The sequence below is a fragment of the Zeus faber genome (assembly GCF_960531495.2).
Source record: "Zeus faber genome assembly, chromosome: 12".
Classification (NCBI taxonomy): domain Eukaryota; kingdom Metazoa; phylum Chordata; class Actinopteri; order Zeiformes; family Zeidae; genus Zeus; species Zeus faber.
In genome coordinates, this window is record NC_137196.1 from 31,603,627 (window position 1) to 31,675,715 (window position 72,089).

The 72,089-nt window shown below is 43.8% G+C and overlaps 3 protein-coding genes across 6 annotated transcripts in view; 1 reads left to right on the forward strand and 2 right to left on the reverse strand.

Moving 5' to 3' along the window:
- The window catches only part of LOC307237863 (E3 ubiquitin-protein ligase TRIM63-like), a 7,587-nt gene extending 4,125 nt beyond the window's left edge, over window positions 1–3,462 (forward strand). The window contains exons 6-9 of the mRNA XM_080010647.1: window positions 103–125; window positions 422–546; window positions 1,433–1,770; window positions 1,988–3,462. Of these exons, the coding sequence (XP_079866773.1) occupies window positions 103–125; window positions 422–546; window positions 1,433–1,770; window positions 1,988–2,065 (564 nt within the window). The 3' untranslated portion in view covers window positions 2,066–3,462. The remainder of the gene's footprint in view (window positions 1–102; window positions 126–421; window positions 547–1,432; window positions 1,771–1,987) is intronic.
- A 7,429-nt stretch (window positions 3,463–10,891) lies between these two features.
- Window positions 10,892–20,632, reverse strand: LOC307237776 (uncharacterized protein; the record flags this gene model as incomplete). The annotated part of the gene is made up of 3 exons (XM_080010539.1): window positions 10,892–12,698; window positions 14,579–15,004; window positions 20,545–20,632. The coding sequence occupies 3 exons, from the start codon at window positions 20,630–20,632 to the stop codon at window positions 11,419–11,421; spliced, it is 1,794 nt and encodes a 597-aa protein (XP_079866665.1). The 3' UTR covers window positions 10,892–11,418.
- Window positions 20,633–47,174: 26,542 nt separating this feature from the next.
- On the reverse strand, window positions 47,175–60,129 carry slc39a6 (solute carrier family 39 member 6). 4 transcript variants are annotated; one of them, XM_080010288.1, is made up of 12 exons: window positions 59,999–60,129; window positions 58,606–58,804; window positions 57,680–58,154; window positions 57,185–57,341; window positions 56,564–56,656; window positions 56,266–56,435; window positions 54,897–55,085; window positions 52,497–52,581; window positions 50,619–51,005; window positions 50,452–50,532; window positions 50,183–50,373; window positions 47,175–48,302 (listed from the first exon to the last, which is right to left on the reverse strand). In XM_080010288.1, the coding sequence occupies exons 2-12, from the start codon at window positions 58,791–58,793 to the stop codon at window positions 48,150–48,152; spliced, it is 2,169 nt and encodes a 722-aa protein (XP_079866414.1). In that variant the 5' UTR covers window positions 58,794–58,804; window positions 59,999–60,129; the 3' UTR covers window positions 47,175–48,149. The 4 variants fall into 4 exon arrangements, with proteins under 4 accessions (XP_079866414.1, XP_079866416.1, XP_079866415.1 ...); XM_080010290.1 differs by lacking the exon at window positions 59,999–60,129 and adding an exon at window positions 59,675–59,792 and having other exon boundaries at window positions 58,606–58,801; XM_080010289.1 differs by lacking the exon at window positions 59,999–60,129 and adding an exon at window positions 59,539–59,786 and having other exon boundaries at window positions 58,606–58,801.
- Window positions 60,130–72,089: the final 11,960 nt, after the last annotated feature.

Here is a 72,089-nt window from a genome sequence, read left to right on the forward strand (position 1 = left end):
TTCTGTCTAAACGCTTTCAGAACCTCAGAAGAATCATTCATATCCAACACTTTGTCACGTTGCAAACAACAACGCAAATTAAATCTCCCCTCCCTTCCACAGACGGCAAAACCACTTCTACAAAAGTGAGTATCTCTTCATAAATGGTTATATCGTTCAATCAGATTCTGTCGGACAGTACGTGTCACACACACAGCACAGAGAACAATGATGGCATAACCGACTGAGACCTTTTCCCTCAGAACACATCCTGGTATTTTCAGAGTTTGTGGCTTTATGTGACCTTCACTTTAGAACAGAACTTGAAAGCCATAAAGGATGACGTCAATACAGTCAATGAGAATGTCAGAGTACAGTACAGATGATACTAAATGCACTTTTCCCCAAGTGTCCAGTAACCGTTGCCGGTTGTGTTGGCCAGGGTTGTTGAGGGCACCACCACTTCCCACTTGGACAAAGTAGAGCGCGGCTACCAGAACATGGATCACTTCACTGCAAACTTTGAGAGGGAGAGGAGAGCTCTGCTAACCATCGACTTCAACAAACGTAAGACATTTGTCTCTGTAGGTTGAATTCCAGTGCCATCCGTTTAAAACAAACAGACATGAGAGGAGCTGAGAGCATCTGGACACAAAGCGCCAAATTGCCAAGTGGGTTAGTGAGACTCAAGTCCCAAAGAACCCTCAGTTAATTTGACTGATTATGTTTGAGTCCATCGGTTCCACCGGACGTGTAGAGTTCAGAGGCAATGTTGCCATTTGTTTGCAGTCCTCCAGTTGGTTTCCATCCACGGTAGAACCTCGGAGTCATAGCTTCACACTGGAATGAGTGCATATACTGTTTTCAATCGTTATCTGACCGTTATAATCTCCGCTCTGATCACAACTTTCATGAGCATTTGACCAGACATGAGGCCCGTGGCAGTAGAGTCGGACCCTCCCCAGAACTCCTTAGGTCAGCATCTTAATTCCACATATTTATTGTGTAAATATTTTCTCAGAGACTGCTTTGGTGTAGTATGTTTGTATTTCCATATCCTGTAGAGTTTGATTGACTGCAGTACTCGGTCCAGTGCTGGCTGAGTGCAGGATAGACCACTAGCACCAAGTTAGGGCCAGGCCAAGCCTCGCTCCATGGCTAATTAGATCTTCGCATTACTCCTTAAATACATTCACCGTGTGGTCATTTAGTGGAGTATTTTAACCCGAGTGACTTCCATGGAGTTCATCAGTCAGAAAAGCCTTCAATAAGAACCAGAACCACAAGCAGAGTCCCTCAGTTAGGGTTTTTCATGAGGTGGAGAGCTCAGTGGAGGAGTCCAGGTGGAGCATCAGCCTCCCGGTGCCTTCATTCCATTTTATTTCTTGTGGTCTTGAACATAAGAAGGTTTTAATACCGTGCAAATTCATTGTAAAGCCAAATGTTTTCTCAGTTGATGAAGAGGAGGAGGAAGAAGGTGAGCTTCCCTTGAGGAGAACAGGGGGCACCGGTCCAGCCATCTCCAAACAGGCACAACCACAGCCCCAGCAGGGCCAGAAGACCCAGACGGTCCCACCGGTCCAGCAGGCTCAGCAAACCCATCAGGTCCAGCAGACTCAGCAAACCCAACAGGTCCAGCAGACTCAGCAGCTGGCTCCCACAGCTCAGCCCCCAAAGGCCACCACAGCCCCCAGCACCGCATCGCTACCGTCCCCCGCCCCCCAAACTTCTGGGACAAACCAATCGGCACAGCTTCAGGCCACATCCCTCTCAGCAGGAAGCCCTGATCAGGTGAGGATCATGTCTCTGCCCAAACGCTTGTTAAGAGCTGCTTTAAGTCTTTGATTAGGAAAGGAACAGATCTTACCAACAGTCATGGCTAATTCACATAATTGTTGGATAAGTAATGAATTACTAACCCCTACAGTGAGGGTAGAACGGCATCGCATATTGTTATTGTTATGTATATGATTGACTTGCATATATTAAATGTTCCTCTGTGCTTCAGACTCCGTGGGACTCGGGGCAGGACGACAGGGATGGACCTCGACACGTCTTCTCCTTCTCCTGGCTCAACCAGAAATAGAAAAACACTTCAACACCCCAGACTGTGTTACTTCAAGTCGGTAAAACAGCTTTTAAGAGACTCAATTAACAAAGTAATTATGGACCTTTTCAATTCACGCTTGAAAATGGGTGATGAGGAAACTTGTTCCAACTGTTTAATAAGTAATTAGTGATGGCGCACGTGGATCTGTAAATGTGTTTTACAAAATATTTCACCATCAATTTAGATGTAGACATTCTCTCACACAGGACAATGTCACCAAACTATAGAACTTTCAACTGTTCAGGAGGAAAAATGTGTATTTTATATCGAATGGCTTTAACAATGAATTAATAAAAGATAAAACACAAAAAATGTAAATACATTATATGGATATTTCTCAGTTTCATGGAGGAGCAATCATGAAGAAGTAAAAGTCATGCTTTAACTGCCTCTAAACTGCTGGTTTCCAAAAAGTCTATTTTTTTTTTATGTTTGTATTTTACCAGAAACAACCCTGTGTATAATTTAGGGAATCCTATAATAAGTGAACAGCAGATAAATAGGTGAACAAAGGTCTCTTTGCATGGGTTTTCATTTGGAAAAAAAAATTGATACAACTCTATAGTTGTATCTCCTTTGCAAGCTGCCAAACAAAACACGTTTACTGCAGCATCCACGTTTTTCCTGAAAGAGGCAATGGAACACATTTAACTGGAAATGACACATTTCTGAGAGCCATGGAATGCAGCATTAACGGTTTGTTTGGGTTTTAGACTAAACAGCCTTGAAACTGATAAAAAGAAGACATATGATTCACCCCTTGTGGGGAAGCTCTTCCCACAATGTTCACAGCGTCAAGGTTTCTCTCCTGTGTGCATGCGCTGATGCATCTTGAGATTGGCTGAGACTGAACCTTTTCCCAAACTGCTCACAGTGGTGAGGTTTCTCTCCTGTGTGTGAATGCTGAGCTTGGATGATTTACTGGATATTTTTGCACTGTTTCACAGGGGTACGGTTTCTCTCCTGTGTGAATGCGCTGATGTACTTTTACTTCAGCCCTTGTCGTAAAGCGCTTCCCACCCTGTTTACAGTCGTATAGTTTCTTTCCTCTGTGAGTAGGGTGATGTTTTCTGTGAAAACCTAAGAGAGGAGAGGGAAATAAAGACAAGAGTGGGTGATAAAAGAAGACAGAGAGGGCACTAAGATTTTCAGGATATTGAGTGAAGGCTCAGAACTGAAAAAGAGGGTTCATTTGCAATGATGCCTATCCAACTTATATGAAACTGTTTCATAACTAGTGTAGCTAGATTCATAACTAGTATACAGACGTGGACAAATGTGTTGGTACCCTTACAGCTCATTGAAACAATGCTTCATTCCACTTCCACCGCTTCCTCTCCAAAAGTGATGAAATTAAAAGCAATTTTCTCATGTTTCCCTGTATGCCTTTGGTATGTCATAGAGTAAAGCAAAGAAACTGTGAAAAGGGATCAATTATTGTCAAAGAGATCAGTTATATTCGAAAATGGCGTGGACGGATTTGTTGGAAGCCCTTAGAAAAGATTATAAATAATTGGATTCTAGTGATATTTAAAACTGTTTTCTTTAATTGGTATCTCACATCTTCAATCTTATAATCAGTCATTCAGCCTATTTAAATGGAGAAAAGTCATCACTCTGCTGTTTGGTATCATGGTGTGCACCACACTGAACATGAACCTGAGAAAGCAAAGGAGAGAGTTGTCTGATGAGAGCAGAAAGAACATGATAGACAAGCATGTTGAAGGTAAAGGCTATAGGAGCATCTCTAAGCAGCTTCTTGTTCCTGTGACTACAGTTGTAAATATTATTAAGAAGTTCAAGGTCCATGGGACTGTAGCCAACCTCCCTGGACTTTTATCGCTAAACATTCTTTTTCTACGGTGCTGTACCTCGTCTCCCGCTTTACCAGTGTGCGGCTGAGGTACAGCACCGGCCGGTCCACACCCTCGACCTCCTAGGACAGACCGGCTCCGAGAACCCTGTCCGACGCATCCATCTGCAGACAGAAAGGAAGAGCAAAGATAGGCGTATGCAGTACAGGCTCCCCACAGAGAGCTGCCCTTAATTTGACAAACGTCTGCTGACACGGCTCTGACCACTGGACCAGATCTGGAGCACCTTTTTCGAGTCAAGTTGGTCAAGGGGCTGGACGGTGCCGCAAATTCCGGCACAAACCTCTTATAGTATCCTGCCAGCCCCAAAAACTGCTCGATCTACTTCTTAGTCCTATCTCTCGGAATGTTTGCGACCGCGGCGGTCTTATCTACCTGCGGTCGGAGCAGACCTCCCCCACCCCCCCGAAGTGGTACCCAAAAAATACCATACCTCCCTTCGCCCAACCGTGCACTTCTTTGGGTTGGCGGTGAGCCCCGCGCACCTCAGGGGCGCTAGCACTGCGTCCACATGCTGCAGATGCCGCTCCCACTTATCGCTATGAATAATAACATCATCTAAATATGCAGCGGCATATGCTGCATGCGGGCGCAGGACCCTGTCCATGAGTCTCTGAAAGGTCGCAGGGGCACCAAACAACCCGAACGGAAGCACTCGGAACTGGCAAAGGCCTTGCGCAGTGGAGAAGGCCGATTTTTCCTTGGACTGCTGGGACAAGAGAATCTGCCAGTAGCCCTTGGTTAAAATCCAGTGGAGTAAAAACCGAGCCGTACCTAACTGGTCAAGAAGCTCGTCGACGCGGGGCATCAGGTAGGCATCAAATTTTGACACCGCGTTCACCCTCTGGTAATCAACACAGAACCACACTGACCCATCAGACTTACCCACTAGCAGGATGGGGCTGGACCATTTGCTCGTAGATTCCCCCCACGTACAGCACGGCCTCCAATTCCGCCTGCACTATTTTGCGTTTGTTTTCGGGCAAGCGATACGGCCGAGAGCGCACTTTCACCCCGGGGTCGTCTCCACATGGTGGAGTATGAGGGGCGTACGGCCGGGCAGGGAGAGAACACGTCAGCAAAGCGTTGCTGCAGCGCCGCGAAGTCCACACTCTGACTGGGAGAGAGATGGTTACTTAAAGGGCTGTGGTGCGATCTGCTGGCTTTGGAACCTCTGGCCCCAACTCGTCACTGCTCAAGCGTCACTTGTGGAGGTGTGTTCTGGCTCAGGGCCAGGGAATGAGGAAGAGGAGGCAGGCAGAGGTGAAACAGCACCAGTTGGCGTGTTTATTGTTCAGTCTTTTAAATCAACGGTGGCTCGTGGGCCGAAAAGGAAACTCAAGGGCTTGCAGGCTAACAAACAAATTGTCCACGCTCTCTATATAGTCTCACTATAGAGACTGTCTACAGAGATCTATACAGGCTCTATATATAGATCTATATAATCTCTCTATATAGATCTATATAATCTCTCTATGTAGATCTATATAATCTCTCTGTATAGATCTATATAGATCTTTATATCTGATGTAGACTGTCTTTTGTTTTATTTGGTTGCATGAATATGCACAGGCAATTGTGATACGGTGCGGTGTAGCTGATTAATGACATATAAAGAACATCCGTTTAATGTTTTGGTGTCATAACCCCCCATTTCGATCTTCCTATTTGTGTTGTTTACATTAATGTACTTGGCGCTATCTCTCTAGGAAATGTTGGAGCCAACGAAGCCAACGAAGCCAACAAAACCGCCTCACCTAATATTGCTCTTGTTTCATGATGGTTGTCTCCTCCACAGATGAGGACACAGGATTCCTCACTTACCTTGTTTTCCCTCTACTCAAAGTCATCCCGCACTGAATTGTTGAAGTGGCAGAGCCACTTGGTGCTGTATGTACTGAGCCGTATGTCTCCCAGTAGTTTTTCATTGTTTTGCTTGTTTGACATGATGGTAACAAATTAACAAACCATTTAACAAATGGTAAGTACCATTTGTTAAAAAGGAGGGATAGTTAGAGAATTTAGTAAACATTATGATTAGAACAATGCAGGAAGAGATGTTTCTACCGCCAGTTTTCTTTTTTTCCCCAAGTGCTCTTCTCAAACACCTCATGATAGACTTATCAAGCTGATGCTTTGTCATGGTTAAAATATTGTTTGGTAATAATTAACATGTTTTTCTTAAAGGAATCCCAGTGAAGGTAAGCTTGAATAAGTAGCTTTCTTGACATTAGTGATGATGGGAATGCGAGGACGATCAAATGGTGTGACAGGACTGTCCCAGCATGAAGTACTGACCGAGAGACCAATGCGTTTAGGTCTGACTTCTGCCAACAAAAGTCACATAAGAATTACATTGTGTAAAGTAGTGATCAGATTTTCAAGTTTAGTATTTATCACTTTTAGATTTTGCTTAATTAATGGATTGTGTAGATGGGATTATGTTCAGGCAACATTCGAGAAACGCATCCTCGGATAATTTTAAAACCCTGCATGAATTACACACTGTCGGCTATTTTGTAGCCTAATCGATATTCTATGGACATTATCTCCTACGTATTAGACACTGTGATGGTCCTCTGTTGTTACACTAGGGTGCATGCATTCATTTTTGTACTGAGACTCTAGTCGGCTATTCAACATAACTGTTTGGCAATCACAGAATTATTCCACGCACCACACTTTTACAATCGTGGACCCAGACCAAACAATGTTGTCATAATGTCTTTCACCCAAGTGTTTAAGTCTATGTGCCCAGGTCAAAGCAACCCTACCCGCCCCACTTGAAGGACCACTACACGACCAGGGGACTGGGTGGTGAAGCGCAACTTCCGTAGGAAAAGCTGGAACTCAACCAGATTCCTGGGACCGTTCCAGATCCTCCTCACCACCACGTCAGTTAAGGTGGCAGAACGATCGTGAATACACGCATCTCATTGCAAGAAAGTCCCCAACCTTCCAGAGAACCGGAAAAACAACAACGACGAAGAATCATCGGACAGGAACTGAAATCCTAACGGAGGAAAAGATTGGTCACGTCTGTGTAATCATCTTCCTCATTACATCGCCATCGTCGTGTTGATCACCCAACACTGGAACACAGTTCCACAGCGTGACTTACTGTAAATAACAGTCGCTCCCCCAACCAACTCTCACTTACACCAGATCCAGAAGAAGAGCCCCAAGTGAGAAATGAACGTTCTGTCACAAACGTAGTCCACCCATGGTTAAATGCTGACTCCACTAGATGATTGGGAACCACCTTATGATGATGACAGAGACGATGAGACATTGAGATGTTGAGATGTGAAGATGATTGTCTAATTATGTTTATCCACACTTTAATGAAGTACACTAAAGGGACTTGGAAAATAACTTTGCCGTTGATATTTTAATAGCCAGGACTTCTCTTCTGTGATGTAAGTGCTAGAGGTGAGTTAAGGTAAGTTTCATTTAGAAGGATTTAAATGTATATTTCATACAACAGACAGTTAATTATAACATATAATTATAGAACCCAGAATAGCGATTGTGGCGCTGTCCCTTTCGGCCGCCTGCGCGAAGACCTTGTGTCGATTACGCACATTTTAGTACTTTTAGTATTTTTAGAGCTTATAGAGCTTATTGTGCGTAATCACCGGGTGTCGTGACATTTCACTGTATGTACGTATGTATATGTATGTGACAAATAATCTCTTAAGCTTGAACTTATAGGATGTGTTGGTGGTTATGTTCACACAATGGATTTTGTTGTTGTTTTCGAGTTAGAATTGTAGACTGGCTTCACACAGGATTTTTTTCCCTCAGTACAACTTGGGTTTTTCCCAGTGTGTTGTCATAGTATAGTGTAGATAACCCTAAATGGTCTTTTACTCTTTTCTAGTCAAATGTGGTAAGAGTTTGGGCCAATTTGAGGTGGAGATGTTCTTCATTCTGTCTGGGATGTTTTTTTATCTTTTAAATTTGGTTATGAGTGTATATAGTTATATTTAGTATTACATGCGTGTTTTTCCAGTTGATTTCAATGAGATAGAATTCTTAGGATATCTCTGTAGTATAATCGTATTGTATTCAATTTATATGTCATTTTCTGATCCCTTTGCCTCAATTATGACATTTTATCATTAAATGCATGCATTTTTCTTTTGTATTGTTCCAGTAGGAACAAAAAGAGGGAGTGTGAGAGAAAAATGCAGATTATAAATTCTTTGGATAATGCTTCACATGTTTTATATAGTACAATAGTCTTTTTTGTATGTTACGTAGCTTTTAAAACACATTGCCTTGGGGAGTCTCTAAGAGTTTAAATGAAGAGACTATTCATTCTAACAACGCCTACTGTAGTTAGGGTTTACCAGATCATATTCAACCTGGTGTGGAGATAAGTATAACCCCCAGGGGGCTCGACAGAGCATTGTGGTTTGTTTTATGGCTTAGTTAGATTGTATCTGTGACAAGAGTTTGATTGTTAAATCACTATATGAGGGCAACACCCGGGGATATGATTGAGGGGGCATAGTCCAGTGACACACAAACTCTCATCAGTGTGAAACCCTCTTCAACAGAAGCAGAGGCAAACTAATGAAGAACACTGCTTTGAAGCAACTCTTAATCATTCTCTTTATTCTGCAGAATAAATATCTGTAATATTCTCAGTTTGTTTTCCTCTAGTGGGCAGATCAACCTCACTGACCACGCAGGGAGAATTTCTCCAACACACTGCAAATAGTAAACACAAAAGCCAACCACACAATGGGCCCTTGAACTCCGTCCTTTTCCTAACTATTCAAAACTTACTAAAACTAGTAAGAAATTAAGTCGCATAGCTGGACTACCTAGTATAAACAAAAAAAAAAAATAGAATAAAAAATGTGAAAGACACCCACACACAAACACCCACACTCACACATATATACATATAATTTATTTTATTAGTATTTTTATTTTTTTAAATCACATGAGACTGAGACATGAGTTGTCTTTATTTCCAAACCTGTGTCCCAATACACCACACAACCATCAGGAGGCATTATTTATTATTATTATCAATTTTACTTAGTTATACATTTATTTTCTTTTATTCTGACAACACCAGAAGTTCCTCACCTACCCTCAACGTTTTGCTACAGAGGGGTCAAGAGTAATCTATACCTAGATTACTACCTACCTATAGTTTAATAATTATGAATTCAGTAATGTCGACTTTATTATTGATTAAAAAAAATTAACAAACAAAAACCCCAATCTCTCTTGATTGATGCAAAATTGGCCACTTCATCCACGGTCCTCCAGACCGATATATCCACTGCCCTTCTTCACTGTCCTCCAAGAGAGAGGGGTGGATTTCTGAGCTTAACAAAGCTTATTCAACGATCCTCTATCAGGGGTCTCAAACTCGCGGCCCGCGGGACGATATTTTGTGGCCCCCTACTTGACATCAATGTTTAGTGTTAGTGCGGCCCGCGCGTTTTTCTCACACGCACCTTTTTGCCGAGTCGTTGCCCTGGGTGTTTTATATATTTTTTTATCACTTATGGGCTACCATAGCTCAGGCTCGTGACAGCTTCCGGTGGTGTTTGTTGACAAGTTAGCCAACGCGTTAGTCACTTGGTTGAAACGTGATTCCGGAGTGACACTAAGTGGAAGGAAAATATATCCTGTCACCCAATGCAAGGTACAGAGGACTTAGGAAGTGGGCGGACTCAACAAGAGTTATCAGTGACCTCATAAAGACAGCATAGTGTTGCAATAGGAAAGGGAAAAGAAGTTGTATTTCTTTTTGCAATACGTGAAACCCTTTCTTTGTGTAATACTTGATGCGGCCCAGCCTCACCCAGACTCTACCTCCAGCGGCCCCCAGGTAAGTTGAGTTTGAGACCCCGGCTAGATCGATGCAAACTTTAAGCTTACTCAAAGCTTTTTCCTACGATCATCCCTGATCGGTACAATATCTCAGTAGGTCGTCACCTATAATTTGTTGGGGATGTCGTTCTGTCTCTGGTGGATCTGCTGTCACATCCAGACTACTTCTACTTGGATGTCTTACAGTCGGGCCTTGACTGCCGTTAAGCACACAAACTGGACATGAAGAGGTCCAGCAGAGCCAAACAGAGAATCTCATCATTGTCGCCAAGTTGTTGGAGAAGTCTCACCGCGTGGTCTGTGAGGTTAATCTGCCGGCTACGGGAAAACAAACAGAGTTTTAAAGATATTTATTCTGCAGAATAAAGAGAAGGATACAGAGTACTTAAAAACAGTGATCTGATCAGTCCTCCCTTGCTTCTGTTGAAGGGGATTTTACACCGATGAAAGATTGTGTACCATTGGACAGCTACAGGACCCCCAATCATATCCCCAGGTGTTTCTCTCCAACAATGATTTAACAGTCAAACTCAGGTCACTGGTACAATCTTGCTGTGCTATAAAACAAACCACAATGCTCTGTCAAGCACTCTGGGGTTATCCTTATCTCCACACAAGGTTGAGTGAAGATGGAATGTGATCAAGTCTTTCCAATACAGTGTGGGATTATCTGAAATAGTCTCTTCGTGGGAGCTCTAAAGGACTCATTGAAACCCCAAGGCAATGTGTTTTAAAAGCTACGTAACATACTGAAAGGCTATTGTCCTATAAAAAAAAACATGTGAAACATCATTCAAAGAATTTATCATCTGCATTTTTCTCTCACAATTGACGCACATCTAGCAACCAAATCAAATCCATTGAGGGAATAAAAATAGAAGGTAATTACGATTTTTTTATTTTTTTTTTCCAGACAGAAAAAGTGGCTGAAAGGGGCCCAACGCACAAGTAAATGTTGGAGAAATTGTGGTACACAAATTGGAAGCAATATCCATAAATTAAGAACATTTCGAAAAGCGGTGTTTGAGACCCTTAAAGAAATATTACACCAAAACTTCTCAAAAGATCCAAAGGTGTCACGACTGGGAGTAATACCAGAAGGCAAAAAATATATTTAACAAATATTGCCAATAACAGCAATTAAATGCATCACAATTAGGTGGTTAAAACCTGACTCCAAGACATACGGACTGAGAAAATATGGAAAATGTGTTAGATTGAACAAATAACATTGAGACTTGAAAAAGATAAAGCCACGGCTTTATTAATACAGTGAGGCGATGAAACTTTCTACACATTCTGAATCATACATGTAGCTTTGTCTTCCAAATCATCTTATCTCTTTATGCGCACACACACAAACACCCTTTTTATTTAATTTTTTTTAATTTGTACCTTTGGTTTATTCTCACCATTACAATAAATACTTCAAGCTGAAGTGAAGTTCTTTTGTTTGTTATCTCCAAACCATATAGATACAGCTGAACATTTGAAAAAACAGGAGGTAAAATTGAGAATATGAAACTAAGTAAAAAAATAAATAAATTAAAAAAACCTGTGCATTTTATGGTTCCAATAAACCCTATTTTTGTTTTACTGTTGAAATTGATACAGCCGTTCTCCTGTGTGAGTACGCTGATGTTTCTTCAGAGATCCTGATTGACTGAATCCTTTCCCACACTGTTGACATTTGTACGGCCGTTCTCCTGTGTGAGTACGCTGATGTACCTTGAGTTTTTCTGATTGATTGAATCCTTTCCCACACAGCTGACATTTGTACGGCCGCTCTCCTGTGTGAATACGCTGATGTCTTTCGAAATCTCCCGATCGACTGAATCCTTTCCCACACAGCTGACATTTGAACGGCCGTTCTCCTGTGTGAATATGCTGATGTTCCTTGAGAAATCCTGATCTACTGAATCCTTTCCCACACTGTTGACATTTGTACGGTTTGTCTCCTGTGTGAATAACCAGATGTTCCTTGAGATTCCCTGATCGACTGAATCCTTTCCCACACTGTTGACATTTGTACGGCCGTTCTCCTGTGTGAGTACGCTGATGTACCTTGAGTTTTTCTGATTCCCTGAATCCTTTCCCACACTGTTGACATTTGTACGGCCGTTCTCCTGTGTGAATACGTTGGTGTCTTTCAAGATTCCCTGATCTACTGAAGCCTTTCCCACATTGTTGACACTGATATGGCCGTTCTCCTGTGTGAGTACGCTGATGTTTCTTCAGAGATCCTGATTGACTGAATTCTTTCCCACACTGTTGACATTTGTACGGCCGTTCTCCTGTGTGAATACGCTGATGTACCTTGAGTTTTTCTGATAGATTGAATCCTTTCCCACACAGCTGACATTTGTACGGCCGTTCACCTGTGTGAATACACTGATGTGTCTTGAGATTTACCGAATGTCTGAATCCTTTCCCACACAACTGACATTTGTACGGCTTGTCCCCCGTGTGAATACGCTGATGCACCTTGAGATTACCTGACTGTCTGAATCCTTTCCCACATTGTTGACATTTGTACGGCTTGTCTCCTGTGTGAATAACCTGATGTTCCTTGAGATGTTCCGATCGATTGAATCCTTTCCCACACAGCTGACATTTGAACGGCCGTTCTCCTGTGTGAATACGCTGATGTGTCTTGAGATTCCCCGATTGTCTGAACCCTTTCCCACACAGCTGACATTTGTACGGCTTGTCTCCTGTGTGAATACGCTGATGTGTCTTAAGGTTTCCTGACTGTTTGAATCCTTTCCCACACTGTTGACAGTGGTACAGTCCTTCGTATCCTGTGTGGATCCGTTCATGGATTTTGAGTTCAGTTAATGAAAAGTCTGTCTCGTCCAACTGGGATTTCACTCCTGGAAGAAAGAAAGAAAAAAACAGAAAGAAAGGGAGAGAAAGAAAAAAAATATGGAATACAAAGAACATTTCAGAGAGGGTATGAATGATTTAGGATGTTAAGTAAAAAATCCTGTAAAGCACTGTACCTTGAGAAAATAGTCAAAAGATGAAGTAAACATATGGCATCAAATTTGTCTCAAAACTTGCAATCAGAAAATCCTCCACGAGCGCATTTCTGCTCCCTGTGCACAAATGCAGTCCTGGGAGCATGGAGCAATGACAAGCGCAAGCTCGACCCTCCCCACACACTCGCAATTGCTCCATGCCCTCTAAATTGTTCAACACTCACTCACTGTCAAGTTGACTTTTGAGACTTTGGGGGCGGTGACAGAACAGAGAGTGGCTGATGTCTCGGGTCTATGAATACTATAGAACGTATCAGAAGAAGTCAAAATGCATAATTATTGCATATGTCCGCAGTAAATGTTATTATATGTTATTTGTTTTATTTAACAAAAAAAATAAAGTCAAGAAACAAATCGATCAAGACAAAAGACAAAATAAATGTAAGAAACCTTTGTAAAGCTCTCAAAAAGGAGATCCCTTTCTAACTCCACATTGACTGTGATTTCATTGTATAGTGGAATAGTTTTTGTTATATATGAATAGTATTTTATACTCAATTGCTTCCCAGATACAACATTGTGATATTTGGAGGAGTGGGTGGTTTCTCCAGAAAGGTAACTGGCTGCTTATATATTTTAGTAATTCCACATGCTGTGCACTGGCTATATATCTTAATTCATGATGAATCAAACTTCCAAGTGTGTTAACAGACTAAACAATGTTTACCAAGTCACTGCTCTATGCTGGTATAGCCAGTGCACAGCATATGGAATTACTAAAATATAAAAAGGTTTCTTGCTTTTCTTTTCTGGTTTGAAAAATAGTTTTCTCAACATTTTTATTTTTAAAAACAAACAGAAAAAAAACCATCCAATAAAATTGACTGTGGACATATACAATCACTGTGCATTTTAACTACATCTTCTGATACCTTCTATAGTATTCAAAGGGACCATTCAAAGAAGCAGGGACATCAGCCACCATCTATTCCGCCGCCACCAAAGCCAACTTGACACCAGCGAGTGTTGAGCACTTGTCACCGTGACGTCCGGGCAGGCGGCGCAGAAACGTGCTCGCGGAAGATTGTTTTCTGCTGGCGGCTACTGTACTGTGCGTTGGCGAGTATTGAAATTGTCAGGATTCTGCCCTGCCTTGATCCCCTGTCTGTCTGCCTTTAGGTCCCTGTCTGTCTGTCACTGGCTCCCCCTGTCTGCTCGAAGTCTATCTGTCTCCGTCTCCCTCTAGCCCTCTCTAGTTCCCTCTGTCTGTCTGGTCTCACATCCCTGTCACTGCACACCTGTGCCCAGTCACTCATCTCACCATTTGTCTTCATCGTCCTCGTCACTCCTTTTGTATTTAACCTGCTCCCGTTCACTCCGTCCTGGTCCCATCGTCGCTCGTGTTCAGCTTGTGTTCCTGCCTGTTTCCCTGGGTGTGTGCCTCCAACTCTCGGTCCTGATTCCCTGCCTGTTCCTTCTGTTGCCTATTCCTGATTCCCTGTCTGTCTGCACATCTGCACAATGTGTGTCCTGCTTTTGGGTTCACTTGACCGGATCCCTAACAGAGAAAAATTTGGTGCCGTACGAAAACCTTTTATTGAACCAAGCTACGAATATCAATAATGTCTGTGGTGATTATATAATTATGTTTTATTATTATTTAATTCTGCAATATTGAGGATGTCATAACCTGCCAAAATCTATCCAGTCAACCAGCGATGGTGAGATGATTAAACAGCACAAATTGTTTGGAGAAAACAACAAGACATTACCTGACTGATGTTCTCTGGTCTCCATCCAATCTTCATCACTATCTTCAGTTTCAGAAGAGTCTGGAGAGAGGAGCTTCTCATCACAAGTTGGTTCTGAATCAGGAGCTGGATCTAAGCTCCCAGCTGCTTCTGATATTCCACAGTCCTCTCCACCAGTTTCTGGTTTCATCTGTTCAGTTGAGGTGCTGGCTACAGGTTCTGCCTCTGTGTTCTCCTCAGTTTGGCTTTGATCAACCTGGGACCACTGAGCACGCTCTTCATCACTTTCACTCTTCACACAGACAGGAAGGAATGGGAACTCGGTCCAGAGGTCCTCCTCTTCCTCTTTAATGTGTGGAGGCTCTGGCTCCACCTTGACCAGACTGGGGCTCCACTCCTGCTGCTCAGAGGGAAGCTCCTCTTTACAGACAGAGAGCTGCTGGAGGTCTGGAGGCAACACTGAAATACAGACACACAGTCAGTGAAGAAAACTAGGATAGTGTGTCCAAGCTGAGGTCAGAGGGCTCTTTCATAGTCACACATTCAGCGCCACCAAAGCCTCAACAAACATCATGACACAATGCTTTTCCTCAAAACACTTATGTAGTGGAAGCTAAAGTGTGTTTTCCAGATCTTGGTAAAGTTACACAATGGTCAAAGTATCACGGCTTAAAGTTTTGATGTACAAATACACAACACATTACAACAGCTAGATTCTAGATCTAGATTCACCATTTTCAACACTTCTCATATCAAGGATCCTCAATTTAATACGTATTAAGTCACAAACTATTTGATACGATTGTGTCTGTGGGACCCCAGTCTGAGAAGGTTTTATTGTTAGATATGATTGAGTCCAAACTTCTAAACCTGCCTATACTACAGTGAGAGAGATAACAGTGAAACTATGAGCCAAACAGTCATTAGTGCACATGCTCTAATGGTTGTATGGTCTTGTTAAAAGAATGATGGTGAAGTTTAACTATTAATGGTTTTGCTGAGGACTCCCTGTTACGTCTTGAGGGCCCTTGAGTGATAGATGTATGTAATAAAGTAGAGTGTCTTCATACAGACAGACAGATAGATAGATGTAATAAAGTAGAGTGTCTTCATACAGACAGACAGACAGATGTATGTAATAAAGTAGAGTGTCTTCATACAGACAGACAGACAGATGTATGTAATAAAGTAGAGTGTCTTCATACAGACAGACAGATAGATGTATGTAATAAAGTAGAGTGTCTTCATACAGACAGACAGATAGATGTATGTAATAAAGTAGAGTGTCTTCATACAGACAGACAGATAGATGTATGTAATAAAGTAGAGTGTCTTCATACAGACAGACAGACAGATGTATGTAATAAAGTAGTATCTCTTCATACAGACAGACAGACAGATAGATGTATGTAATAAAGTAGTGTCTCTTCATACAGACAGACAGACAGATAGATGTATGTCATAAAGTAGTGTCTCTTCATACAGACAGACAGACAGATAGATGTATGTAATAAAGTAGTGTCTCTTCAGACAGACAGACAGACAGATAGATGTATGTAATAAAGTAGTGTCTCTTCAGACAGACAGACAGACAGATAGATGTATGTAATAAAGTAGTGTCTCTTCATACAGACACAGACAGATGTATGTAATAAAGTATAGTGTCTTCATACAGACAGACAGACAGATGTATATAATAAAGTAGAGTGTCTTCATACAGACAGACAGACAGATGTATGTAATAAAGTAGTGTCTCTTCATACAGACAGACAGACAGACAGATAGATGTATGTCATAAAGTAGTGTCTCTTCATACAGACAGACAGACAGATAGATGTATGTAATAAAGTAGTGTCTCTTCATACAGACAGACAGACAGATAGATGTATGTCATAAAGTAGTGTCTCTTCATACAGACAGACAGACAGACAGATAGATGTATGTCATAAAGTAGTGTCTCTTCATACAGACAGACAGACAGATAGATGTATGTCATAAAGTAGTGTCTCTTCATACAGACAGACAGACAGATAGATGTATGTAATAAAGTAGTGTCTCTTCATACAGACAGACAGACAGATAGATGTATGTCATAAAGTAGTGTCTCTTCATACAGACAGACAGACAGATAGATGTATGTCATAAAGTAGTGTCTCTTCATACAGACAGACAGACAGATAGATGTATGTCATAAAGTAGTGTCTCTTCATACAGACAGACAGACAGATAGATGTATGTCATAAAGTAGTGTCTCTTCATACAGACAGACAGACAGATAGATGTATGTCATAAAGTAGTGTCTCTTCATACAGACAGACAGACAGATAGATGTATGTCATAAAGTAGTGTCTCTTCATACAGACAGACAGACAGATAGATGTATGTCATAAAGTAGTGTCTCTTCATACAGACAGACAGACAGATAGATGTATGTCATAAAGTAGTGTCTCTTCATACAGACAGACAGACAGATAGATGTATGTCATAAAGTAGTGTCTCTTCATACAGACAGACAGACAGATAGATGTATGTCATAAAGTAGTGTCTCTTCATACAGACAGACAGACAGATAGATGTATGTCATAAAGTAGTGTCTCTTCATACAGACAGACAGACAGATAGATGTATGTCATAAAGTAGTGTCTCTTCATACAGACAGACAGACAGATAGATGTATGTCATAAAGTAGTGTCTCTTCATACAGACAGACAGACAGATAGATGTATGTCATAAAGTAGTGTCTCTTCATACAGACAGACAGACAGATAGATGTATGTCATAAAGTAGTGTCTCTTCATACAGACAGACAGATAGATGTATGTCATAAAGTAGTGTCTCTTCATACAGACAGACAGACAGATAGATGTATGTAATAAAGTAGTGTCTCTTCATACAGACAGACAGACAGATAGATGTATGTCATAAAGTAGTCTCTTCATACAGACAGACAGACAGATAGATGTATGTCATAAAGTAGTGTCTCTTCATACAGACAGACAGACAGATAGATGTATGTCATAAAGTAGTGTCTCTTCATACAGACAGACAGACAGATAGATGTATGTAATAAAGTAGTGTCTCTTCATACAGACAGACAGACAGATAGATGTATGTAATAAAGTAGTGTCTCTTCATACAGACAGACAGACAGATAGATGTATGTCATAAAGTAGTGTCTCTTCATACAGACAGACAGACAGATAGATGTATGTCATAAAGTAGTGTCTCTTCATACAGACAGACAGACAGATAGATGTATGTCATAAAGTAGTGTCTCTTCATACAGACAGACAGACAGATAGATGTATGTCATAAAGTAGTGTCTCTTCATACAGACAGACAGACAGATAGATGTATGTCATAAAGTAGTGTCTCTTCATACAGACAGACAGACAGACAGATGTATGTCATAAAGTAGTGTCTCTTCATACAGACAGACAGACAGATAGATGTATGTCATAAAGTAGTGTCTCTTCATACAGACAGACAGACAGATAGATGTATGTCATAAAGTAGTGTCTCTTCATACAGACAGACAGACAGATAGATGTATGTCATAAAGTAGTGTCTCTTCATACAGACAGACAGACAGATAGATGTATGTCATAAAGTAGTGTCTCTTCATACAGACAGACAGACAGATAGATGTATGTAATAAAGTAGTGTCTCTTCATATAGACAGACAGACAGATAGATGTATGTCATAAAGTAGTGTCTCTTCATACAGACAGACAGACAGATAGATGTATGTAATAAAGTAGTGTCTCTTCATACAGACAGACAGACAGATAGATGTATGTCATAAAGTAGTGTCTCTTCATACAGACAGACAGACAGATAGATGTATGTAATAAAGTAGTGTCTCTTCATACAGACAGACAGACAGATAGATGTATGTCATAAAGTAGTGTCTCTTCATACAGACAGACAGACAGACAGATAGATGTATGTCATAAAGTAGTGTCTCTTCATACAGACAGACAGACAGATAGATGTATGTCATAAAGTAGTGTCTCTTCATACAGACAGACAGACAGATAGATGTATGTCATAAAGTAGTGTCTCTTCATACAGACAGACAGACAGATAGATGTATGTAATAAAGTAGTGTCTCTTCATACAGACCTGCTCTGTGTAGCTTGACTTCAGGTGTCAGTATTAAATACAGTAGTTTGTTCAGCCTGCAGAGCTCCTGGTTCGAGCGCCCCAGTCTGTTCTCACAATCCACCACAGATTCTTCTAAATGTCTGACAATGTCTTTGTCTGCTGCTGCCAGTTTCTCGCTCAATAAAACTCTCACTTCTTTAGCTACTTTTACCTTTTCACAGACTAATAAAACCTCTTCAACCGCAGCAACCATTCGCTCTTGGACAGAAACAGTGAGAAGCGGGAGCTGCTCGGCCATTGTTTCTTCTTCTTCTTCTTCTTCTTGCTTTTAACGGTGGTTGTCAACCAGTGTATTGGCTGTGTTACCTCCACCCTCTGGTCTGGAGTGTGAGCTGCACTTTTAAACCTCAAACTCTCATCAAACGTGTTGTTTTGATGAATTCCACAATGATCCTGTGGCTTTTCTCTCTGGACTTGGAGCTGCTTTTAAAATATGACTGATGCTCAATTCTACTGCATGACTTCCTGGGCTGGAAAGGTTTTTCTATTATTTTTATTCATTTATTCACAAATTGAAATTTCAAACAGTAAAGAAATCCTTACCATTATAAACTTTGATGAACAGACATTAAGCATATTCACAGACAAAACCAAACTGGTTTTAAAAAAACAATTAATTAAGCAGAATAAAACATAAAATAACCGTTAAACAAATAAATCATAAATAATAAATTGACTTTGTGATTGTTCGTTTTTATGACTTTTTAAGATTCCATTCATTTCAGTGATTTAACACAGAGTTGAGTTTTATTATAGTAACATGTGAATAGGGGCGGAGTCTTTATAAATGTAGCTTTATGAATGAAGACTTTGGCTTAAAATAGTAAACCACTGACCATTAGCTGCAATGTTCTGTCTTGTAATAAAATACCAAAAATAAGACGATATGACCTGTAACGGACATCGCTGCGGTTTCGCTGCTTAAACTTTCTATGAATTGTTTTCCAAAACAACTAAGACATAGATATGCTGCGTAGTTCCAACATCACCTTGACACAAAACACGTTCACTGCTCCCAAAACCAAACGTCGACCTTCAAAATCCACTGGATGGATGGAAATCCTTCATGACTTTGTTGTGAGTTTCTTTTGTTTTGGGTGGAAGTGGCGCTGTGAAGAACTTCCTTCTCACTTTACATTCTGTTGGTTGGTCAAAAATATTCTAAATATTGTTTCTTCAAGACTGAGCAGGACGGAAAGGGTTTGTTCAAGTTCAAGAGGTTATTAGTCACATACATGTACATACGGTCATACATTCATGGAGTGAAATGTCATGACACCCGGTGATTACGCACAATAAGCTCTAAAAATACAAAACATACTTAAATAGACCTTGTGAATGAGTGAGAATGAAGACAGGGAATTCCATTTGTAAAGGGTGTGGGAGGTGGGACTGGACTCGGGTACAACCACAGAGGAATGTATCGATCAGAGAGAGCAGTTCTTTCAGGTTGCAGTCAAGGTCATATTTACAAGGTAACACATCCCCATGTGCATGTGCAGGTCCATTACACACCAAACATCCTGTCCCTCCACTTCCTATTAAAAATTGACTTTCTTTTGTCAAGTGTATGTCTGTTGTTCCATAAAGGTGTATTATGGGCTGTGAAGTTGTGATTGTCCTATAATTTCCAAAAAAGTCAAATCTGTCTGCGATGTTGAGAAAGCTTAAGAGGCAGTTTGGTGACGTTGTAATCACATTGTAGGATCAATCCTCTCGCAGCCATCTTGTCAAATACAGTTTGAGGAAATATGCGCCGGACACTGCAGAGGATGGAACACATGGTTTCAGCCAGTTCAGTTTGAAACTTCCATTTATACCTTCAAGGTCCACTGCCCTCAGTCCACCTTCACAGAGCTGTTGGACAGTGACAGCTGTTTTCTCATCCGGTGAGTTCCATTCTTCCATATTCGACTGAAGTTGAGTTGCTTTCTCGACTTAAAGTGTGAACTCATGAAGATGCAGGGTGAACACCTCCAGAGATTCTATTTTGGTGACACGTTCAAAATGAAATAAATCCATTTCTCTGCAGCCAAACATTGCCTTTTACCTTTACATTCATCTTTGTTTGTCAAATGAAGCACTTCACATTCCTTCTGATCTCTTGTTATATCAAAACCAAGGTATTTGACCACACTTCCAACAGGTATATCATAGATGACGTGCTGCGTGTGTTCATGAATCGACAGCACTTCACATGTTTGGATATTGAGGATTGGTCCAGAGGCCTTTGTGAAGAGGTCTGTGTTCTACCCGGCAACAGGAATCTGGTGTTGAGCCTTGAGCAGCAGCGTTGTGTCGTCCACAAACGGACATATCACCAGTTCTGTTCTAAATACGTTGTTTTTCAAGTTCTCACAGTTCTTCATCACAACAACCAACATTTCTGATGTTAAAATGAATAGTCCTGGACTGGCTGGACAACACTGCCAAATTCCTTTCTGTACTTCGAAACGAGGCGAGGTACCATGAAGCTTCTCTCTGTGTGATAGTCAATGCGTTCCATCAAAGCACAATTCACAGTTTCTGCCTTTCCACAGAAGCCTTTTCCATGCTGACCAAGCAACCAATCCAAGACCCATAACTCCTAACCTCTGTTTGCATTCCTAACGTACTGAAAAATGTGCGGCAGCTTTCTCTCTTTGCTTCCTTTATAACCCTCCTGGCCTTTGCCCTGAGTTTTCTATATGCGGTTGCATGGCTTTCCAATGGACTGTTCCTCATCCACCTGTGTGCTTTATTTGGACCTTGTACAGTGAGATGACACGCATCCTTCCACCACGGTACAGGCTGACGTTCCTTTGGACCTTGTGTTTTTGGTATGAACTCATCTGCAGCCAATGTGAACATTTCACAAAGTGCTCTGTTCCACCTGTCCTCACTACTTACATTTCCGGCCTCTGCCCGAGTCTTCTCTTTAAATTCTTCCCACCATCATTTTCAATGACCCCAGTGCAACCAACATTACATTGGTTTAATACTCTAGACTCGATAGTCAATACATTTTATTGGAAATACAAGAAACCGACAATTAAGTCTGTGGAGGCCTAGCAGGCCCAAACTTCAGATACTACTATTTAGCGAACCATCTTCACTTTACAACTCAATGGTTACAACCGGAGCAACAACTGTGCCATGGATGGAGAGACATTGAACAAACAGAATATCAGGAGATATCAATATCTGATCTCCCTTTCCTTACTCAATCAATAAGGAAAGATTATTGCTTTACAAACCCATTCATCACAACAACTCTGTCAGCCTGGTGGACATTCCTCAAACTCAGTGGTCACACTATCTGCAAACAAATTCACGCCACTATTGCAAAACCCAGATCTTCTGGATAAAAACAGACCACTCATCTTCAGGTCTTGACAAGGAATGACTCATGTGGAAAACATTTTTGAAAACAATTCACTTACATCCTTCCCAACCTCAACCCAAAGGTATAATGTTGTAGCTTGAATGTTATTCTCCCTTGTAAGTCGCTTTGGATAAAAGCGTCTGCTAAATGACTAAATGTAATGTTATGTAATAATATCGTGGCCACAGCTTCCTTCAATTCTTCCAACTACAGCAGTCTCTAGAAGTTCAAATCAAATAGATGAACAACATCCGACAACCACCTCCAATGGCTGAACATCTTACTAATATCTGTCACTTTAAAAGAAAAACTTTTTCCAGTATATGCAAACTTTTATTTAAAACAGTGACACTTTATCTTTACCTACCATGGAATGGGAAAGAGACCTTGCTGTTGCGGCACAGGAGGCCGGGGAGAAACCACGCAGAGCCCACCCCAGACTCAACCAGGCCCTAGCACGCTCACCTCCCGTACCTAGTGGAACCCAACCTACAGAGACCAGCCATGGGCACAGAGCAGCCTGCCACGCGCCTCCGCCATGACGGGCAGCTCCGTGGCCCCATCAGGCCCCTGGTCAGCCCCCAGCCTCCGAGCATGCGGACCGCAGAACAGACGCCGGCAGACTCCCACAGCGACGAGCGCCCTGCACACCAAGAGCGCCAGAGGGCTGGTACCCCGGCAACCCGGTGTGACGACAGCAGTCCGCCCCCCACCGAAGGAGGCCACATCTCTGGTGGTTTTAAGGGAACAGTGAGAGCAAACGTCTTTATCCACAAAAAACATTTTGAACATTTTGAGTTGGTGATTTGAGCTCTGTGCAAGATCTTATATTGGATGAGTTGCATTTTGGAGTTGTGGGCAAAATCAACTTCTATCAGAGAACCTGCTGGAAAACCAAGGTATACGATGACAACCAATGACAGATCCTCCATCATACTGAATGGACAACCACGTACAATCTTATCGACAGCGATCATATACAGTGGCGGCATTTGTTAAACTCAATATGTTTTGTTGTGTTTTTTCACCTTTTTTATCTGGACATCATTGTTGTGTGAAGACTGGTGAAGAGAAGAAGTTACAAGCAGGAGGACAGGGGATGTGGAGGGCCCCACGCCTGTGTTTGCCTTTGGCCCTAAAATGGCAAAATCTGCCCCTGATGTTCCATTAAGAAAACGGATCAATGTGACCAAAAGTAATTGATGTTTTCTTAAATAAGCAGGCGATCACACTACCCTTGGAGTCTGTACCTTGTTATTCTCCAGGTGGTGAAGGCCGCACCACACTCCCTTCAGCTCCAGTTTGTCTGTAGAGATAAGACAACATGATGTTCGCACACACACACCGGTACTTTTGGTTGCTTGAGTAAAGCCAGGTGCATACGTTTTGAGACATCCACAATACTCCTTTCAGTTCCCAGTCACTGCTGATCTACTTCAGACAGTGCTTCTCTGTTCCTCTCACAAAGAGACATTCATGGTAGTGAAACACAACTGGCAGCTGTACATGCTCGCTCCGATAAGATAAACCTTTATTAGTCCCACGACGGGGAAATTTACATCGTTCCAGCAGCAAAAAGGGGACAGCAGAAAATAAAGAGCATATCAAGTACACACTATGAACAATATAAAACATATAGAAACATACAAATAAAAATAAAATCACCATAAATAGGAACCAGATGGTACAAAGTGTATTGCACATATCTTGACACATTGCACATCAGGGATTGCACTTTCTTTTTTTTATTATATTAAAAAAATACTTATCTCGCACCAGATCTATCTTTCACCAAAATGTGAAAGCGCCCTAACTGTAACTTCATGAATTATTGTACAAGAGAGGAAACTAGGGGCGTGGTCACAGGACAAGAGACGAATCACAGAACTAGGGACGTAGTTACAAGATGTAGATAGAGAGAGAGAGAGAGATTTTTCTCTCCTATTTTGCAAAATACATTTTGTTTGAGCTAACTTAACGAGGGTCTCAGTTTGTTCCCCATAGTAATGTTTATCTCCCTGACTACGCAGTGGAATTTCCATGACAATTTATATTTTACATTATGGGCCACTATATAAGTTGGACTAGAACATACCATGGCAAAGAAAATACCAAAAAAAACTAACAAAAACAAAAGACGAGCTGGAGTCAAGTAGGGATGTGAGTGATTAGTCGACTAGTCGATTAAACGTTGCTACCCTTGCTTACTTAGTATTATTTTAATCATGTAAACATATATATTACATATTGACATCATTTGCACTGAAATGTCATGTCTTCCTGAAAAAAAGAAGAATCCATTAATAACACATTAACATTAACACATTGGCCCGTTCACCTCACAGGGTAAACCAGCGGTGGACAGTGGGACAACGCTGACATCTTAAAAAAAACAGAACCCGTTTGGCACTATTTTGATGGTCTGAAAATGAATAAATAAGGTTGTACGCTCAACTTGTATTTCATTTTTTTTTCCAGACAATGTTTAACCTTATAGATTGAATTGTGCTCAATTTTTACAGTTTTAAGTGTTTTCTTACTTACTGTTTTCTTAGGCCGAGCAAAAATTAGTATTTTCCGCTGAAACCTTTGCCGAGCTACCCACTTATGGCAAAATAACATGCTTTAAGATGCAATTGGGGTCAGACACAATCCTGTGCTTCAAAACGTTTGTATTGTTTTGATTTTCTAAAATACATATAATCTCCCATGGTACACACAAATGGCATCGCAGGTATTTGCACTACTGCATTACTCAAGTAACTATGTCAACTATGTCCAGGCTCCCTGCTAGCGGCTGTGAGACAGTGAGGTCCGATTGGAAGATCAAAGAAAATGTGCTAGTTAGGGTTCCTATAATCCTTTTTTTGTTTTACTGTTGAAATTGATACAGCCATTATTGTGTGTGGGTATGCTGATGTTTCTTGAGAGATCCTGATCGATTGAACCCTATCCCGCAATGTTGACATTTGTACGGCTTCTCTACTGTGTGAATACGCTGATGTTTCTTGAGACGTTCTGATCTAATGAATCCTTTCCCACATTGTTGACATTTGTACGGCCATTCTCCTGTGTGAATACGCTGATGTTGTTTGAGACTCCCCGATCGATTAAATCCTTGCCCACATTGTTGACATTTGTACGGCCGTTCTCCCGTGTGAATGAGTTGATGTTTCTTGAGATCTGATGAGTTTGTGAATCCTTTCCCGCACTGTTGACATTTGTACGGCCGTTCTCCTGTGTGAATACGCTGATGTGTCTTGAGAGATCTTGAGTACCTGAATCCTTTGCCACACTGTTGACATTTGTGCGGCTTGTCTCCTGTGTGAATAACCTGATGTAACTTGAGAGATCCTGAATGCTTGAAATCTTTCCCACACTGTTGACATTTGTATAGCCGTTCTCCTGTGTGAATTACCTGATGTTCCTTGAGACTCCATGATTGTGTGAATCCTTTCCCACACAGCTGACATTTGTAGGGCCGTTCTCCTGTGTGAACTCGCTGATGATCCTTGAGAGATCCTGATCTACTGAATCCTTTCCCACATTGTAAACATTTGTAGAGCAGTTCTCCTGTGTGAATACGCTGATGTACCTTGAGATGTTCTGATCTACTGAATCCTTTCCCACACTGTTGACATATATATGACCGTTCTCCTGTGTGAATAACCTGATGTACCTTGAGATGTTCTGATCTACAGAATCCTTTCCCACACTGTTGACATTTGTACGGCCGTTCTCCTGTGTGAATACGCTGATGTGTCTTGAGAGATCCAGAGTCCCTGAATCCTTTGCCACACTGTTGACATTTGTACGGACGTTCTCCTGTGTGCATAACTTGATGTAACTTGAGAGATACCGAATGTTTGAATCCTTTTCCACATTGTTGACATTTGTACGGCTCTTCTCCTGTGTGAATAACCTGATGTACCTTTAGACTCCCCGATTGGGTGAATCCTTTCCCACACAGCTGACATTTGTACGGCCGTTCTCCTGTGTGAACACGCTGATGATCCTTGAGAGATCCTGATCTACTGAATCCTTTCCCACATTGTTGACATTTGTACGGCCGTTCTCCTGTGTGATTACGCTGATGTACCTTGAGACTCCCTGAATGTCTGAATCCTTTCCCACACTGTTGACAGTGGTACAGTCCCTTGTATCCTGTGTGGATACGTTCATGAATTTTGAGTTCACTTGATGAAAAGTCTGTCTCGTCCAACTGGGATTTCACTCCTGGAAGAAAGAAAGAAAAGAAAGGAAGAGAAAGAAAAGTATGGAATACAAAGAAAAAGTCAGAGAGGATATGAATAATTCAGGATGTTAAGTATAAAGCCTGTAAAAGCACTGTACCTTCAGAAAATAGGGGTAAACCTATTATTTAACCAAACTGCATGTCAATAAGGTTTAATTAGTATTGTGAATGTTTGTAGTGTTTATATTATTTCGTTTTAATATAATTAAACTTGGCAAAATTGAGGATATCGTAACCTTCCAAAATTGATCCAGTCAACCAGCCATGTGGAAATAAAACAGCACAAATTGTTTCAAGAAAACAACAAGACGTTACCTGACTGACATTGTCTGGTCTCCATCCAATCTTCATCACTATCTTCAGTTTCAGAAGAGTCTGGAGAGAGGAGCTTCTCATCACAAGTTGGTTCTGAAACAGGAGCTGGATCTAAGCTCCCAGCTGCTTCTGATATTCCACAGTCCTCTCCACCAGTTTCTGGATTCATCTGTTCAGTTGAGGTGCTGGCTACAGGTTCTGCCTCTGTGTTCTCCTCAGTTTGGCTTTGATCAACCTGGGACCACTGAGCACGCTCTTCATCACTTTCACTCTTCACACAGACAGGAAGGAATGGGAACTCGGTCCAGAGGTCCTCCTCTTCCTCTTTAATGTGTGGAGGCTCTGGCTCCACCTTGACCAGACTGGGGCTCCACTCCTGCTGCTCAGAGGGAAGCTCCTCTTTACAGACAGAGAGCTGCTGGAGGTCTGGAGGCAACACTGAAATACAGACACACAGTCAGTGAAGAAAACTAGGATAGTGTGTCCAAGCTGAGGTCAGAGGGCTCTTTCATAGTCACACATTCAGCGCCACCAAAGCCTCAACAAACATCATGACACAATGCTTTTCCTCAAAACACTTATGTAGTGGAAGCTAAAGTGTGTTTTCCAGATCTTGGTAAAGTTACACAATGGTCGAAGTATCACGGCTTAAAGTTTTGATGTACAAATACACAACACATTACAACAGCTAGATTCTAGATCTAGATTCACCATTTTCACCACTTCTCATATCAAGGATCCTCAATTTAATACGTATTAAGTCACAAACTATTTGATACGATTGTGTCTGTGGGACCCCAGTCTGAGAAGGTTTTATTGTTAGATATGATTGAGTCCAAACTTCTAAACCTTCCTATACTACAGTGAGAGAGATAACAGTGAAACTATGAGCCAAACAGTCATTAGTGCACATGCTCTAATGGTTGTATGGTCTTGTTAAAAGAATGATGGTGAAGTTTAACTATTAATGGTTTTGCTGAGGACTCCCTGTTACGTCTTGAGGGCCCTTGAGTGATAGATGTATGTAATAAAGTAGAGTGTCTTCATACAGACAGACAGACAGATGTATGTAATAAAGTAGAGTGTCTTCATACAGACAGACAGATAGATGTATGTAATAAAGTAGAGTGTCTTCATACAGACAGACAGATAGATAGATGTATGTCATAAAGTAGAGTGTCTTCATACAGACAGACAGACAGACAGACAGATAGATGTATGTAATAAAGTAGAGTGTCTTCATACAGACAGACAGACAGATAGATGTATGTCATAAAGTAGTGTCTCTTCATACAGACAGACAGACAGATAGATGTATGTCATAAAGTAGTGTCTCTTCATACAGACAGACAGACAGACAGATAGATGTATGTCATAAAGTAGTGTCTCTTCATACAGACAGACAGACAGATAGATGTATGTCATAAAGTAGTGTCTCTTCATACAGACAGACAGACAGATAGATGTATGTAATAAAGTAGTGTCTCTTCATACAGACAGACAGACAGATAGATGTATGTAATAAAGTAGTGTCTCTTCATACAGACAGACAGACAGATAGATGTATGTCATAAAGTAGTGTCTCTTCATACAGACAGACAGACAGATAGATGTATGTCATAAAGTAGTGTCTCTTCATACAGACAGACAGACAGATAGATGTATGTCATAAAGTAGTGTCTCTTCATACAGACAGACAGACAGATAGATGTATGTAATAAAGTAGTGTCTCTTCATACAGACAGACAGACAGATAGATGTATGTAATAAAGTAGTGTCTCTTCATACAGACAGACAGACAGATAGATGTATGTCATAAAGTAGTGTCTCTTCATACAGACCTGCTCTGTGTAGCTTGACTTCAGGTGTCAGTATTAAATACAGTAGTTTGTTCAGCCTGCAGAGCTCCTGGTTCGAGCGCCCCAGTCTGTTCTCACAATCCACCACAGATTCTTCTAAATGTCTGACAATGTCTTTGTCTGCTGCTGCCAGTTTCTCGCTCAATAAAACTCTCACTTCTTTAGCTACTTTTACCTTTTCACAGACTAATAAAACCTCTTCAACCGCAGCAACCATTCGCTCTTGGACAGAAACAGTGAGAAGCGGGAGCTGCTCGGCCATTGTTTCTTCTTCTTCTTCTTCTTGCTTTTAACGGTGGTTGTCAACCAGTGTATTGGCTGTGTTACCTCCACCCTCTGGTCTGGAGTGTGAGCTGCACTTTTAAACCTCAAACTCTCATCAAACGTGTTGTTTTGATGAATTCCACAATGATCCTGTGGCTTTTCTCTCTGGACTTGGAGCTGCTTTTAAAATATGACTGATGCTCAATTCTACTGCATGACGGTGGAAGGGACACGGCAAACCGCAAATCTCACTTAGTGTCAGAACGCACAGCAAACAACAAGAAACAATGGTCAAACAACAGTTAGTAGAGTAAAAGTGGAGCAACACTAACAACAGTTAGTAGAGTAATAGTAGAGCACCACGAAGTGGCTAGCTAACGTTAGCCACTTCGTCGAGTCCCCGCCTCACTCTCTGACGAAACATCCGCTGCTCCGCCGGTTGCCCCGGAAACTACAGCAGTAGACAAAAAAATAAACATATATACAAAAATACATAAATAAATATATATACATATATTTTATACATATATGTGTATATAAAACACACTATATATATACATATATTTTATACATATATGTGTATATAAAACACACTATATATATACATATATTTTATACATATATATATATATATACACACACAGTAACACACACAGTAACACACACACAGTAACACACACAGTAACACACACACAGTAACACACACACACAGTAACACACACACAGTAACACACACACAGTAACGCACACAGTAACACACACAGTAACACAGTAACACACACACAGAAACACACACACAGTAACACACACACACAGTAACACACACAGTAACACACACACAGTAACACACACAGTAACACAGTAACACACACACAGTAACAGACACACAGTAACACACACACAGTAACACACACAGTAACACACACACAGTAACACACACAGTAACACACACACACACACAATAACACACACACACAGTAACACACACACAGTAACACACACAGTAACACACACAGTAACACACACATACAGTAACACACACACAGTAACACACACAGTAACACACACACAGTAACACACACACAGTAACACACACAGTAACACACACACACAGTAACACACACACAGTAACACACAGTAACACACACAGTAACACACACGCACAGTAACACACACAGTAGCACACACACAGTAACACACACAGTAACACACACAAACACACACAGTAACACACACACAGTAACACACAGTAACACACACAGTAACACACACACACACAGTAACACACACACAGTAGCACACACACAGTAACACACACAGTAGCACACACACAGTAACACACACAGTAACACACACAGTAACACACACACAGTAACACACACAGTAACACACACACACAGTAACACACACAGTAACACACACAGTAACACACACACAGTCACACACACAGTAACACACACAGTAACACACACACAGTGGCACACACAGTAACACACACACAGTAACACACACAGTAACACACACACTAACACACACACTAACACACACACAGTAACACACACAGTAACACACACAGTAACACACACACAGTAACACACACACAGTAACACACACACAGTAGCACACACAGTAACACACACACACAGTAACACACACACAGTAACACACACACAGTAACACACACAGTAACACACACACACAGTAACACACACACACAGTAACACACACAGTAACACACACAGTAACACACACACAGTAACACACACAGTAACACACACAGTAACACACACACAGTAACACACACACAGTAGCACACACACAGTAACACACACAGTAACACACACACAGTAACACACACACACAGTAACACACACACAGTAACACACACACACAGTAACACACACACAGTAACACACACACAGTAACAGACACACAGTAACACACACAGTAACACACACACAGTAACAGACACACAGTAACACACACACACAGTAACACACACAGTAACACACACACAGTAACACACACACAGTAACACACACAGTAACACACACACAGTAACACACACAGTAACACACACACAGTGACACACACAGTAACACACACAGTAACACACACAGTAACACACACACAGTAACACACACAGTAGCAGACACACAGTAACACACACAGTAACACACACACAGTAACACACACAGTAACACACACACAGTAACACACACACAGTAACACACACACAGTAACAGACACACAGTAACACACACACAGTAACACACACAGTAACACACACACAGTAACAGACACACAGTAACACACACACAGTAACAGACACACAGTAACACACACACAGTAACACACACAGTAACACACACACACAGTAACACACACACAGTAACACACACAGTAACACACACAGTAACACACACACAGTAACACACACACAGTAACACACACAGTAACACACACAGTAACACAGTAACACACACACAGTAACACACACACACAGTAACACACACAGTAACACACACACAGTAACACACACAGTAACACACACAGTAACACAGTAACACACACACAGTAACACACACACACAGTAACACACACACAGTAACACACACACACAGTAACACACACAGTAACACACACACAGTAACACACACAGTAACACACACAGTAACACAGTAACACACACACAGTAACACACACACACAGTAACACACACACACAGTAACACACACACAGTAACAGACACACAGTAACAGACACACAGTAACACACACAGTAACACACACACACAGTAACAGACACACAGTAACACACACAGTAACACACACACACAGTAACAGACACACAGTAACACACACAGTAACACAGTAACACACACACAGTAACACACACACAGTAACACACACACAGTAACACACACACAGTAACAGACACACACAGTAACACACACAGTAACACACACACAGTAACACACACACACAGTAACACACACACAGTAACACACACAGTAACACACACAGTAACACACACACAGTAACACACACACAGTAACACACACACAGTAACACACACAGTGACACACACACAGTAACACACACACACAGTAACACACACAGTAACACACACAGTAACACACACAGTAACACACACACAGTAACACACACAGTAACACACACAGTAACACACACACAGTAACACACACACAGTAACACACACAGTAACACACACACACAGTAACACACACACACAGTAACACACACACAGTAACACACACAGTAACACACACACAGTAACACACACACAGTAACACACACACAGTAACACACACAGTAACACACACACACAGTAACACACACACAGTAACACACACACAGTAACACACACACAGTAACACACACACAGTAACACACACAGTAACACACACACAGTAACACACACACAGTAACACACACAGTAACACACACACAGTAACACACACAGTAACACACACACAGTGACACACACACAGTAACACACACAGTAACACACACACAGTAACACACTGACAGTAACACACACAGTAACACACACACAGTAACACACACAGTAGCAGACACACAGTAACACACACAGTAACACACACACAGTAACACACACAGTAACACACACACAGTAACACACACACAGTAACACACACACAGTAACAGACACACAGTAACACACACACAGTAACACACACAGTAACACACACACAGTAACACACACAGTAGCAGACACACAGTACCACACACAGTAACACACACAGTAACACACACAGTAACACACACAGTAACACACACACAGTAACACACACAGTAGCAGACACACAGTAACACACACAGTAACACACACACAGTAACACACACAGTAACACACACACAGTAACACACACACAGTAACACACACAGTAACACACACACAGTAACACACACAGTAACACACACACAGTGACACACACAGTAACACACACAGTAACACACACAGTAACACACACACAGTAACACACACAGTAGCAGACACACAGTAACACACACAGTAACACACACACGGTAACACACACACAGTAACACACACACAGTAACACACACACAGTAACACACACACAGTAACAGACACACAGTAACACACACACAGTAACACACACAGTAACACACACACAGTAACAGACACACAGTAACACACACACAGTAACAGACACACAGTAACACACACACAGTAACACACACAGTAACACACACACAGTAACACACACAGTAGCAGACACACAGTACTACACACAGTAACACACACAGTAACACACACACAGTAACACACACAGTAACACACACAGTAACACACACACAGTAACACACACAGTAGCAGACACACAGTAGCACACACAGTAACACACACACAGTAACACACACAGTAACACACACACAGTAACACACACACAGTAACACACACACAGTAACACACACAGTAACACACACACAGTAACACACACACAGTAACACACACAGTAACACACACACACAGTAACACACACACAGTAACACACACACAGTAACAGACACACACAGTACCACACACACACAGTAACACACACAGTAACACACACACAGTAACACACACAGTAACACACACACAGTAACACACACAGTAACACACACACAGTAACACACACAGTAACACACACACAGTAACACACACAGTAACACACACACAGTAACACACACAGTAACACACACACAGTAACACACACACAGTAACACACACAGTAACACACACACAGTAACACACACACAGTAACACGCACACACAGTAACACACACACAGTAACACACACACAGTAACACACACAGTAACACACACAGTAACACACACACAGTAACACACACACAGTAACACACACACACAGTAACACACACACAGTAACACACACACACAGTAACACACACACAGTAACACACACACAGTAACACACACAGTAACACACACACAGTAACACACACAGTAACACACACACAGTAACACACACATTAACACACACACACACACACACAGTAAGACACACACACAGTAACACACACACAGTAACACACACACACAGTAACACACACACAGTAACACACACACAGTAACACACACACAGTAACACACACAGTAACACACACACAGTAACACACACACAGTAACACACACAGTAACACACACACAGTAACACACACACACACAGTAACACACACACAGTAACACACACAGTAACACACACAGTAACACACACAGTAACACACACACAGTAACACACACAGTAACACACACACAGTAACACACACAGTAACACACACACAGTAACACACACAGTAACACACACACAGTGACACACACACAGTAGCAGGTTGTAGCCTGTTGCCACTTTAAAGATGTGTAAAGGTGATCGATGATGCTTTTGCTTATTTTCTGTCATATATGAAGTTACATTATGGGATGTTCGTATGAGGTAAAACGATGACAAAGTATTTGCTGTTAACAACGCTCAGGCTTGGGAACGCTCCGTTTCCAAAGGTTGAATGTTTGTCTTGTACATGTATTTATTTCATTCTCTGACGTTTACATGAAACGAAAAATCACCTTTTTTGTATCGATCCAATTGATCGATCCGCCCCCAACACCTGAGAAGACAGCGCCGTGAAAAACACTCCCACTCCACGTCCATGGCGGCGAGCGAGCAGCTGGAGGAGTTTGCAACCACAATAAAACAGTAGAAGAAGAAGAAGAAGAAGAAGAAGAAGAAGAAGAAACAATGGCCGAGCAGCTCCCGCTTCTCACTGTTTCTGTCCAAGAGCGAATGGTTGCTGCGGTTGAAGAGGTTTTATTAGTCTGTGAAAAGGTAAAAGTAGCTAAAGAAGTGAGAGTTTTATTGAGCGAGAAACTGGCAGCAGCAGACAAAGACATTGTCAGACATTTAGAAGAATCTGTGGTGGATTGTGAGAACAGACTGGGGCGCTCGAACCAGGAGCTCTGCAGGCTGAACAAACTACTGTATTTAATACTGACACCTGAAGTCAAGCTACACAGAGCAGGTCTGTATGAAGAGACACTACTTTATGACATACATCTATCTATCTGTCTGTCTGTCTGTATGAAGAGACACTACTTTATGACATACATCTATCTGTCTGTCTGTCTGTATGAAGAGACACTACTTTATTACATACATCTATCTGTCTGTCTGTCTGTATGAAGAGACACTACTTTATTACATACATCTATCTGTCTGTCTGTCTGTATGAAGAGACACTACTTTATTACATACATCTATCTGTCTGTCTGTCTGTATGAAGAGACACTACTTTATGACATACATCTATCTGTCTGTCTGTCTGTATGAAGAGACACTACTTTATTACATACATCTATCTGTCTGTCTGTCTGTCTGTATGAAGACACTCTACTTTATTACATACATCTATCTGTCTCTCTGTCTGTCTGTCTGTATGAAGAGACACTACTTTATTACATACATCTATCTGTCTGTCTGTCTGTATGAAGAGACACTACTTTATTACATACATCTATCTGTCTGTCTGTCTGTCTGTATGAAGACACTCTACTTTATTACATACATCTATCTGTCTGTCTGTCTGTATGAAGACACTCTACTTTATTACATACATCTATCTGTCTGTCTGTCTGTCTGTCTGTATGAAGAGACACTACTTTATGACATACATCTATCTGTCTGTCTGTCTGTATGAAGACACTCTACTTTATTACATACATCTATCTGTCTGTCTGTCTGTATGAAGACACTCTACTTTATTACATACATCTATCTGTCTGTCTGTATGAAGACACTCTACTTTATTACATACATCTATCACTCAAGGGCCCTCAAGACGTAACAGGGAGTCCTCAGCAAAACCATTAATAGTTAAACTTCACCATCATTCTTTTAACAAGACCATACAACCATTAGAGCATGTGCACTAATGACTGTTTGGCTCATAGTTTCACTGTTATCTCTCTCACTGTAGTATAGGAAGGTTTAGAAGTTTGGACTCAATCATATCTAACAATAAAACCTTCTCAGACTGGGGTCCCACAGACACAATCGTATCAAATAGTTTGTGACTTAATACGTATTAAATTGAGGATCCTTGATATGAGAAGTGGTGAAAATGGTGAATCTAGATCTAGAATCTAGCTGTTGTAATGTGTTGTGTATTTGTACATCAAAACTTTAAGCCGTGATACTTCGACCATTGTGTAACTTTACCAAGATCTGGAAAACACACTTTAGCTTCCACTACATAAGTGTTTTGAGGAAAAGCATTGTGTCATGATGTTTGTTGAGGCTTTGGTGGCGCTGAATTTGGGACTATGAAAGAGCCCTCTGACCTCAGCTTGGACACACTATCCTAGTTTTCTTCACTGACTGTGTGTCTGTATTTCAGTGTTGCCTCCAGAGCTCCAGCAGCTCTCTGTCTGTAAAGAGGAGCTTCCCTCTGAGCAGCAGGAGTGGAGCCCCAATCTGGTCAAGGTGGAGCCAGAGCCTCCACACATTAAAGAGGAAGAGGAGGACCTCTGGACCGAGTTCCCATTCCTTCCTGTCTGTGTGAAGAGTGAAAGTGATGAAGAGCGTGCTCAGTGGTCCCAGGTTGATCAAAGCCAAACTGAGGAGAACACAGAGGCAGAACCTGTAGCCAGCACCTCAACTGAACAGATGAATCCAGAAACTGGTGGAGAGGACTGTGGAATTTCAGAAGCAGCTGGGAGCTTAGATCCAGCTCCTGATTCAGAACCAACTTGTGATGAGAAGCTCCTCTCTCCAGACTCTTCTGAAACTGAAGATAGTGATGAAGATTGGATCAAGACCAGAGAACATCAGTCAGGTAATGTCTTGTTGTTTTTCCAAACAATTTGTGCTGTTTAATCATCTCACCATTGCTGGTTGACTGGATGGATTTTGGCAGGTTATGACATCCTCAATATTGCAGAATTAAATAAAAATAAAACATACTTATGTAATCACCACAGACATTCACAAAACAAATTAAACTTTATTCACATGTAGTTTGGTTTAAAAAGAGGTTTCTCTCTTCTTTGTACTACAAATATTTTCTCAAGGTACAGTGCTTTACCGTTTTACGGAACACCCTAAATGATTCATACCCTCTCTGACTTTTTCTTTGAATTCTATATCTTTCTTTCTTTCTTTCTTTCTTTCTTTCTTTCAGGAGTTAAATCCCAGCTGGATGAGACAGACTTTTTATCAAGTGAACTCAAAATTCATGAAAGTATCCACACAGGATACAAAGGACTTCACCACTGTCCACAGTGCGGGAAAGTATTCAGTCAATCAGGAGATCTCAACAGACACCAACGTATTCACACAGGAGAACGACCATACAAATGTCAACAGTGTGGGAAAGGATTCAGTCATTCAGGGAATCTCAAAAGACATCAGCGTATTCACTCAGGAGAACGACCGTACAAATGTCAACAGTGTGGGAAAGGATTCAGTCATTCAGGGAATCTCAAAAGACATCAGCTTATTCACATGGGAGAAGGGCCATACAAATGTCAACAATGTGGAAAAGGATTCAATCAACCAGAAAAACTCAAGACACATCAGCGTATTCACACAGGAGAACGGCCGTACAAATGTCAACAGTGTGGGAAAGGATTCAGTCGATCAAGAGAGTTCAAGGACCATCAGCATATTCACACAGGAGAACGGCCTTACAAATGTCAACAGTGTGGGAAAGGATTCAGACAATCAACAACTCTCAAGCAACATCAGCGTATTCACACAGGAGAACGGCCGTACAAATGTCAACAGTGTGGTAAAGGATTCAAACAATCAGGAGAACTCAAGTCACATCAGCGTATTCACACAGGAGGACGGCCTTACAAATGTCAACAATGTGGGAAAGGATTCAATCAACCAGAAAAACTCAAGGAACATCAGCGTATTCACACAGTAGAACGGCCGTACAAATGTCAACAATGTGGGAAAGGATTCGGACGATCAAGACAGTTCATGGACCATCAGCGTATTCACACAGGAGAGCGGCCTTTTCAATGTCAACACTGTGGGAAAGGATTCAGACAATCAACAACTCTCAAGCAACATCAGCGTATTCACACAGGAGAACGGCCGTACAAATGTCAACAGTGTGGGAAAGGATTCCGTCAATCGGGATCTCTTCAGAAACATCAGCGTATTCATACAGGAGAAAGGCCGTACAAATGTCAACAATGTGGGAAAGGATTCCGTGTATCAGGGAATCTCAAGGAACATCAGTTTATTCACACAGGAGAAAGGCCATACAAATGTCAACAATGTGGGAAAGGATTCAGTCAATCAGGGAATCTTAAGAAACATCAGCGTATTCACACAGGAGAACAGCCGTACAAATGTCAACAGTAAACAAAAATAAGGATTACAGGATTAACTAGCACATTTACTTTTTTTTATCTTGTTTTTCTTTCAGTTTCAACAACTTATACAATCATCTTCACAATTTTGTTTAGTGTTTTTTTTTGTTACAGCTTTATCTACATATATGATTCATAGATATCTTAGCCGTCCGTTTTTGTATCTGGGTTTCTAAAATTATGCAAAAGACCTTTGTGGGTGTCTAATTATCAGAGTTTAATTTCTGTACTATATAAGATTGCAATTTTTGAGTCTTAATGCTAACAATCTACTTACCCTATTATTATTGGTAAACCATAGATTGCCCTCAGTCTTCTCAGTGATTGGGCTATTTGGATCTCTATTTGCTTGTTTAAGAGCACCAACCTCCAAGTAGCTTTCAGGTTGGTGCTCTTTTATGTTGTCGTTCAAGCTGCCTTATTTTGTCTCTATTCCACATTGTTTTGCTTCCCTTCTTTTTTTTTCACACTTGTAAAGGAGATAATGTGACTTCTGATATGTGCCTCAGCCCAGTCCCTAGAATGAGAGGTGATACTTCGGGTGACACATTTGTATCTGAGTAATTACTTAGTTCAGTTGTTACAAATGCGATACATTTCTTATCATTTGAAAGCGATGCATTTAATCTCCATTGTTTGGTTTTTGGCCTGTGCCCTATGTCCCATGATAATGCAAGAGGTGTATGATTGGATATAGTTAATGATAAAATCTTTGTCTTCTGTCCCGTGTTACTATGCTTTGTAATCTATTCTAGAATAACATGGATGTCTATGTGAATAAAAAGTTAAATCTACCTTTTGGGAATTTCCTTCTCCAAACTAGGTCCACTAGACCTGACTATCAATAGGTGTTTAAAGTGTTTTACTCCATCTAGAAGTAGGATATTTTGAGGTAGGTTGGCTATCCATAAGCTGAGATATAACACAGTTGAAGTCTCCTCCCAACAGTAGAATTCCAGAGCTGTGCTGTCGTATTGTGTTAAAGATTGTACAAATGAAGCCAGGCTCATCCTCATTTGGAGCATATACAGAGGTGGACAAATGTGTTGGTATCCTTACAGCTCATTTAAAAACAATTCTTCATATCTCCTGAAAAATTATGAAATCAAAAGCAATTTTCTCAGTTATACCTGCCTGCCTTTGGTATGTTATAGAGTAAAGCAAAGAAACAGTGAAAAGAGATCAATTATATTTGAAAATGATGTAGACAGATTTGTTGGAACCCCTTAGAAAAGATTATAAATAATTGGATTATAGTGATATTTCAAACTGTTAATTTTAATTGGTATCACACGTCTTCAATCTTACAGTCACTCAGCCTATTTAAATGGAGAAACGTAGTCACTGCTGTTTGGTATCATGGTGTGCACCACACTGAACCAGAGAAATCAAAGGAGAGAGTTGTCCGATGAGATCAGAAAGAACATGATAGACAAGCATGTTGAAGGTAAAGGCTATAGGAGCATCTCCAAGCAGCTTCATGTTCCTGTGACTACAGTTGTAAATATTATTAAGAAGTTTAAGGTCCATGGGACTGTAGCCAACCTCACTGGACGCAGCCGCAAGAGGAAAATTGATCCCAGATTCAACAGAAGGATAGTGCGAATGGTAGAAAAAGAGCCAAGGACATTTAAAGGTCATTTTAAAAAATCCCTTTTCCAGGATATACAAACTTCTATTTAAAACAGTGACACTTTATCTTTACCTACCATGCGATGGGAAAGAGACCTTGCTGTTCCCACCGATATCAACCTGCTTATTTGTAACTTTTTCTACGACCCGCAACTCCAAAATGCAACTCATTCAATAAAAGATTCTGCACAGAGCTCGTATCACCAACTCAAAATGTTTAAAATGGATTTTGTGGATAAAAAAAAAAACATGACTACTTTCATGCCATCTGGCTCTGCCCACCTATCCTAGCATTCTGAACATCACCAAGAAGCTATCAACCCTTCTGGCGCAGCATTCCAATCTCCCCGTCCATATGTCTCCTCGGTGACCTCTCCTCAGTCGGCCTACCACTGAAACACCACCAACCCGTTCTGATCACTTTAACACAAGAAAACAGTATTACTCAGTTGGAAAAACAGATAATCTCACCACATCCCATCGGTTACAGTTATTAATAGATTACATCTCGATTCAAGATTCAAGATTCAAGAGGTTTATTCGTCACATACATAGACATACTTTTATACATATATGCAGTGAAATGTCAATGCAACGCACCTGGTGATGATGCACAATATGTTCTAGACTGAGCATAATAGCTACCTCATTTGTACTTGACTAACTAACTGATTCCTAAAATGTAATGCAGTAAGTAAATCAAATAATATAGAATAAAATAAAATAAAATAACTCAAAGGCAATGCAGAGTGGGGGTACAAAATTGAAATAAAGGGAATAGACTTACGTATATGGGTCTATATGGGTCTATATGGGTCTATCTAAAGCACCGTCAGAAACATTCCTGATGGCCAAGGCCGATGCGGCAGCAGTAGCTTAAGCACTGATTACGGAGATTGTTCCCAGGGGGGGGATTCCCTGGAAAATCCCCTCAGATCAAATCTCCACATTTCGTGGGGATTTGATCTGAAACAATAAGTTGCCTATCTACATGTAAATCTCAAACCACACTGCGCCTGCCACCCTCAGAGCGGAACATAGTGAGTTCAAGGCACAGAACCAAATGGCATCCGGGTCATCTGTTGCTATTGTACGATTAATAAAAATGTGGACTGGCCAACCACAGCCGCGATGCCTTCACCTCGATGTGACTGTTGTCACCCTGCTGGCCATGCATCCAATACCAAAGGCGGGTTGAAGGCACAGAACTAAATAACATCAGGGTTCGAGTCCAACATCTGTTGGTGGTGTACATTTAATAAAAATGTGGACGGGATCAACTATGTTCATTACAACCAACAAAAAATGGCCAGCCACAGCCGCGACGCCTTCGCCGGGATGGGGAAACAGCTGCACGCCACCACAATGATGACCTGGCAGAACCGCTTGGCCCTGCACATGCTCCTGGCCGAGAAGGGCAGCATTTGCCACATGTTCGGAGACTCCTGCTGCACCATGATCCTCATCCACACGTCCCCGGATGGGGAGTTCACAAAGGTCCTCAACAAGCTGGAAGCCAGGGCCATCGAGATGAAGGACATTGAAGGACAATTTGAGGGAGAGTTTGAATTGAAGGGCAGTTTGAATGGACTGGGTGGTTGGAGAATTTGTTTGGTAGCAACAGAGCAATGATAGCCAGATACGCTATCATATTTCTCATATTTTTGGGTTAATGGTTTGCTGTATTATTCCTGTGATACGTAACCTCATCAGCCGGACCCGCGAGAATCAAATGGTCCGCCAAACTCAAAAGGGGGGAAATGTAACGGAAATATTGAACTAACTCTATACTCGCTTGTAAACCCATATCTGCTTCACTAACAACTAGAATATTTTGTACTGCAGCATACAGTTGAAACTGTTGAAACTGCCTTGTGACCAACGGAGAAGTTACCTTTCACTTCTGACTTGTGGCGGGGGGCTGGGGGCAGGGCTCCGGGCTGGGAGAGTGAGTGAGTGATTGGTGCAGCCCCCCTCAGACCAATCAGCTCAGGGCAGGGGGTGGGGATCCGGGCTGGGAGAGCGACTCGAGTGAGTACTGAGTTGAAACAAGCACCAAAGTTGTTTCTTTTCTCACAGAGCGAGGTCAATACAGTAATTAACTTGATACATTTCCACAAATACAGTTAATATACAAGTTGCACAACAGTGCTAGTGACACGTTGTCTAGTAGTAGGGAGGGATTCAGTGAACGAGTTAGTGTCATGATCTCCGCCTTCTTCTACTTCCCCTCCCTCTCCTTACCTGTCCCATTAGCCCAACTCTATTCACCTGCGCACACAGCTGTTCCTGATCTGTAATCTAACCCCTATATATGCCTCTCTCACCAGTCACCCATTGCCAGATTGTCTTCGATGCTTGCACCAGACTCTCCAGCGTTCTCCGGACTGATTCCCTGCTACCGACTCTGCCTCGCTCCGACCACGTATCCTGCCTGCCACTCCGCCTGTCTTCTGTCTGCTCTACAAATAAAAGACATTACCAAATATCCCTGCCTGTCTTTGTGCTGCAATTGGGTCCTAACCACACCCGTTGCAGTTAGTGGGACGGGGACACCCGAGTCAGTAAAAAGAGTTGTTTGTTTCGAAGGCTTCTTTCAAACTCGCTGTGGATTGGTTGAGCAGCTACACCTGACGCTCCTTGGTTGGTCTAACGAGCGGCAGGTTTAAAACCCCATCCACACACACTCAGGAGAGGAGCCCTTTCATGACATGTTATATCTGCTCCTGGCTTGTTCTACTTAGCCTCTTCTCTACAATACACTGGTGGTCCAGTTTATTGTAGAGTCCCCCGTCGTCTGTGTCTCTGTGCCGGAAGGCCCTGAAAATGCCACTTGGATGGCGAGTGGTGGGGAAACTGCCACACTCGCGCATCACTACAGTTTTGAAATACAATTGCAATGATGCACTTGTATTTCATTTTTAACGGCTTTAAAGATGTTGAATTATCTATAATAATCAAGGCTGCGGGTCGGGATGGTATCAGTAAGGTCCTGAAGGTCTGCGCAGACCAGCTATGTGGGATTCTCCTCAGATTACACCTCAGCCAGGAGAAGGTTCCAGTGCTGTGGTAGACATCCTGCCTTGTTCCAGTACCTAAGTAGCCTAAGAAGTCCTCTCCAAATTCTCTCAATGACTACAGACCGGTTGCTTTGGCATCACACATCATGAAAGTCCTGGAGAGACTGATATTGGCCTGTCTCACACCTCAGGTGAGCACCTCTTTAGACCCACTGCAGTTTGCCTCCCGCCCCAAGGTTGGAGTTGAAGACACCATCATCAACCTGCTTCAGTGAGCCCACGCTGACCTGAACCAAGCAGGCAGCGCTGTGAGGGTCATGTTTTTTTATTTCTCCAGTGCTTTCAACACGATTCAGCCTGCACTGCTGCGAGAGAAGCTCCAAGAGACGAAGGTGGACGCGAGTTGAGTTTCCATATCTCCTCAAATATAAACAGTTACTCAAATAAAACCCGGGCCTCTAATAAATGCTGGGGGTGTGGTCAACACCAACAAATAAAGGCCTAAGCCCAACCTCAAATGGAGACCAGGGTTAGGGGAAAATCCAAGGATGAACTACCAGTGCTTGTTACACAGCATGTGTACAGTATGCATGTTAAGTATAATGTACATTTTCACTGCTTTACTGTAAATTGATCAATTCATGAATACAATCATGCTTTCTTCAACTCATTGTGTGAGAGGTAAAGCCAACTCTGAGAATTGGAGTGGGTTGTTTTTTTTTGTCCTACAGTGTGCTGTGTGCGCACCTTATAAGTTCATTACTTATTATTACTTATTACAACTACTCAATGGAAATACCCATTTGAAGTATATTATTAGTATCTATCCATCCCTGTTGCTTTTCATAACGACAACTAATGCACACACACACACACACACACACACACACACACACACACACACACACACACACACACACACACACCCCCCAGCAGCCTCCTGGTTGCATTTCTCTCCTTTTCTCCCTCATTTACTGTCATAACTATGACAGGAAGAGGCCACGTCACCAGTTGTAGTTCCAGTTTTCCTGGACCTGATTCACTGTTTCTATACATGTTGCCGTCTGATGTTTGTTTTTGTGTAAATGTTGTTTGTTTCTATGTTTATGTTTTTCCATGAACATGTTGTTTCTATGTTTGTTTTTTACATGTACATGTTGTTTGTTTCTATGTTTACATTTTTCCATGTACATGTTGTTTGTTTCTATGTTTGTTTTTCCATGTACATGTTGTTGTTTGTCTCTATGTTTACATTTTTCCATGAACATGTTTGTTTCTATTTTCCCATGTACATGTTTGTTTCTATGTTTATGTTTTTCAATGTACATGTTGTTGGTTTCTATTTTTCCATGTACATGTAGTTTGTTTCTATGTTAATGTTTTTCCATGTACATGTTTGTTTCTGTTTGTGTTTTACCATGCACATGTTGTTGTTTGGTTCTACGTTTGTTTTTCCATGTACATGTTTGTTTCTATGTTAATGTTTTTCCATGTACATGTTTGTTTCTGTTTGTGTTTTACCATGCACATGTTGTTGTTTGGTTCTACGTTTGTTTTTCCATGTACATGTTTGTTTCTATGTTTATGTTTTTCCATGTACATGTTGTTTGTTTCTATGTTTATGTTTTTCATGTACATGTTGTTTGTTTCTATGTTTGTTTTTCCATGTACATGTTGTTTGTTTCTATGTGTATTTGTGTCACCGTGGTGATTCTCCCTCTTGCAGTAGTAATGATGATTGAATGCTACATGGTCAGATGGTTCTCCAAAGAGGGGCTTGCTGGTGGTTGTGTGCTCTGCTCGTCCCACAGCTCGTACACAGGACAGAGTTGTTGCAGCAGTTGTTGATGATTAAAGATGAATAAAGAGTTTCATTGCAGCTTGACAAGTTCAACTCCACTTGCAACTAACTCTGTCCTACATGTAGTGGAACAAGTACTCTGTGTAGTATGTCCAGCATGCTGATGTAGATTGTCATGTTCAAGGTAACCTATTATGGAAAACTCACCTTTTCAGTTCTTGTGCACAGACATCTGCACATCTGATACTTCTAACACACATGCTGTGAAATTGGACAACTCAGTCAGTATTTTGTGATGTGTGTTTCAGAAAACATGGCAAAACATGCCGTTCAATTTTGCTTGTGTACGTCTTTCAGGGCTTCAGTAGAATTAGGACCACTCTCCATTTAAGTAACTCCACCCACGGTTGGAGCGCCACCGGACACGAGTGAGCTAAGCATGGGAGGTGCTCTATTGGCTGCCACCAGAGACCAGCACAAATCTTTTAAAGGCGAATTAATACCAACTGTGAAGAAACTGCAGACGGAAATGTATTAAAAAAGTAATTCTGCTGTGTTTCTTTCTGAAAAGGATGGTGCGGTACAGTCTGGAGGCTGCGCATGCCCTCCACTGTGTTTCTCCAAACCAAACCAATAAAAGCTGTTTTTATTGTGGATGTATTTATTTTATTTTCCGATGTTTACAGGAAAAAAAAAAACACCCGGTGCAGTGTCTGCAAAGTGGGAACAAATTTTTAAACGACATCATGTAGATCTAATATGATGACGATTCAGTGACTGGGTTGATTATTTATCTCCTCAAATTTGTTCAGAAACACATTTTTTGGATCGATGAGGTGAAATCAGTGGAAGTTAGAGTAAATACAACGGAACCGCTAGTAAAGCTCCACACACACTAGAAACAGCTGTTTTGGAATGAGCCCGATGCGTCGTCTGGAGTGGTATTTTCAGCAAAAAACTTCAAAAATGATGAAGTTATGTATCTTAGTTAACGACAAACATTGATGTGGTAACATGTGCATTGGCTTTAAGGTGCATTTTGTGTTTGTGGCCGATGAGGAACCTTCAACCAAGTCAGTCAAACATATTGATGAGGGTTGTGTACTGATGTGCTGGCAGACCTGGCAACCATGGCAAAATACTGACATAGAGTACCACAAGAGTGTAACAGGGAGTTTCAGCTACTTCAGCCAAATGACTCCATCAATTAGGAATACTATATACAGTACACACATCCATGTAGTTATACTATACAGTTCACACATCCATGTAGTAATACTATACAGTATACACATCTATGTATTAATATTATATACAGTACACACATCAATGTAGTAATACCACATACAGTATACACATCCATGTAGTAATACTATATACAGTATACACATCATGTAGTAATACTACATATAGTACCAACATCCATGTAGTAATACTATATACAGTACATATTCAGATCATTAGAATATACCTCTTGAAGTTACTGAACATGTCTACCAAGTACAGATGCACTGATTGTGTTTTTGGCTGATTCAGATTGAAATCATCAACATGAATCTGCTGCTTCGCATTTTATTGTTTGTTCCAAATAAAACATTTGAGTTTTAAGAAACTTTTGACTTGAGAGCTGCACAACCTACTACAGTGAGAGTGATGATGTTGACTGTGTTTAATATTGTTTATTATTGAGTGAGGAACAATGAAACAAGATGGCCGCTCACCAGGCGCTGGTAGAATTCAACATGGAAACGTTCAAACTTCAAAGGAAAATTCCTGTTGTATTGACGTGGTACTTGAGGTTTGTCACAACCCCCAAAAAGCTGGTGACAGCCGCTCACATCCAGCAGTGGTCTTCAGTGGGAAAGTACAAACCTGGGTTCCTGACCTTTACACGACCCTCACACGACCCTGTCATAGACGCAGGTTTTCATGGGCTCTAATGTGAACAGAACTGAATCTTGAAATAGATGTGATCAGTGCATCTCCATGACCAACGTTTTATGTCACATGAGGCTTCACCTTGTGCTTGTCACTGCCCCGCCCTGCCCCGCCTCACCGAGAGGGGCGGAGCTACAGAGGCCCAGGGACGCACTTTAAATACACAATAGATTTAGCACGTTGTTTTGGGTGCTGAGGACGGCGTCGCCCCCCTGCAGGCGCCTACGTCTGTGGAAAGGAAGTGACGCGTATGAAACCTCCGCCCGAGTTGTGGAGGAAGCCGCTTTAAACTTTCAGCCGTGGACGGTGACGTTTGAGGAGCGGAACCAACTGGGTGATGACGCGGCTTCCCTTCAAGTTGGAACCGCACGTTGAGGAGCAGCATCGAACCGCAAAGAAAGAAAACAGCAGCTACGCTCACACCTCCAGCTCTATGATGTCATCACCAGCTGCTGTGACACAAACAAGCAGCTTTCATGGCAATGAGCAAGGCAGCTACTGTGCTGCTCGGAGACACAAGAGGCAACCAGCAACTTCTGACTCAAACTTTTATTGGGTGTTGGAATGTGGCAGCGAACACAGGACGTCACGTGAAACTCAAAGTCAACATCCGCACCAAGGAAACATTTAACCCAACCCACATTTAACATTCATTTGCCAAAAATAAAAGTAGGAAACTTCCAAATGGCGCGGGATTTAAACTGTAACAGACTTCGAGCACCGTTCATGAATTTAAAAAACACAAGTTCAAGTTTCAAGGAGAATTGTGGGAAGGTCGTGTGACGTGGAGGTCGAGTAAAAACAAAACCAGCACAAATTGTTTTTTAAATGAAAGCAAATCCCCTCAGGTCCAAGAAAACACCCCCACGTCCCTGGGGGCAACCAGCAGGGGGGCTGCAGCAACCCCCCTGCAGCGCTGCACCTCCAGCCTCCTGTTTCAGATGTTTCGTCTGAACATCACATCATGCACGAGGATCCCCTGGGAGTTGGGATCCAGGCCCCTGCGGCGTTCCAGGCCCCTGCGGGGTTCCAGGCCCCTGGGGTCTAGAAGTTCAACTAAACACATTAAAACATTGCGTCCCTTGAAAAAACAAGACTACTCATAAAACTTTCTCAGATCACGGTTCTGAAGAATTTTCTGCTGAAAAGCGGACCTTGCTCAGACGCCATGGCAAAAGTATTATAGTACTATTCTAGTACTTCTCTAGTACTACCGTAGTACAACTGGACATAGTGAAGTTATACAGTACTTTACTACTACTGTAGTACTTCTATAGTACTACCGGACATAGTGAAGTAATACAGTACATTATTCGTACTGTCATACTACTACTACTGTGCTAGTGTAGTACTACAGTACAGTATAAGTACTATAGTACTACTGGAACCTGTTAGTAGAACTAGCTCCAGAGCAGAGCAGGCGGCCTGTAAAGAACTAAACTCCTGGAGACACAGCGACTGAGGGGCGAGATTCAGGAAGTGTAGGATCCAGGAGCCAGAACCAGAGCCAGGAGCCAGGGTCCCGGTTCAGGAACCGAGGTCCAGCTGGATCTTGTGCTCGAACAGCGCGATGAGCAGCATGATGCTGAAGCCCAGCAGGATGCCTGCGTTCTGAAGCAGGAAAAAGCCACAGTGGCTAAAGCCGTGGTCCCCAGCGTCGTTGTGCAGCATCTCTGGAACCTGCGGACCGGATAGGGAATCAGACCAAGGTCACACTCTTCAGACACAACCAGACGGACCTCGGATCCACGAGCCCCTGGGGGCCCCCGTCCGCGGCAGCAGATCACTTTTAGAATAACAACAGTGAACCGTGGTTAAGGATTATAAAATAAACTGTACTGGACCAGTGGTGGCACTTAGCATCTCCCAGACTCATAATGGTACAACCCAGGGCAGGGCCCATTACAGGAGGGAAATCTTAAGGTGGCGGGGCCCCATCAATACCGTTGATTGGTTTACATTCATTGACAGCCAATTTACCTAATCAATAAATGTATACTCATATAGTCAGATTAGGCCCCAAGCATGTGGTGGCCCTAGGAAATGTGTATTCCATCTTAAATGGGACCTATTATTGCGCTCACACACACACACACACACACACACACACACACACACACACACACACACACACACACACACACACACACACACACACACACACACACACACACACACACACACACACACACACACACACACACACACACACAGTGGCCAAAGTGTCAAATAATGAAGTAAACTAACAACAAAGGAATCGCTGTGAACAACACACTAAGGCTTCCCACCGCTCTGGACGCTCCCTTTCCAGAGGTTTTTTCTACTCTGCACAAGCTGACGTCAGCTGGTCAGATTTCCATATATGGGCATCTGATCCATTCCATCTTTATCCGATACGCATCACTATTTCTCTCCTGAAATTTCAGAAACACATTTTAGTGCACTGATGTGGTGAAATAAAACTGAACCCAGAGTAAAGCTCAAAGCCCATTGGCTCAGAACCAGAGCCTTGGCCGCTGATCCTCAAACAAAGCTACCGCCAGTGAAACAGTCTGTTCTGGAACAGTCTGGGTTTAGAGGCCAGTCACCATGGCTCCAATCCATAATCTGAGTGGTATGAACAGGAAAAGGAACAGGATCCTCTGTAACTGACAAGGTCGTTTGAGTCCAAACGCACAGCAGTGCTGAGCGACAGTCTGACCTTCGCGTATCAGAATCAGAATCAGAAATACATCAATAATCCCAGGGGGAAATTACTTCCAGGGGGAAATTACTGCAAAGAGGTTTTTATGAAAACCCACCCAAAAAAGAGCAGATTTTTCCAGGTAGAGCTTGAATTCAGGTCATTTAGCAACACATTTCGCTGCATAGGACCTGCGGACATGGAACACACGTCTCTAACCTGTTCTCCAAATCAAAATGTCACTTAGGCATTTTCCAACACACAGGTTTCACATCTTCTGCTCTATTCCCTCACTGCGTGGAGGCATCCAGTCAGGAGCCTCATCCCGGTCTGGTCACGGAGTCACTACGACTGGTGAACAGCTCTTTAAAGGGGCTGATGGTCGGTGTCCCACACTTAAATATTATGTTACAGAATAACCTTCCGGATTACCACTTTAAATCACCGCGTGCTAACGCTCTTTGTTCAGTTGCTTGAGTCAGGCGGCAGCCGCCGGGGGGGGCTCCAGAGGAAACGTCACGATCTCCACGGAGCAGCAGCTCGTGGCAGCTTTTAAAGACGCCATCTGATCCTGAAGCTTGAAGCTGCTCAGTTCTTATATCTGGAGCCAGACAAACAGCTGCTGCTGTCAGCACAAAATGAGTCGACACTTTGACAAACTGATCCTTTTTACGTTGCTATAGATCCCTGAAGTCCAAATGAACACATTGGCTGTGAGAGGAAGAAGAGCAGGATGAGGCGGTCCGCCCCGCTCCGCTCACCTACTCTACTACGATTCCAATCAGTGACTTCCACTTTCACAAGCAGTCGTTTTTTTTCGGTACTATATCTCGAATTTTACTTTCAAGTACTTCTCCCCCTACCACGGGAAACTCACCATGTCCACCAGGGCCACGTACATGAAGAGGCCGGCCGTCAGCGCGAAGATCCACATCGAGATGTTCTCGGCATAATGTCCGATTACAATGCCGGTAATCATGCCCAGGTAGGCCATCATGGCCGACAGCACGTTGTACAGGATGGCCTGCCGCACGGTCATGCCGGCCTTCAGCAGAACGGCAAAGTCACCTGGGGAAATCAAGCCCAGTGCGTCAGTATGTACTGTGGACTACGTGGGTACGGCGTTAGTACTGCTAGAGGACGTACCCAGCTCGTGGGGAAGCTCGTGGCAGAACACCGCCACCGACGTGCTCAGGCCGCTGGACAGGCCCTCAGTGAACGCGGCTCCTGGTGGAACACGAGTGGTTATGGAAGGACTGAGGCAAGACAGAGCTTGGACCCACGAACCCAGCCCTGGTGCACGTCCGTCTCACCGATGGCCAGTCCGTCGCTGAAGTTGTGCAGCCCGTCTCCCATGATGACCATCCAGGCGAGCGCCGCCACGCCCGCCTGCTGGAAGTGCTGCTGGGAGTAGGAGTGAGAGTGCGAGTGCGGGTGGTGGTTCTGAGAGTGGTGGTGGTGCAGGATGTGGTGGTAGTCGTGGTGGTGGTGGTGCATGCGATCCGCCTGGCCCACCGTGTCATGGAAGTGGGAGTGGCACTTGTTATGGCAGTCCTCACTCGTGTACGGGGCGCCGGCGGGCCGGGCGTGGCCCGACGACGGCGACAGGACGGACAACTGGGGAGCCAGCATCAGCTGCTCCTCCTCCGCCAGGACGCCGGAAGCTTCTCCCAGAGCGCCAGAGCCGTTGGCCTCCACCTCTGAGGGAAGAGAGCACGTTGGGGAGGCAACGTCAGGAAATAAACATCACACCCTGAAAGGAAAGTTATAGGCTGGAGCACAAGGAGCACGATGACCCTGAACCTGCTGTTGGATCTAAATGATTTGAGGGAGTCAACTCTGAGAAGCAGAGCTTAGGTCACACACACACACACACACACACACACACACACACACACACACACACACACACACACACACACACACACACACACACACACACACACACACACACACACACACACACACACACACACACACACACACACTATGGTCGTCTGCTCCATCCCATCCGCTGTGCGTTGCTCCAAACAAAACCATTTAAAATAGTGTGTTGTTTTCATTGTAGATGTATTTATTTATTTTATTTTTTCCGACATTTACATGAAACAAAAAATCCCCGGGCGGGGCTGTCTCCAACAAGCTTGGAGCAGGACAATGAAAGTCTGAAATAACTTTTAAATGACATCTTGTAGATCTAATATGAGTGAAGATTTAGAAACTGGATTCATTATTTCTCCCCTTAAATTTGCTCAGAAACAGATTATAGTGTACTGATGAGGGGAAATATGTGAAAGTTACGGAGTTAATACAACGAAACCCGGAAGTCATGCTCAAACCCCATTGGCTGACAGAACTCGGGGCTTCGGGAGGGTGGCTCCTCGCACAAAGAAAAGCCCGTTTTGGAACAAGAGGGTTATAGAGGCATGTTAGAATGGCTGCAATGCATAATCTGAGGGGTATTTTCAGCAACAAACTTCAAAGACATGTTTTGAGGACCTTAGTAGCCTATATAACAGTTTTTGTAGTTATATAGCAATATAACTACAAAATTATCCATAAAAGAGGAGCGTAATGGGTCCCCTTTAAATAGAAAATCAGATCCTGAAAACAAATGAATCCATCCTGCGGTGTGCTGAACAGCTTCTAAACACCGTCAGCTCTACAACTACATTTTACACCAACATTTAACTGGACGACCTTGTGAACGTCAGTGTGACGCGGCGGGCTGCCCAAGAAACCACCTGATGACTCAAACTGCATCCTGATCACACCATCCTAGGCTCCCTGAAGCCTGCAGATGCTTGTTCCATTTGGAAGACGAGGGCACGTGCAACATTTTAATGGCACAGTCTGACAAAATGTCAATGATTCAGTCCTGTGTTCCACAACGGAAGATTAAACTACCGGTTAAAGTCGTGCACCGGGGAAAGACGTTCTTTGAGTCTGAGAGCAGACTGAAGTCGAACGTTTATTAACGTTAGGGTTGTCTGTCCAAATTGTACGTCCGTGGGTCCCCAGAGACACACCCACCCAGTGTGAAGTAGATCAGATCACAGTTGTGGAGAGTCTCAAAGACAGACACAGACAGACAGACAGACAGACAGACATGCCACCCTTCATAGAGAGATGAATGGAGTTAACATCCAGACACAAACATCCACGACATTGAAACATCGAATGTCCTCCACCTTCACTGGGCTTGAGATGGTTCTCCTCCAGATCAGGGACATTCCCCAGGTCCTCCTTGTCACGTTGTTCCTGCTTCTTCTGGTTCTGTGTGGAGGGAAGACAGCAGCTCACTTAAGGCTAATACATTTTACACCAAAATTAGTGGGTATACCGAGCGTTTTTTTTTTTTTTTTTTTTAAAGACTAAAAATAGGCGACTGACGCCTTCTTCATCGCCAGGAGAAATGCCGTTCTTTTTCTCTTCCAGATCCCCATGGAGCGATCTCCACACCAAAACATCTCACAGTCGTCTTCTTCTTCTCACTGATTTGGGGTTCTAAATAAGATATGAAACGATAAAATAATACACGGATATTCCTGTCTACTTGGGCGGCAAAGTCCAGAACTTCAATGTGCGTCGCATCACGCCGGTAGAGGGACGAAAATGAGTGGAAAAATGACCCGAGGCTGAAACCCGGGTGTTACTTTTCCCACTGATGACACATGCCGGACGTTAGCGGGTGTTATCACATTTTTGGCGCAGTGGAAGAGAGCTATGTAACCTAAAGACGCACTGAAACTATTTAAAATAAAAACAGATTATAAAGTAAAACAGATTATACCTCAGACGGAGCAGTTCTACCGGCTAAATGAACCGTGAGCACTTTTCCAAGGTTTTCCAGCACCAGGATATTTTGTTGTGAAACGTGACCTGTCTCATTTTCAGGAACACATAACATTTCTCACAAAAGGTGATATAATTGAAATGAACAACATTCTGTCCAATTTCACCACGCTCTCATCATTTACTTCGTCTTCTTCTCTGGGATGATCCCGTTAGTGGTGGCCACAGCAGATCATCTGCCTCCAACACCTCGTGTTCTCTGCATCTTCCTCCCTGACACCACCCGCCTGCATGTCCTCCCTCAGCACCTCCATCAAGCTTCTCTTTGGCTTCCTCTTTTCCTCTTGCCTGGCAGCTCCACCCTCAGCCTCCTCCTCCCAATGTAACTCTCATCTCTCCTCCACACGTGTCCAAACCATCTCAATCTGGCCTCTCTCACTTTTCCACCAAACTGTCCAACCTGAGCTGTGCCTCTAATGTCCTCATTCTTCATCCTGTCCATCCTTGTCCCTCCTCAACATCCTCAACTCTGCCACCTCCACTTCATCCACCTGCCTTTTAGTCGGTGCCACCGCCTCTAAACCGTACAACATGGCTGCTCTCACTACCGTCCTGTACACCTTCCCCTTCACTCTGGCTGGAACCCTTCTGTCACACATCACTCCGGACACTCTTCTCCACCCACTCCACCTTGCCTGCACTCTCTTCTCCACCCACTCCACCTTGCCTGCACTCTCTTCTCCACCCACTCCACCCTGCCTGCAGTCTCTTCTTCACCTCTCTCCTGTACTCCCGCTGCTTTGGACGGTCGAGCCAAAGTACTTGAACTCATCCGCCTTCTCCACCTCCACTCCTTGCATTCTCAGCTCTCATCATTTACTTACCATTTCTTATCTACTTCTGTTCAAAGGCATAACTTAAATGTCAAGCGCATCTCTAACCATGAAAAGGCTTGATTCAAAATGAAGGCTGTTTAAAACGTTGTTGACTTTGTACGGAGCCCGGTGCTGGGAAAAGCAACACCTCTGTGAGACCAAAGCAGAGAAGGAGTCCAGGGACTGTACAAGGCTCTGTCAACAGCACACGACACCAACCGCACATGACACCAACAACAACACACGACACCAACAACAACACACGCCACCAACCGCACACGACACCAACCGCACACGACACCAACAACAACAACGACACCAACAACAACAACGACACATGACACCAACAGCACATGAAACCAACAACACATGACACCAACAACACATGACACCAACAACAACACATGACACCAACAACAACACATGACACCAACAACAACACATGACACCAACAACACATACTGCCACTTTGTCGCTCTGGGCAACTGTCCATGCCAGGTGGTGCACAAAAAACCTGAGACTTAAAATAAACAAACAAACAAACAAACAATAAAATAAAAATTGTGGATGAAAAGATAAGAGAATAAAAGATTGACCATCACTGAAGTAACAGCCTCCACGGAGTATTTTTGTGGATATATTTGTGCGGCTGTTTCAGTTGAAATCAATGGAGAGCAGAAGCAGCAGCAACTATAGAAGATTCTGGTTAAAGTGAGTCAGTGCATGGAGTCTTGTAAAAGACTTGATATGGTTGTAAACTCCATCAAGCACCTAAAAACGGTGTTAAAAGTTTGACCACCTCAGAATAGGACACAGGTCAGTTGTGAAGCTTAGATGAAGAAGCAGCTAGATGGATTCAAACGACAGTAAGGACTCGGCTCCAGGGGATCTGTGGTGAACAGATGAAGACGGGGCTCTCACCTTCCTCTTGTCCTTGTAGATCTTCCCCAAGGTCAGGAAGTGTTCGATCAGGAACATGAAGTAGACACCGGCCAGCGCCGTGAGGCCCTTCCACACCCCGTCCAGGTCATCTGAGCTCCAGTCGTCCACGTGGTGTCCTGCCATCTCAATCCCAGAATCCTCAGGGTGGTGATGGTGGTGAGACTGAGACTGGTGGAAAATGAGACAGGGGCTGTTTTTTTTACTGAAGACAGCCTACGTCAGCTACTAGACCTACACCCGAATCACCAACTGGTGCTATATCCTCCACTCACTCAGCTCCTGGGAACATTACACCTTTCTAAAAGTGGTATTCGATGGAGGTCGTACGCCTAAGCAGGGTAATAGGTTGGGGTGGTAGACATAACTGGGGCATCGAGCGGACCTACGCGGAGCATCTAGACCTACGCAGGGTATCGGCTGGAGGTGGTAGACCTATGTGGGGTATGGGGTGTGGTTGGTAGATTCTGTAAAAAAAAAAAAAAAAAAAAAGAAAAGGGGATGGTGGGTGTTTGTCTTCATTTTATATCAGGGTTCCGGGTCAGACAAAGAGCAATACATCAAATGTACCAGATCAAATGTACCTCTGACCAGATCAATGCGCTCGGTGCACAAGAGGGCGTCTCTTAACATGCAGGTTACACGTAGATTACACATGACCTTCCACCTACAGTGGCCGTGGTAGTGTAAACAGGAAGCAGATAGTCTACTCTGCGCTTTGCAGACAATACCCTAGTGGGAAGAAGAGCGATGGAGGAAAGTATGACCAGAGATGTCTGAGGCAAGTAAGACTAGAGATGTCGTTGCTTGGACCGACGACGAGGTGGAACAGTTACTGAAAGCAAATACCGCAATATATCAGAGCAGTAGCGGAGCATTGTCCATGGATGATGGGGAAGGTGCACCCACCCAAGGAGGACGTAGCCTCAGTCAACAAAACAACATGAGGCCTGCTTTGGGCCTCATGTTGTGGGGGACCTACGTGGGGTATCTGGTGGACCTACGTGGTGTATCTAGACCTACACAGTGTATCATGTCGGGGTGGTAGACCTATGTGGGCTATCGGTGGCGGTGGTAGACCTATGTGGCAGGTGGTAAAACTTTGTAGGGTATCAGTTGGGGGTGGTAGACCCACGTAGGGTATCAGTTGGGGTGGTAGAACTACATGGGGTATCAGGTTGGTGTGGTAGACCTACATGGGGCATCAGTTGGGGGTGGTAGAACTCCGTGGGGTATCAGTCGGGGGTGGTAGAACTACATGGGGCATCAGTCGGGGGTGGTAGAACTACGTGGGGTATCAGTTGGGGGTGGTAGAACTACATGGAGTATCAGGTGGGTGTGGTAGACCTACATGGGGTATCAGGTGGAGGAAGGCGTCTCCGCTCAGAGTACCGACCGCCAGTGCCACCAGGAAGCTGAGCAGGAACTTGAAGAAGACCTTGTTCATCAGCGGGATCAGGACCACGCCCAGCAGCGACAGCAGGCTGATCACAGTGATGGAGACCAAGCCCCCCACCCACGCTGCAACACACAACCACACCCACTCAAGCATACCACCTGATTCTGTATTCCATATTACGATCTGTAATGTCAGGGTGGGGTCGTTCCAACAGAGACCGTATTAGGTGGAGGCTTTAAGTTTGTCTTACCTGTTGCTATGTTTCTACTGCTCTCCGCATCATTGTGGTCTTCATGATTGTGGTTGCCATGGTGACTGTGGCTGTGGTTACGATGCTTACCGCCTGGAAAATTAAAAACTCAACAACTCAACAAAAATACCGGCAGAGCGCCTTTATGAAACAGCTGATCCTGGTGCCTTGCTAAGCAGGCATTTCACCAAGTTGTCAGAGAACAGACTCATATTCAAGAAAACTTCCCAGAACTTGATCACATGTCTCTCTCTCGTAGTATCGTTGTTGAAAGGCATGCTGGGATGTCTGCGTCTACCCAGCTGGTAAAGCAAGCCACCAACCTGACGTCACTTCAGGAGTTCTGGTCTTTACCTGAAGCTCAGTTTGAAGAGAACCTCTTCAAGGCAGATCAACGGACAGAATACCAAACTCCACCATGCTAGTGACCTGACAGGTCCTGGTGACTTGTTACTAGGAAGCTAACGGTGCTGCCTGGCCAACAATCTAATGAGTTTGTAATTACCCAGAACACAGAAAAGGGAGGAGTCATGCTCAACAGCTTATCACTGAGCCGTAACCACACTCAACTTCAATGCCGCGGGGCTTCCACAGAATAATCAGACAGCCGTCGGCCCTCACCTGGCATTCCCGGCGGGGTGAGGTCCGCGTGCAGGATGCAGGACTTGGAGGTGATCTGTTCAAGGAGGGCGGGGCACAGGTAGCTGAAGTCTCCCGGCGTGAGGGCCGTCTCGTTGGAAATGCCGTGGGAGGAGAGCATGGCAGAGGCGTCCAGACACTGTGGCGGAGGAAGGGAGACAAGATTCTGTTGAGTCAGGATCCGTTAGGAGGGTGGAGGAGGCGGAGCAGCAGGATTCAGAGACGAAGATATTAACAGTTGCAGTTGAGGAATCTGATTGGACGAGAGACATTTCATGAGCCAATACAGAACAAGAGCACTGGGAGGTTTGACTCCATCTCACATGTTACTGTCGGTAGATGCTCAGTGGTAGTGCCTGGTAGTAAACTATGGTATACAGCATGGTTGTTACACTCCACAGAAGGACACATTTATTTTTGTGGGCAGAGATTTGCATCCAGGCTTCCACTAAGATGAAAAGCCTGTCACACCAGTACCTCTGTCATATTCCAAGTCCAGGTGCCATCTTCAGCCGGCAGTTGCACTAGGGTCGTGGCCACCGCCGCACCTACGCCCCCTGAAGCCATGGGATCTGGCTCTGGGCGAACTGTGCCGTTGGCCGGCTCAGGTGACGCGTCCCTCCGCCTGCGACTCTCCAGCGCGGCCTGAGTGTGGCGGTCTGAGGACGGAAGCGTAGCGCTCGGCTCCTGGGGGCCGTGCGCCGGGGGGGGGTCCCGGCCGGGGAACTGCCGGGTCTCCTGGAGCCGGACGTGGGCCGGTTTGGCGTGGTGTGCATGGCCTTCGTCGTGGCGATGAGGGTGTGTATGGTGGTGATGGTGACTGTGGTTGGGCACACCGACCCCTGCAGGTTGTTGGTGGTGCTGCACCGTGACGGTCCTGATGCGATCCAGACCCACGGTCTGCAGCAGGAGCTTCAGACCGCCAAGGGAGATGCTTCCATTTTCTCCATATCTGTTGGAGTATGTTTATTAATATTATCAAAGCAGATGTTATTCAGACATGGAGGTGTCACTACCAAGCAGCAGCAGCATACCGTGGTATAAGTGATGTACCGTGGTATTAGTGATCTGCCGTGGAATTAGTGATCTGCCGTGGAATTAGTGATCCTGTTATTATTAATCTTACGTGGTATTATTGATCTGCCGTGGAATTATTGATCTGCCGTGGAATTATTGATCTACTGTGGTATTATTAATATACAGTGGTATTATTGATACCTAACAAGTGGCTTCTAATCAGGAGGCAAAGTTGTATTAAGCCTAAACAATGCGACAGTGGCTGTTAGTGGTGCTTTTGCAGTCTGTTTCTGGATTAAAAGATTAATAAATATGCAACACGCTCCTCCGGCTCCACCACTGAGAACTTCCTATGATAATATTAATAGTTATAATGATTTACAGACCTGTTGAACAGCTTCTCCAGGTGCTGCTTGCGGATCCTCTCAGCTCGCTCTGCGTCCACCACGGCAGATCGCAGCTCGGCCCCGGTGCCGCGTCCGGGCTCCAGCGTGGAGGACAGGCACTCTGCGGAGCCCCCGCCGCGGGGCAGAGCCAGGACCAGCAGGCACAGCAGCAGCCTCCAGGCAGCCATCAGTCCTCCTGCTGAGAACACAGGGAATGAGGGCCAACCGTCCTCCATGCAGAGTGAAACAACAGTCGTCTTTTTGTGAAAACGTTAACGTTTCACAACACCTGTTTCCATCCAAACTGAAGGGGAATGTGATGTAGCTGTGTTTCCATCAGTTGAGTCCATGAGCATTCAACTGAAATTCAAGATTGTTTTTATTTTTTCTTCGAATATCCAATACCTATAAATGTTTTGTTTTTTTTAATAATAGCTATAAGGAGTCAAGTGATATAGCTGGTATTCCTTTGTCCAAGACTTTTAATAATATTAATAATTATGATAATAATCACCCCCGGGAGGAAAGTAATACAGCAGCTGAAGTTGACTAAACAGTGCAAATAAAAGGAATGTTCAATGTAAATAGAAGTTAGAGGAGTAGCAGCATGCTAACTAGCAAGACTACTGCGCGCAGCTCAACTAAACGACAGATAAGACAGATCTGAGTCTGATGACAATTAAAAAAACATAGAAGAAAATTGGCAATAAACTGAAAACGAACTAAACCTAAATAACTAAACCTGAGTCGAAGTGTAACATTATTCTACAGTACACACACACACATAATACTACTAATACTACCAATATGACGGTATTAATAATACGGTACTAATCATGAGAACTAATAACCGGCTACGACTACCGTTGATCCTATAGCACTAATGCTCGTTAAAAGAATGAGGATAAAAGCACTGGTTGTAATAAAACATACATTTATAATAAGAGTCGTCAACTGAGTGAGTCTCAACTGCTCCACTTCACCGCACTTCGCTCGGACAAACCGCGGGGCCCGCGCCGCACATGGCGGCTCGGGCCCCGGGCGGCTCGCCGTTAGGAAGCCGCCGCACCTCTTTCAAGGTTCTCCGGTTGTATTCATCAACAGCAACACACGCACCGGGCGGCGGAGGGAGGCGCGGCGGCCACACGCACCGGGCGGCGGCGGCCACACGCACCGGGCGGCGGCGGCGGCAACGCGGAACAACAACACACGCACCGGGCTGCGGGCCGTGTGCAGCCCGCCCGGCGTGCACCCCGCTCTGCAGGGCCGTGTGCACCGGGGAGGAATCGCCCGGATCACCGGAAACAGCTCACTCCGGACGGGGCGGACGGAGGAGAAGCTCCGCCGCCCAGACGCCTGGTGCGCGGATGCACTTATTTCAGAAGGGACTCACTGTTGACGTGGCCGTTCGGTTCCCAGCGGCTCCGTTCCTTCGCGGTTCTCTGGCTGATGGACGTTCACGGCTAATGCTAAACGGCGCCTCGTCTGGGGACAGGGTTGCCAGGTTTTGCTCCAAACTCCGCCCCAAAGCCCGGAAAAGCTGTACCTTTTTTTTTGTCGCCAATTCAACTGAGGAAAACGAATGTCTAGTCCGCTTTCTTGGCCAAGTATTACATTTACATATGCATTTATTATATGCCTGTCATTATATCATACGAGGGATGTACTGATAGTTGCTCAGTTGGATCTTATATTAACTTGGGTAAATTGGCCAGATCTGTGCGCTTTTACGCCAGTTGACGACACAATACGGCAGCACTAGTAGTTCTCGTGGGTGTAAACAAAGTGTTTTTAACGAGGAGGAACACGGCGCCTAAAGCAGCAACACGCCCCCGACGGAAGAACGAGGCTTCACCGGGGGAGCGACCTGGAAGGAACGAGTGAGGTGAAGGTTGTTCGTTGATCTGGGGATGGATGACGGGGCCACACTCACACAACACTGGGCGGCGCTCATGCACCTCGACGCCATTCGCCATTCAACGGCAATAAAAAGAAGAGAGAACTTTGTTTTATCGTGCCGCCAATATGTTTTTTAGTCCCTCATTTGAACGTGTTCGTGTTGTATTTTTGTCTGTCTTCAAAAAAAAAAAAACCCAATTCCAAACGAATGGATATACGATGATGAAACGTGATGACACGTAGGGCAGGAATGACGTCGACACTCGTCACTTAGACACAAGCCGCCGAGTGAAGGGCGCTCAACAGCTTTTACGACAGGTTGGCCGTAAAGTGGACAGATCCAGGGGCAGTGCCGTATTATCTTTCGTCGGGTTGACGTTAACCAGCAGGTTGCGAGATGACCGTCGCCCGGTCAACGTGCATCACATAATGTACAACACAACGACAACAATTACAATGTGTTACGCATGAGAGGATCTGTGAGGGAAGTAAAAGGCAAACCGGCCCCTCCTCGCAAAGTAGTTAAATCTGGCAGGAAAACCACGAACCTGGCAACCCACGGCGCAGACTACATGTCTGTCTGTCTGTCTCTGTCTGTCTGTCTGTCTACGTATCTATTCATGATGCAAACCAACGTTTTAAAAAGAACCTGAGGTGAGAAATGGAGAAGCTGTGCAACATCTGTGTAATCACTCAACAGGAAGTTGGGTCAAGGCCCCGGAGGTTCTCTGCATGTGGTCTGGTGTCATGGACGTCAGCGTTTCGGAGCCAGTGACCACAGGGTGTCTGCTCCAGGAAGGGTGGAGGCTGAGGCTGGAGGGCGGAGGCTGGAGGAGGGTGTGAGGGGATCAGCTTGTGAAAACACCTTCTGTTTGTGCTGCCGCTGGAAGCTTTAAACACCTTCCACACACAGCCGCAAAGAAAAGAGTCAAATGACATTCAAATGTTTTTTCCTCTTCTAATATATAACAATGATAACAATTATAATAACAATAAATACAGCTGCGGGCAGCAATACAGGGGGTCACGTTTAGTCCTGTTAGGTGTGCATTACAGTTTTCGGGGTTCTGCGAAACTCAGCACAAGTTACAAAAGTTACAAACACTGTGGACTAACGTCTGGAGCGTCACCGGCCACTCACCTCGCCACGTGCTGCTCCTCTGCTGTTCAGCTGAAATATCCCTGGAGAACGGGTGTTTTTGCAGTTACAGTCGTCCCTGGATGGCCTGTGCGTACTGCGGATGTTGTGCTTCAGATACTTTTAGCCCGAACAACGACCATATTAAAACTAATAACGCTGACAGGGGTATGATATTTAACCACCCCCGTCCTCATGCAGCCTCAGTCGGACTCTGCTCTTGAGTTGTTTTATTTGTGCAAAAAAGCAAATCTCCACGGAAGGACATTTCTGCTTTCAAGGCCTTTTCCTTAGAACATTCGGACACAGATTCAGAGTGGTGTCCTGGGGCGGATCCATCAGAGGCGGACGACAGTGTTTTTATTCTACTTTCCATTCACTCACTATGGTTGTATTGGCTCTACAGCATCATTTGAGCAGCTCAAACTTTGTAAAGTCATTGTCGTCTGAATTTGACTTCATTCTTTGATTAAATCTTGCTTATAGTCACTGTACAGGTTATGTAAAGGGATTTTAGTTTTGAAATTCCACTCCAGAACGTTCTGAACGTGAACGCTGATCTGAATGCTGGAATGTCAGTCGGAAGTTCAGTTGGTCTGTGGAAATAAAGTCACCCTTCCTTTAAGTTCAGAAAGCCTCACAGTGTTTTTAATGGACCATTCCATTTCTCTGTGTCGTTGATTTATTGATCAATGGTTCATTTCTTAGTGTACTGGATAGTATTATAACAACTGGTCACGTTTCTTTGGGGCTGCTTCACAACTAAAACCCTGCCGATGAGAGACGTGTTTTGAGTGTCCTTTAGTGTATGAAAGGTCTGAGCCTCCTGTGTCAAATGTGTGTTTGGGACTGTGTTGTGTTTGGAAAACAGTAATCCAGAGTTAACCCTTTCACTCAATACCGACAGACTGACCAGTGTTAGGGTGAACTAACTACGCTCTGATCTTATATCTTATATATTATCTTATATCTAATCTTATATATTATTTATATCTTATATATTGTCTTGTATCTGATCTTATATATTATGTTATATATTGTCTTATATCTTACCTTATGTTATATATTATCTTATATCTTATACAGTATATTGTCTTATATCTGATCTTATATATTATCTTATATATTGTCTTATATCTGATGACAATTAAAGATTCTTCATTCATTCATATATTGTCTTATATCTGATCTTATACTGTATATTATCTTATATCTTATTTTATATCTTATATATTGTCTTATATCTTATCTTATATATTATCTTATATATTTTCTTATATATTATCTGATATCTTATATATTGTCTTATAGCTTATCTTATATATTATCTTATATCTAATATTATACATTATCTTGGATCTTATATATTATCTTATATTTTATAGATTATTTTAGATTAGATTAGATTAGATTAAATTCAACTTTATTGTCACTAGCAGAGTACAGGTACAGAACCAATGAAATGCAGTTGACGTCTAACCAGAAGTGCAAAAGAAGCATTTAAATACCAAAGTACTATTTGAGTACAGTGTTTCTGTGCAGTTATGTAGGCAAAAGAGATGTATTATGTACAACAGTGTAAGGTTATAAATACAGGTTTGTCGGGAGTATATGGGAATTATGTAAAGAGAGTATAAATTGACATTTTATATAAATACTATATATATATATATATATATATATATATATATATATATATATATATATATATATATATATATATATATATACATGTAGTATATCTATGTATAATCTCTTGAACTTGAACTTGAACTATATTGTGCAGGTTTTGGTCAGGTTATGGAATATAAAAAAAAAAGTTAACTTGAAAAAGTATTGTGCAGTTTATTAGGTGATAGCAGTGCAAGGGAAATCGATGAAACAGTGCAGTAGTCAGTCTAAACAGTTATACAGTGCAAAGCAGTAAATGTAAACAGGTGAACATTGCAGAAAGTGAGATGCAACAGGTAAGCAGGTAACAGCAGGTAAGCAGGTAACAACAGGTAAGCAGCTAACAACAGGTAAGCAGGTTACAGCAGGTAAGCAGGTAACAACAGGTAAGCAGCTAACAACAGGTAAGCAGGTAGCCATTTAAAAGTCCAGTGCCAGAAGTGGTGTGGGGGTTTATTCAACAGTGTTACAGCCTCTGGAAGGAAGCTGTACTTGAGCCTGCTGGTGTGGGAGCCAGGCTCCTGTAAGAAAAGAAGAAACAGTCTTTATTCGTCACGCAACACACCACACTACAACACATGCTTGCACACACACACACACACACACACACACACACACACACACACACACACACACACACACACACACACACACACACACACACTTTGATGGTGCCGGTGAAATGGTTCCTCTGCATTGACCCATCCTGGCTTGTCCTTCCTCCGGAGGCACAGCCAGGACCGAGATGCAGTTTGTAAGTACGCTCTCAGTGGTACAGCGGTAGAAGTCCGATAGAATCCTAGGACAAAGCTGTGCTTTCTTAAGGGTCCGTAGGAAGTGAAGCCGCCGATGCGCCTTCTTCACCAGACTGGAGGAGTTGAGGGACCAAAAGAGATTTTCTGTGATGTGGACCCCAAGGAACTTAAAGCTAGACACACGCTCCACCTCAGCACCGCTGATATGGAGGGGGGTGTGTGCCCTGCTCCTGGTTCTCCTGAAGTCCACAATGATCTCCTTGGTCTTCTTGGTGTTGAGTTCCAGGTTATTGTTTTACACCACGTAGTTAGATGTTGAACCTCATCCCTATATGCTGTTTCATCCTCATCTCTGATCAGGCCCACCACAGTGGTGTCATCTGCGAACTTGATCATGGCATTGGAGCCATAAACAGGGGCACAGTCGTGAGTAAAGTGAGAGTAGAGTAGAGGGCTCAACACACAACCCTGCGCAACGCCAGTGTTCAGGGTGATAGTGGAGGAGGAGAGACTCCCCAATTTAACAGTCTGGGGTCTGGTAGTAAGAAAGTCCATAATCCAGTTGCAGAGTGAGTTGCTGATGCCAAGCTGGCTGAGCTTGGAGATCAGCTTGGAGGGGATCACAGTGTTGAAGGCAGAACTAAAGTCAATAAACAGCATTCTAACATATGTTTTGGGGCTATCCAGGTGGGTGAGTGCTAGATGGAGCACTGTGGAGATAGCATCCTCTGTTGATCGGTTGCGTCAGTAGGCAAATTGGTACGGGTCCAGTGAAGGGGGCAGGCAGGCTTTCAGATGTGAGAGGACCAGCCTCTCAAAACATTTTGCAATGGTGGGTGTCAGTGTAACAGGGCGGAAATCGTTCAGGTCCTTGGCTGTAGAGTGTTTAGGCACCGGAACAATGGTGGCAGATTTAAAACTGTGGGGGACTGTTGATTAGGCTAGTGACATGTTGAAGATGTCAGTGAAGACACCAGCCAACCGCTCTGCGCAGGCTCGCAGCACACGTCCGGGGACTCCGTCAGGGCCAGCAGCTTTCCGAGCATTCGCCCTGCTCAGGATGTCGCAGACCTCTGAGGTGGAGAATTGGAGTGTGTCCTCGTCTGGTGAAACAGCTGACTTGAAGGCTGCCTCCTTGTTTTCCCGATCAAATCTAGCGTAGAAGTGGTTCAGCTCGTCTGGGAGGAAGTGGAGGAGGGTGGGGGAGAGTTGCATGGGGATTTGTTGGTGAGTGTATGTAGGCCTTGCCACATCCGCCGGGGTCGGAGGAGTTGAAGTGCTCGTCAATCCTTTGCTTGTAGTTATGTTTGGCCCTGGATATTCCTTTCCTCAGATTGGATCTGGCAGGGCTGATAGGCCTCCTGGTCTCCCGACCTGAAGGCTGCGACCCTTATATGTTATATATTGTCTTATATCTTATCTTATATATTATCTTATATCTTATATATTATCTTATATTTTATATATTGTCTTATATCTTATCTTATATATTATCTTATGTCTTATATATTATCTTATTTCTTATATATTGTCTTATATCTAATCTTATATATTATCTTCTATCTAATCTTATATATTATCTTATATCTTATATCTTATCTTATATCTTACATATTGTCTTATATCTGATCTTAAATATTATCTTATATCTTGTACATTGTCTTATATGTAATCTTATATATTATCTTATATCTAATCTTATATATTATCTTTTATATTATATATTGTCTTATATCGTCGACACCGCTATCCAGAAAGGTGGAATCCCAGGCTTCTCTGGAAGTCTGGAACACACCGGAGTTCTCAGTCAGATGATCCGTGAGAGAGGCCAAAACCAGCAAAGGCGACCTGGCTGTTGTCTGGCTGGATTTGGCCAATGCCTATGGATCAATCCCTCACACCCTCATCCAAGCAGCATTAGACCACAACCACATCCCTCAGCACATCAAGGGAATGATCATCAGTTACTTTGGCGGAATCCAGCTACGATTCAAAACAGCCCACTTTACAACTCAGTGGCAAAACCTGGAAAAGGGGATCCTAACTGGCTGTACAATCGCCCCCATCCTCTTCATCATGGGTATCAACCTCCTAATTACAGCAGCTGGGAAAGAAGCCAGAGGTCCAAAAATGGAATCAGGCATCCGACAACCCCCAAAAGGGGTTCCATGGACGACCTTACTGTGACGATCACAACCCATGTGGAGGCGAGGTGGGTGCTAACAGTTCTGGACCGCATGGCGACGTGGGCCAGAATGAAGTCTAAGCCAAAGAAATCCAGGTGTACGGTGATCAGGAAAGGTATATTGATGAACAGGTTCAAGTTGCAGGTGCAAGGAGAAGTGATTCTAACGATAGAGGAGAATTCAATCAAGTGCCTCGGAAAGTGGTTAGACGATTCACTTACCGACAGGAACAACATCACCACGACAGAAAAGCAGACAGAGGAATGGCTGAGGAGGATTGAAAAATCAGGGCTCCCAGGAAAGTTTAAAGCATGGCTTTACCAACAAGGACTGCTGCCAAGACTCATGTGGCTGGTGACAGTGTATAAGATTCAAGATTCAAGAGGTTTATTTGTCACATACATATACATACTTTCATACATATATGCAGTGAAATGTAATGCAATGCACCCGGTGATTACACACACAATATGTCCTAAGAAATTTCTTTCTGCTAGACCAACTAACTGATTCCTAAAACGTAATACAGTAAGTCGAATACTTATAGAATAAAATAAAAATATATAGGATAAAATAAAATAAAATGTAATTAAATGGAATAGATAAAGTGAATAGACTTATGTATATGGGATAGGCTATTTATGTATATACAGATATGTGCATTAAAGTGGCATGTGAATAAAGTGAGGTAGTGTATGCGGTACAGTATGCTACATACAGTACAGTAAGGTAGTGTTATGTATGTGGCTCAATGAGGACCCCTGGTGAGGTCAGCGTTGACAGTTCTTATGTCTTGATGTAGAAACTCCGTCTCAGTCTCTGTTCTCGCTGTGTGGCTGTGGAGGCTCTTGCTCCACCGCAGCAGCTGGAACAGTCCGTTGTTGGGGTGGTGAGGATCCTTCATGATCCTGCAGCTCTGCTACTACACCTCCTGGTGTATAAGTCCTGCAGGGAGGGGAGGGTAGTTCCAGTGGTACGTTGGGCTGAACGCACCACCCTCTGCAGGGCCCATCTGTCCTGAGCAGTACAGTACAAAGCAGGCAGTGACGGTGCCTGTCAGGATGCTCTCCACCGCTCCACAGGAGAAGAACTTGAGGATCCTCACCGAGACCCTGAATATCTTCAGCTGAGGTGGTAAAGACGCTGCCTCGCCTTCCTCACCAGAGTGTCTGTTTGTAAAGTCCATGTTAAGTCCTCTGTGATGTGGACTCCCAGGTACTTGAAGCTGCTCACCCTGTTGTCCTGGCACCAGATTGACAGGTCAGCCACCTCCTCGCGGTATACCTCATTGTCGCCGGTGATCAGGCCACCACCACCACCACCACCACCACCACGGTGTTGTCAGCAAACTTGATGATGTTGTTGGAGCTGGACCTGGCCACACAGTCATGTGTGTACAGGGAGTACAGTAGGGGGCTGAGGACGCAGCCCTGGGGGGGATCCTGTGTCCAGGGTGAGGGAGCTGGACATGTGCCTCCCCACCCTAACCACCTGGGACCGGGCTGTGAGGAAGTCCAGGATCCAGGCACACAGCGGAGCATTCAGTCCAAGCTCCTTCAGCTTGACAGCCAGTCAAGGGACTATGGTATTGAAAGCTGAACTGTAATCGATGAACAGCATTCTCACATAGGAAACCTTCCGGCCATCCAGGTGCGTGAGCGTGTTGTGCAGTACCTGGGAGACCGCGTCATCCGTCCCTATGACAAGCGTAGAAGGAGCGGAGAGGAAGATCAATAAGTACCTCCAAAGATGGTTCTCCAAGCTTCACTTCGGTAGGTCTCTACATAAGATCAGGACAGCTCCAACTTCCTCTGTCATCCATAGTGAAGGAATTTAAGGTAACTAGTGCAGAGTCGTAATGACAAACAGAGACTCCCAGGATGAACTAGTCAGAAATGCAGGCATCATCACACGATCAGGATGCAAGTGGGCAGCTGACTCATCGATTGCACAATCTGAATGCATGTTGAAGCTACGTGGCATCACTGGAACGCCATGCACAGGAAGGCAGGGTCTTGGAACTTCCCATTTCCAACAATGGGGGAAGGCAGGAACCAAGGATAGAAGAGCCATGATCCAGGAGGAAGTACGGTACCTGGAAGAGGAAGGACGAAGGTCGAAGGTCAAGGGCAGTGGAGCTAGCGTCCCAGGGAGCCTGGACTAAATGGGACCTACCCAAGAGGAAGATCACAAGGGTAGATCTATGGAAATTGGAGCCTCTCCGTATCTCTTTCCTATTTAGATCGGTGTATGATTCACTCCCGACTCCTGCAAACTTGCATAAGTGGGGCATGAGAGAGGACCCATTATGCAAGCTTTGCGGCGAGAGTGGCACCATGGCACACATCCTGTCGAGGTGTAAAGTTGCACTCACCCAAGGAAGGTACAAATGCCATGACAAGGTGCTCATGACACTCGCTAACACCCTGGAGCAGGAGAGATGCAAGAAACACCAACCACATGGGAAAACGACATCAATTAAGTTTGTAAAGTAAGGAGAAAGGCCACCAACCACAGCAACAACAAGAAACAGCCAGCTACAAAAGGTCCGATCGTGGGAAATGAAGGTGGACCTGGGAGGAAGACTGCAGTTCCCCCAGGTTGTCCAGACAAACCTGAGGTCGGATGTGGTACTGTGGTCTGAAGAGGCAAAGAAGATCATCCTCATAGAACTTACAGTCCCATGGGAAGAGGGGTGCGACCAGGCCTTTGAAAGAAAAAACGCCAAATACCAGGATCTCTTGCATGACTGCAGGGGGAAAGGATGGCAGGCATGGCTGTTCCCGGTCGAGGTCGGCTGTAGAGGATTCCCTGCCCAGTCCGTGTGGAGAATGCTCACAGCCATTGGGATGACAGGGAGGGAGAGAAAGACAGGAGCTGGTAGGATGGGGCAGGCAGCAGAAAGAGCCTCTCGCTGGTAATGGAACAGGAGGGAGGAGCTGAGCTGGAAGCCAGGAGGAGTAGATGGGCAGTGACTTGGCCACCACTGCCGACCCACCATCGGGAGGGTGTTGCGGTTCAGGGTCGAAACACCTGGTGAACGATGGATACCGTCTGACCACGTCAACTCCTCCTGGCCATGGCTACATCCACCAAAAGTGAATGAAGGGGAAGCATCTCTAGATTGAATTGTAATCATATATATAAGATAAGATATAAGATAATATACTGTATATGATCAGATATAAGACAATATATAAGATATAAGATAATATATAAAATCTGATATAAGATAATATATTATAAATAAGATAAGATATAAGACAATATATAAGATATAAGATAATATATAAAATCTGATATAAGATAATATATTATAAATAAGATAAGATATAAGACAATATACAAGATATAAGACAATATATAAGATATAAGATAATATATAATATACAGTATACGATAAGATAATATATATGATCAGATATATGACATATATGATCATATATATGACAATATATAAGATATAAGATAATATTTAAGATATAAGATAATATATAATATATAAGATAATATTATATATATAATATATAATATAACATATAATATATAATTTAATATATAAGATATAATATATAACAAATAATATACAATTTAATATATAATATATAATATATTAGATATTGGGGGATATTGGCGGGTGGAGGCCCAGGGACGGATGGTGGAGCGGTCAGGGGGCTTTGTTTCTTGCCCAGTGGGACATCCCACCAGGATCACGGTAGCGGGAATCGAACCAGCGCTTCTCCGACCGCTCACCAGCTGACCCCCCACGACCTTTTCCACTCGTTTAAATCAAGGGATGGAGAGAACGCAGAAGGAAAGGTGGAGATCCAGACCTCCTGCTGTGGTGCGAGACCCCCCCCGGAGTGGATTATCCTGCTGAACCCCCCATCACACCTGGCGGGGTCCGTCTGTGATGTCCCAGCATGCACCTGGGCCGCGGGGTCCGTCTGTGATGTCCCAGCATGCACCTGGAACCCGTCTCCTCCAGACCACAGACTCCAGGTCTCCGGACGATCCACATGACGCCTCTAAGCCAATTAGAGATGCTATCATGGAGGAGAATCCAGTTAGCGGTGCTGATGGGATGGAGTGCTCCTCCACCCGTTCCGTCTTATCTCTTTTTATCCTGATCCCAGAGATTTAGCTGGAGGATTTCCCAGAGCAGAATCAAAGTGGGATTGATAGAGTCCTGCTGCCGGATCTGAAGGGGCTGAACAGAGTGTTCATAGTCAAAGCTTTTCAATGATACTACGCAATGAAAAGAGCGTCACGAGGCCACAGCGGCCATGATGCCTGAAGCCAGTGGGGCCCGCGGAGCCAGTGGGGCCCGCGGAGCCAGTGGGGCCCGCGGAGCCTCCGGGGACATGATGAGTTGTACAAACACTCTGTGATCTGCAGGGAGCTGTGGTGTGATGTTGCGAGGTAAAGGAGCTGTTTCCCAAGTCACCCAGAGCTTAGTGGAGCTGGGTGCAGCTGGGTGGAACTAGGTGGAGCTGGGTTGAGCTGAGTGGAGCTGGGTGCAGCTGGGTGGAGCTGAGTGGAGCTGGGTGGAGCTGAGTGGAGCTGGGTGCAGCTGGGTGAAGCTGGGTGGAGCTAGGTTGAGCTGAGAGGAGCTGGGTGGAGGTGGATGGAGCTGAGTGGAGCTGGGTGCACCTGGGTTGAGCTGAGTGGAGCTGGGTGGAGCTGGGTGGAGCTGGGTGGAGCTGAGTGGAGCTGGGTGCAGCTGGGTGGAGCTGGGTGGTGCCTCCTTCCTCCGTTGTTTCTTCTTTTGTTTTCTGCTGTTGTGCTGACGAGCTGCAGGAAGGATTTACCTTCGGCTCCTGAGCTCCTTAGTGTGGGGCCCCAGCTGAGCCGCTCGGGGGGTTTGGTCTTTTGGTATTTTGGTTTGTTGTCGCAGCAGGGATGGCTCCATCTGATGGTGCTGGGGGGTCCCTCTGGACGCTCTGTTGGTGCTGGTTGGGTCTCTCTGGACGCTCTGTTGGTGCTGGGGGGTCCCTCTGGACGCTCTTTGGATGCTCTGTTGGTGCTGGGGGGTCCCTCTGGACGCTCTGTTGGTGCTGGTTGGGTCTCTCTGGACGCTCTGTTGGTGCTGGGGGGGGTCTCTCTGGACGCTCTGTTGGTGCTGGGGGGTCCCTCTGGACGCTCTTTGGATGCTCTGTTGGTGCTGGGGGGTCCCTCTGGACGCTCTGTTGGTGCTGGTTGGGTCTCTCTGGACGCTCTGTTGGTGCTAGGGGGGTCTCTCTGGACGCTCTGTTGGTGCTGGGGGGTCCCTCTGGACGCTCTCTGGACGCTCTGTTGGTGCTGGGGGGTCTCTCTGGACGCTCTGTTGGTGCTGGGGGGTCCCTCTGGACGCTCTCTGGACGCTCTGTTGGTGCTGGGGGGTCCCTCTGGACGCTCTGTTGGTGCTGGTTGGGTCTCTCTGGACGCTCTGTTGGTGCTGGGGGGTCCCTATGGATGCTCTGTTGGTGCTGGGGGGTCTCTCTGGACGCTCTGTTGGTGCTGGGGGGTCCCTCTGGACGCTCTCTGGACGCTCTGTTGGTGCTGGGGGGTCCCTCTGGACGCTCTCTGGACGCTCTGTTGGTGCTGGGGGGTCCCTCTGGACGCTCTCTGGACGCTCTCTGGACGCTCTGTTGGTGCTGGGGGGTCCCTCTGGACGCTCTCTGGACGCTCTGTTGGTGCTGGGGGGTCCCTCTGGACGCTCTGTTGGTGCTGGGGGGTCTCTCTGGACGCTCTGTTGGTGCTGGTGGGTCCCTCTGGACGCTGTTTCTCTGGATTCAAGGATTTCCTTTCTCCAGCTGAAGGAAACCAGCGGAACAGGCTGCTTGATGCCTGCGT

Coding starts and splice junctions, on each gene's coding strand:
- slc39a6 (XM_080010288.1), bottom strand. CDS start 58,793: ATGGCTGCCTGGAGGCTGCTGCTGTGCCTGCTGGTCCTGGCTCTGCCC. Junction 57,342..57,679: donor GGACTTGGAATATGACAGAG/GTACTGGTGTGA, acceptor CCTCCGCCACAG/TGTCTGGACGCCTCTGCCAT. Junction 50,374..50,451: donor CGAGCTTCCCCACGAGCTGG/GTACGTCCTCTA, acceptor TGATTTCCCCAG/GTGACTTTGCCGTTCTGCTG.